The sequence below is a fragment of the Lichenostomus cassidix genome, chromosome 1 (assembly GCF_008360975.1).
Source record: "Lichenostomus cassidix isolate B80296 chromosome 1, HeHo_3.0, whole genome shotgun sequence".
Taxonomy (NCBI): Eukaryota; Metazoa; Chordata; class Aves; order Passeriformes; family Meliphagidae; genus Lichenostomus; species Lichenostomus cassidix.
This window is the reverse complement of record NC_139479.1, coordinates 99,059,305-99,128,062: the sequence shown is the minus strand read 5'-3', so window position 1 is coordinate 99,128,062 and position 68,758 is coordinate 99,059,305. Positions and strand designations below refer to the sequence as shown.

Genomic DNA, 68,758 nt, shown 5'->3' with positions numbered 1-68,758 from the left:
TGGGACCCCAAACATCAGGACATGGAGCTGGTGCAGCAAGTTCAGGGGAAACCATGGAGGTGCTCCAAGGGCTGGAGCCCTTCTACACAGGAGACAGCCTGAGAGAGCTTGGGGTGTTCAGCCTGGAGAAAGCTCCAAGAAGAGGAGGAGCCCCTTCTGAAGCGCGGAATTGACTCCACTACTCAGATAGTTATGAAGTAGGTATGTGTTTATTCCAGCTGGGGTGCATGGGGGGTAGCCCCTCCAAAGACATGCACACCCTCAGCGGCACTTCACTAAGTTTATATTAGGTTACAGATTACATATGCATAAAGTTAGACAAAGCCCCTATACATATTCATTACCTATCCCCGCTTTGTATTATAATGAGTTCAAAGTTCATTTAAATATGCTCGCGCAAGCGCAGTGTCTTCAAATTAATTGTGGGCGAGGGTCCCGATGATTAATTATGACAGATCCCATCCTCTTCATCACGATGAACTGTTCACCCTGTTCCCTTGCGCATGCTCTCTTCGTCTTTGGTCCTAGTCCAAGCCTGAGAACCAACTCGTACCGCTACTGGGGTCCAAGGGCAGGATGCTCGGTTACACTCAGTGGTTTTTCTCAATTATTTGGCTCTCCTCTCTCCATCCTCCCTGATACCAGGCAGGCACAAATTCATCAAGAAAATAATAAATGGATCGCAGCTGGCATATCTTACTAAATCATTATCCAGTCGCTGGCTCTCTAAATCAGTTCAAAAATATTATTATTACTATTATCCAGCTTCTAGTTCTTTTACATTAGTAATTTCTATTTTACCCTAAATCACTTCCAGTGCCTAACAGGGCTCCAAGATAGTGGGAGAGGGATTTTGGACAAAGGCCTGGAAGGACAGGACAAGGGGAATGGCTTCCCACTGACAGAGGGTGGAGGGAGTTAGATGGGATATTGGGAAGAAATTCTCTGTGAGGGAGGTGAGGCCCTGGCGCAGGTTGCCTAGAAAAGCTGTGGCTGCCCCATCCCTGGAAGTGTTTAAGGGCCTGGTTGGACACGGCTTGGAGCAACCTGGTCTAGTGGAAGGTGTCTCCGCCCATAGCAGGGGGATAGAGCTGGATGAGCTTTGAGGCCCTTGCCATCCCAAACCACTCCGCCACTCGCGATTCTCGCACGGTCACACGCTCGCCTTCCAGCTCATTGCGGCGCCTCCGCCTCTGTGACGTCATTGCCGCCCGCCGGCACGTGTCATCACGAGCGCGCCGGGCGGGTAGGCGTTGCCATGGAGGCGGCGGACGAGTGGCTGCTGCAGTCACTGCGCCTGTAAGGGACCCCCGGATCCCCGGTACGCGGCATTGACCCGGCCGCCGCCGACCTCATACCCGCCCTCTCCCCGCAGGTACCGCGACCTGCACACCTTCGAGCTCCAGGCGCCCACCCGCCTCATCGAATGGGCCCGCGGGAGCCGTGAGTGCGAGGCGGGGAGTGCTGAGAGGAGGAGAGGGGCCGGGCTGGGGTCTGGCGGGGTGGGTGGCTGTGCCTAGCTGGAGGAAAGAAGGGAGCCCAGAAAGGCGGGGCCGTTTAGACGGAGAAGGGGGAAGGAGGCTGTGGGGTTGGGCCAGGCTGGGGTCCCGGAGGGGAGGCCAAGGTGCAGGGCCAGGACCTCAGACGTGGCGCTAAGTGGCTGGAGCTGTACTGGGTTCAGCCTAGGCTCGAGCTGTGGGTCTCGGGGTCCATGGACTTTGCAGTAACTCGAGTTTATCTCAGGGAGGGTGGGCTGGGCAGGGGGGCAGCCCTCACTGTGTTCCTGGCTCTTCATGCCCACCCTCCCAAGGTGTCTGTGTAGCCGGGTATGGACAGTCTGATGGGAACGAGATTTTGCAGCTGATCCCACCACCAACGCTGCTGACAAAGGAGACCCAGGTGGGTGTTGCAGCCAGGGTGGCACCAGACCTCTCAGACCTCCTTGGCCTGGTATTTTCAGAGACCAAGCCAGGGCTTGGTGGCCTTCGTGAACTGTTATCTGTTGCTGTGACAAGGGCATGACCAGGGATCGGGGAGCTTTGGTTGAAAGGTAAAGCACATAAGTCACCTGGTTGTTGTCCAGTCATGTTATGCTGCAGCTGTTCTCCAGGCAGCTTGGGTTGTGGACACTTCATCTCCAGGTTTGTGAATGAAAGCATTTCACGGGGAAAGAGAGCAGATGATGACAGCAAGGCAGGTGAAGAGGGGACTTGCTGAGCAGCCCAGGCCTGCAGAGCACCAGGGTTGGCCCTTGGGTGGGTGACCCATGCACTAGAGTAGAAGGTGATGTTTGGTCACTGGGTAAGCAGAAAGCTCCTGAGCCAGATGTGCACAGATGGCAACAAACACAGGCAGAGCTCTTGGCAACAGCTTTCTCCAGATGTTTGTTCCCTCTAACTATTTTGAGATCCTTCAGTCCTATATTTCCTCTTGAAAAAGGCAACATTGGACAGAAAAGAGCTATATCAAGGAAGACTGTATCTCGTGTCTCTGTCATTTCTTGTGATAACTGAGCACAAGTTGTGCACCACTGTGTGAAGAAATGACTTTGCCTCTGATTCCTAGGGCCTGTGTCCAGAGAGAGATTTCAAGGTAGAATGTGGTGGATTTTCAAAGCGCCCAGTGTACAGCCTGAAATATGTGCCGGATACCAGGTATGACCACATGGTCCTTCCCAGGGTGTATTGGAGATGGAGAGGGGACTTATCCACTGAGAGCAAACTCCTTTTTCCATGCCTGCTTCCCAACCTAGCTGGTCAATCCTGCCAGTTCTGAGAGCAGTGTGAGTCTGGCTGGGGAGCTGCTGGCCAGTGACACACCAAGAACTGTTGCTGGCTCACCTAGGATCCCTCCCTACCCCACTTCTGAGCAGCAGGGGCCTGTAGAGTTTTCCTGCTCTATCTTTCCCTCATTCTGCATTTGGCAGTGTGGAAGTGCTCAGCAGCAGAGTAGGACACTGGTGGCTGGTGCCACTGCTCTGCAAGGCCCTGTATGTGCAGGTTCAAAAGGCATTTTTCTTGCTCTGAATTTAGACCAAACAACACCTTACCTCTAGCTGATTTATATCCCTTGTTCAGTCTCTCTTCCTACACAAGTCCTCTTTCGCTACATTGGGACTCTCTGCACCATTCTTAGTCTGATCCTTCTGGAAAATGTGATAATTAAATCACAGAGTCATGGAATCATTTAGGTTGGAAAAGCCCTCTGAGACCATTGATTCTAACCATTTCCCTAGCACTGCCAAGCTCACTACTAAACCCATGTCCCCAAGTGCCACACGTGGCTTTTAAATCCCTCCAGGGACTGGGACTCCAGTCCTGTCCTGGGCAGCCTCTGCCAAGGCTGGACAACACTTTCAGGGAAGGATATTTCCCGATATCCAACCTAAACATCCCCTGGTGCAACTTGAGGCTGTTTCCTCTTGTCCTGTCCCTTGTTCCCTGGGAGCAGAGCCTGACCCCCACGTGTCTGCATCCTCCTGTCAGGGAGTTGTAGAGTGCAAAAAGATGCCCCCTGAGCCTCCTTTTCTCCAGGCTGTGCCCCCCCAGCTCCCTGAGCCACTCCTCATCAGACCCTCATAAAATATATTCAAAAATGCTGTTGCTGGGACTGTGTTTGCATGGGCTGTGTGGAGCATCCCTGCACAAGGTGTTCTGGGATTATGGTCCTTCTAGCCATCTCTCTGCTTGAAGCTGAGGCAGGAGCTCCTGCTTACAGGAGTACCAGACCAGTCTGTCCCAGGTTGGAGAAAACAAGGCTGTTCTCTGCTCCTGAGGCATTTTGTGAGACTCTTCCTGTTTCCTCAGCTTGCTGGTAACAAGTGGCCCACCCGACAGCTCCCTCCAGGTCTGGCATGTGTCAGCAGAGGACTCTGGTAAGGGTTTCTGAGCTCAAGTAGTTTCTCAATGTAGTTGTTGCATCAAACATCTCTAGCTTCCCCTTCATCCTGTGTGTCAAATGGGGAGTGCCACTTCCATATCCTGAGTGACCACCCTTGTGTGGCACAGGCTGGAGAAAGGTACAAGACAAGGGTCTACACCAGTTTTCGTGGTTTGGACTTAATAGCACAAAGCTTATCAGGGAATTAGTAGGTTAGGCCTGTCACAGCAGCCTTGTACAGCATGTAGTTGGCACAGTGTCCCCTTAGTAACTCCAATGGGTAGAAATAAAGGAGCTCCATCCATTGCCTTTTGGGATAGACCGTGATCAACCTCACTTCTCTCAAAAAGGATCACCATTGTTGGATTTGCTGTTGGCAAATACTTGTAAACCACCAGAAAGGAAATCCAAGATGTCATTAGAAGAAAACTTCTTCATTGAACAGAAACATCTCAATTCTCAACTTTTCATGCATTTTGCTCAACTTTTGGTCAGTCCTTGCTGGATGGGCTGGAAAGGGGTTTTATCCTGGAGAGGGAGTTTGGCATAGTTAGATTTCTTACTGGCTTTTTAGGTAAGTTTTAGCTTTGTGAGGCATTGTGAAACAGCTTAATCTGATGTATTACTTGGCTCTTGATGTGTTTTACACCTGTTTCTGTCTCTTTCTAATAGATGTTATTAAATTTGTAAGCACCATAGCAACGGAAAATGGCACTGGGCAATCCTGGGCTAAAATTGCCACCATTTCAGCCAGAGCCCCATGGGTCCTTCACGGCTCAAGACTTGACAGAGTCCAAATTACAGAGGTTGAATCGAGGAAAAATGTCTACACAGCAGGTATTCAAGGCAAGCCTAATGTCTGATTTTTGGAAAGGTGAGGTTTGGGTAAAGCAAAGCTAACTGAGTAGCAAACGTTTCACTGAGCAGGTACTTTCAGACATGTACTAGTGGTTATAAAGATATTTGTCACAAGTACATTGTCTTGAGGAAAGAGGTGACAATGGTCAGGTCCATCTCCAGCTGCTTACCACTTGCATGACACCAATTTCTCACATTCCTGCCCCAAATCTGGGCACTACCAGAGCGCTGCAGATAGTTTCAGTGTGCAGAACTGGGTTCACAGAGGGCTACTGTGTGTGCTGTCCCAAACAAGGGAGGTGACAGCCTGGTTACAACAGGTGGTGGGTGCAGATCTGGTTTGCTTGGGGTTCTGGGGACTCTCTGCCCTCACTTACACAGTTAGACTCCGTCCCCACAGAGCTCATCCCTGTGGAGGGAAGAGCGCATGTGTGTATCCAGTGGCAGTATCACAGTGCTGAGCAAATGTAAGGTCTGTTTGTCACCGTCTCTGTGCCACAGGGACTCACAGAACCTTGGAGTGGTTTGGCTTGGAAGAGACGTTTAAAGCTCATCTCATTCCAAGCACCCTGCCATGAGCAGAGACATCTTCCACTAGACCAGGTTGCTCCAAGCCCCAAACAGCTTGCAGGCATGGGGCAGCCAAAGCTCTGGGCAACCTGTGCCTGGGCTTCACCACCTCACAGCCAAGAATTCCTTCCCAATAGCCCATCTAACTCCACCCTCTGTCAGTGGGAAGCCATTCCCCTTGTCCTGTCCTTTCAGGCTTTTGTCCAAAGTCCCTCTCCCACTGCCTTGGAGCCCTGTTAGGCACTGGAAGGGGCTCCTTTTCTTTGGAGCATTCTCTTCTCCAGGCTGAACACCCCAAGCTCTCCTAGTCTGTCAATAGGGCAGAGGGGCTGTAGCCCTCAGAGCCTCTCCATGGCCTCCTCTATACTCATTCCAGCAGCTCCACATCCTGATGCTGGGGCACCTGGCACTGGACATGTTACTCCTGAACATACACCCTGCTTTCTTTCACAGGCAATAGTGCAGTGCAGAAATCCTGAAAAGGCCCCTCATTGGACCTGAGACCTGCCTCTCTTTTCCAGCTTCCAGAAGCAATGAGGAGCTCAGCGGCCTGGCCTTCCTGGACTGCAACACACTGCTTCTGTGCTGTGCCACAGGCCAGCTGTGCTTGGCTGACATCCGGCAGCCACAGAGTCTCATGGAGGCTGTGTCAGTGCCCTCAGAGTCATGCAGCGAGCAGTGGTGCATGGGCACCAGGCCTGGAGTTCAAGGCTTAGAGCCTAGCTCCCAGCCCGTGGCTCGCCTCTCGAGCTGGGGTCTTCTCACCGTGACAGACCTCAGGAAAACCTCTGAGTCCTTGGCCTTGGCAAAGGCCAGAGTCCCCTCTCCTGGCTCTGGTGCAGAGTTCCTGTGTGTCTCCTGGGCTCCTGCTCTGGAAGGCTGCCTTGCCATTTCAGGTAGGTGCTTTGGGCAGAGATTTCCTTTTCTGGGTGCTTTTTTGATTTATATTTTTGTCAAGGCCCAGTTCACCCCACCTAAGGCGTCCCCCTTACCCCCCGGTGACCCCTAGGGTGGCTTTTCAGAGCTGCCCCTGGAGCCAGCAGAGATGCCAGCTAATCATCCTCTGCAGCTGCCTCTCTCCAGCCACTCCGGAAGGGGCCTGGGTGGGTTCTGGGAGGTGCCTGATGCCCTTCTGGGAGATCAAAGGCCCCAAGCTGACCACAAGCACTGCCTTGATAGTGCCACTGACAGCCTTGGCTGCAGGGTACAGCATTGATAACACCAGCTGGGCAACAAGGCTGCCTCTTGACCACAGCCTTGCATGTTCACACTCATGAATCCACAAACTTTTGGGATCTGGTCTGGTCCGGAGAGGCACACTCCTTAGAGGCAGAGTTGCTCTCTTCTCACAGGTTTCTAGTCTGGGCTGTTTTCCCTTGTTCCTGCTGGGAGGTGAGCCTAAGCCCAGCTGGACTAGAGCAAAGCAACTAATTTCTGCACTAATTCCCTTTTATCCAAGGTTTTGATGGCACTGTGCACGTGTATGACACGGAGAGCTGGGACAGCACCTGCAGGGAAGCAGAGCCCATCTTCGTTCACAAAGGCCATGCATTTGGCGGAGCAGGTGGCAGTGGGGACCCTCCCCTGGTCACTGTGCACACTTGGCATCTGCAGAAACCCAAAACTTTGTTGTCAGCAGCAAGTGACGGTTCTCTACATGTCTGGGACTGGGTTCAGCCTTGTGGGAAGTGCGGGTAGATGATGTTTTGGTGAGATGGGGCATTTCCTGCCTCTGCTCTAGTTAGTGTGGGCTGCAGGGTGTCTGTTTGCCTGCAGATACTGTTTGGAGACTGTTGTAGTGAGCAGAACCAATTGTAAAATTCCTATTTTAATAATAGTAAAACTTAGTTGTGTTACTTGTTCTCTTGTGTACCAGCCTTCAGATGAGAGATGTGCCTGCAGTTCTGACTGTGGCTGCTAACAGAGAACATCGTGCTGTTGTTTGATCATAGGCTTGTATCATGCCTGCAGAAAGGGAGATAGACAAAAAGGAGAGAGACTTGACAAGGGCCTGGAGTGACAGGACAAGGAATGGCTTCTCACTGACAGAGGGCATGGTTAGCTTAGATATTGGGAAGAAATTCTTCCCTGTGAGGGTGGTGAGGCCCTGGCACAGGTTGCTCAGAGAAGCTGCTGCTACCTCATCCCTGGATGTGTCCAAGACCAGGCTGGGTGGATCTTGCAGCAACCTGGTCTAGTGAAGGTGTCCCTGCCTATGGCAGGGATTTGGAACTGGATGAGCTTTGAAGTCCCTTCCAAACCAAACCATTCTCTGATTTCATGAAAAAAAGCCAGGAGTGTGAGGAAACAGGCTCTTCTGTGGGATACTTACCCACTGTATTCCAGGCTTAGAGCATCAAGGGGAAGCTGCAGCCCCTAAGGGGTGCTGACATTTATCACATGCACGTGTGTCACGAGCAGTGGCCTCTGCTCAGGAAGTTGCAGTGTGACCACAGCCTGCTTGCAGCCTGTGAAAGGAACAGGAACAACCTTTCCAGCCCCAGCCTACCCCAAGCTCTGCCCCTCCCTCTCTGCATCCTGAGAGCACCTGGTCTGAGACAAGGCATTGGTGTCCTTTGGCTCTTTTCCCACCAACTGCAAATTTAGATTTGATGGAACTGATGTGATTTCCTGGGCTGAGGAAGCAGGGAATGACTCCTGCAACGTCCACTGCTACCATGGTGTTGGGAAGTAAAAACCTGCCTGCGAAAGGGCTCCCTTCTGCTCTGGGTGTCAGCTGAGGTGAGAGGGGTTGAGAACAGGTGAAGTGGGGTGAATGCTGTACTTCAGGAGCACCTGGGGAAACCTTACACTGGGAATGCCCTGTACTGACCCACTCTGTGCCATGGCAACAGCTGTCTGCCTGGCAGCTGAGCCTGGAACTTGCTCTATTCTTCTCCCAGGACAAGCCATGTGGATACTTCCACGCCAGTCCCAAAACTGCCCCCAGCAGCATGTGAAGCAGGGGCAACATGTCCTGCCCAAGGCTGGGAATGTTGATGCTTTGTCACCTACTAAAGCCATGGGTCTGTGTCACCACCATCAGTGAAGGGAAAAGCCTGTTCGAGTCCTGGAGGAGCTGAGCTCTCCTGCTCTCCTGCAGGAGTGTCTGAGCCTCCTTTCCATTGTCAAGGGTCCACAGCAAAACCAATCTAGCTGAGCCATAGCCAAACTGAGGGAAGTGGGTTCTGATCAAGAGCCTGGGAGCATTTCTGCCCCAGTGACGGCAGCAGGGAGGGTTCTTGGCTCTCTAGTCTCCATCTGCTCTTGAATCAGTTCCTTATGGCTGTGGTAGAGCTGAGTATGCCCTTCCCCTGCATGAAGAGCTGCAGGTTCCTGCATGTAGGAGGTGGCTTTTCTGCCTCATGATTGGGACCTGAAGCAGACCCAAGAAGGGCAGTGTGTAGTACCCAGACATGAAAGATTCCCAGAGAGGGATCCTGGAGTTTAGTGGGTTTTTTTCAAGCACACCTGGGAGCAGGTGATTTGGCAAACAGAAGGCGCAGACTCAGATGGTGTGGCTCCTCCTTCCTGGGGGAAGCACCCCCGGGGGAAGGATCTGGCCTTGGAAGAGGTGGGCTCTGAGGTGGAGAGAAGACCACTGAAGCCTTCCAAAAACCCCTGCTACCTCTTCCTCCCTGCCTCCTTTGCTGGGACATGTGGAGGAGCTGGCCCCCTCCCACATCACAGTGATGCAGATAATGCAGCGAGGACAGGGAACTAGATTTGCTTGGCTTTCAAAATGGGGCTTAAGCAATAGCACAGTTTGTACATATCTAAACTTCTTTTTTTTTCCTAAAATAACTTAAGCCTTCTTGTCCAGCTTGAACCAGATTTGACAGGAGACTGGAGATGTCACTAATATTAAGTACTCACAGATGCTGTGGAAAGGGATTAGGCACACAAGAGGGATCGGGAGAATTGTGGTGGGCAAAAGGGACATTGCTCCCAGGAATGCACCACGTGGAGGAGCCTCTGGCAATGCCCATGTGGGATCAGAGTCTGGTTGTGTGACTGTGGGAACTTTGGCTTTGCTGGAGCCAGGTGGGGAAGGTTGGGACAGCCTCTAGCACAAATGCTAACACCCATGAAGTGGACCAACTTAAGGACAGTGTCTCCCTCCCCATACCATCAGCATGGCAAGGGGAGCTCAGGCTGCATGGGACATGAATGTGTCCAACCTCTGCTCTCCCTGGGACCACAGAATGGTCCTCCAGAAGGCCTATCTTCACTGGGGCCAGAGAGTTTTAACCCTATGTCAGGGTAACACAGCTGAGGACATAGAATCACAGAATCATTCATGTTGGAAAAGCTCTCCAAGATTAAGGAGTCCACTCTTTACCCCCACAGCCAAGCCCACCACTAAACCATGTATGCGCTCAATTGCCACATCTATATGTCTATTAAATCCTTTCAGGGATGGGGACTCCACCGCTGCCCTGGGCAGCATGTGCCAAGGCTGGACAATTCTTTCAGGGAAAGAATTTTCCTAATATCCAATCTAAACCTCCCCTGGCACAACTTGAGGCAGGGTTTCTCCTTCCTTGCGTGTGAGGGGACAAGCCACAGCCCTTCCATGCGGGACTGTCTCCCAGTTCAGGCCCACAAATGGTGGTGTTACTTGGCTCATCCCCCAGTCCTGGCCCCAGTTTCTCTCAATGGGGATAAGCTCCCTGAAGTATTATCAGATGTGTGGATGTGGCACTTGGAGACACGGTTTAGTGGCCTTGGCAGGGCTGGGGGAACCACTGGACTCTGATCTTAAAGGGTTTTTCCAACCTCCATTATTCTGTGATCCTTAAACCAATCAGCCCTGGGCAGTTCCTCAGCAGGACACAGACTGGACAGGGCTTGTTTAACAAGCAGCTTGTTAGTGTCCTGTGCTCATCAGGTACTGCATGGTCATGCATTTAATTTCTGAAATAATGCCCAGTCCCTGTTGCAGGGTACAGTATCCTTCATCTCTTCCTTGGCTCCCCTCTGCTTGTCTCTGCACAGCAGGAAGGCTGTCACCAGTGAAGGGATGAGGTGGCATGAGCAGGACAGGTGCTCCTTAGGCAGGAAGGAAGAAATTCTTCCCTGTGAGGGTGGTGAGGCACTGGCACAGCTTGCCCAAAGAAGCTGTGGCTGCCCCATCCCTGGAAGTGTTCAAGGCCAGTTTGGATGGGGCTTGGAGCAACCTGATCTAGTGGAAGGTGTCCCTTCCCTGGATAAGCTTTAAGCTCCCAGCCCAAACCATTCCATGGTTCAGTGACTTTTTGCTGGAGCCAGCTCCCCTGTCCTTAGACAACAGAAGTCTAAGGTCCAGGCACCGGGACTGTATTTTACTATTTTTTTCTCTTTTTTTCTGAGTTTAATAAACTAGAATAATTTATTTGACAGAACACAGAAACATCACAGACAGGGTGGAGAAACCAAAGCAGCCGGTGTCAATGACCAGTACAAAGGAACCACTTTACAAAAAGAAGTACCACGCTGCCCATCAGCTTTACCCAAAAATTATGGGGGGAGGGGGGTGGGCTTAGCTCAGCACCCCACAAACTGGGTTGAGGAATGAAGCTATCCCCACAAAATGCTTTCAGATGACAACGCTGACGACAACAGCACAATAAATAGTGGGAATAGCCTCTTGGGTGGTGGGAGACTAGAGACCATTGTAGGGGGGGAGGGCAGTCCAGGCACCACCAACCCACAAGGCAGAAGCATTTGTTGAAACACTGATTAGGGTGGCAAATGCCCTGCTTCTCCCCCACCCCCAAATAGGTGCTAGTTCCCACGCAGGCAGAGAGGAACATCAATCCGGAGGGCTTTGCAGCTTGGCAGGAGAAAAGTATCCCTGGCAACACTTGTCCCTTGTCCCAGTGGGGACAAGGCTGTTCTGCCACAACCCTGCCATGGCTGCGAAGGCCCATACCATTTGAGGCCTCTCCCAGAGTAAGTGGTGTGTGGCCAATAGCACGGACTCACAAGGTCCCCATGCCACCTTAACCTGGCCCTAGCAGCTCCCAGCTCCAAGCTGGTTTCCTCCAAGAAGGTTATACTGGTGTGAAAATGGATGCAGCTGGAAGGACCTGTGGGGTTGGCCACTTTGGGGGCACTTAGGGGAAGAGAAGGGCAGGTGCTGCCCACCTGCTTTGTTTGGAGCAGCCGGGGCAGGGGCCAAAGTCAAAGCCAGGCTTGTGCATCCCAGGGAAGGAATACATGCAGCAGGGCTGGACGGAGGGGGAACTGGCCATGGGTGAAAGGAGGGCACACCAAGGTACACAGGTGCCCTTTCCCATGAGAAGGCTGCCTAAAAAAGATACCCCACCCATTCTGCTGCAACCCCCCTCTCCATAGCAAACAGGTGTTGAGACTGGGCTTATATAAAATACAGAAAAGAGGCAGCTCATAGGAAAGGGCTCTGGTAAGTAGCAGAGGGCTGGACAGGGATAGGTTATAGTGAGCCCCGCTGACTCCAGCACCCCCCTGGCTGTGCCCTGCATGGGAAACAGCAGCTCTGGCAGCTGGATGAAGAGACAACACAGCACAGCTGGACAGTTATAGGTCCTGCGGCCATCGGGCAATCCGTAGGCTCCCAGTACAGGTAGAAAACAAAATTAATTAATTATAGAAAAGAGAAGCAGCCTAATGAAGGGGTGTCCCTGGGGCAGGGTGGCGAGCAGGGGGGAGCTCGCTTATCTGTCGTTGAGCTGCGGGGAATTTGTCCGTTCCTCCTCATCCTCCTTGTCATCCTTCATGCCTTTGAGTCGCTGGCGGGCGAAGTCTTCGAACACAATGTCATCATCACTAGTGGGAACATAAGGGAAAGCGGTTTAGGCAGTTTAGTTGAGGCGCAAGGTTAAATACCCCCTGCCCTGCAAAGCTGTCCCGGCTTGCCCAGTAAGCTCAACCTGCACCGCCACAATGTTCAGCAGCTCAGGGGGCCCCCAAATCCCCCATCCCTCAGCAAACAGCCTGAGTTTTCAAAGCCTTATTAATACTTGCCCAATCCACCAAAAAAAGAGCCCATGAGCCCTCCAGCAGGTGCAGCATTACCAGGGCCATTAGCATTTGCCCCACTCTGGGGGCACTGCAGATGTGCAGGGAGTAGCTGGGTGGGTAAAGTACCCTAAAACCTCCCAAACACATCACCAGTCCCAGGGAATACTGTGACGACAACCTCCCCCACCCCCAACACACGATCCCGGCGGGCTCTTACTGCAGTTTCTCCTGTTTTTTGGAAAGCCATGCAGGGAAGGGCGAAGGGAGAGAGAAGAGAAAGGGGGACAGCACTCGTCATGCATTACAGGTGACATGCATTACAGGTGACATGCGTGGGTTAATCACACGTGCCAATCCCATGGCATGGCAGGTGTTAGGGGAGCGGGTTAGGGGAGTGCCATGCAACCACCACGTTTCACATTCCCACACGGAATGTGGGAATTGGGGGAGGGGTGTATTTTATTCTCTTACTTTGTGTCGAGCTCTATCAGATTTGTATCTATGGGCGCTTCGTTCTCTGGAACTGAAGAAAGGGATGACACAGGGTTAGTCACAGGATGGTCACTCCCCAAGGTCATCTCTCCCCTCCTACCAGGGTGGGTCAGACCCCCATGTGGTGGTCACCACCACCCCACTGGGGTGGCTGAGATTCCCCTGGGGTCATCACCACTGTCCCAGTGTGTGGATGCAATGCCCTGGAGTTTGGCAGCACTGGGGTGATGGGGGCACCCCCATGGTTTTAATGCTGGGACATTAAACAGGGTCAACAGGAGCCAAAAATCTCCCTCCACACAGACTCACTGGCCTCCTCTGCCCCCACCCACCCCCAGGGATGCTGGCCTTGTCACCCAGGGCCGGACACTCACTGTCCCGGTGTACTGGTTCCTCCCTAGGTTTGGGATGCATCAGCGTGAAAGGCAGCTCCACCGCGACATCACTGCAAGAGACACCAGGGTAAAGCACAGGCCTGCCTGCACTCTGCATGCAGAGCAAGGCAAATTTGTGGAGAGGGAGCAGAGCAGCACCCCCCATTACAGATGCTGTAGAGACAACAAAGCTGGGGAAACCCATGTATTACTCTCCACGGAGCTGCTCAGCAGCTCTCACGCCTCTCAGCTGAGCTTGACCCCAGAGTTGGGGGATCAGCACAGGCTACCAGGGGAGTAGAGGGGCATAAAAAGGGAGAGCAGCATGGGAAAAATCCAGCTTTTAGCAGCTTAAGGAAGGATCCAAATCTCCTGGGTTTAGGCTGCAGCCAGCGGTGCCATGGGAGTGGCAGGACGTGCACCAAGTTTCCCAGTATTCAGTGGGGATGGTGACATCAGGATGTGACAGCCTGAGCACAGCCCCAAGCTGCCCAAGAGGTGGGTAGGACACAGCTCAGAGAAGTGTCCCTATGAGAGGATGAGTGGTCCCATGGTCCCCATAGGACTGTGTGAGAGGGGAGTGATGGGAGGATAAAGACCTGGAAAGCCCCAGAGACTCGCCTTCCCACATCCACAGATGCTCAGCCCTATGGAGCCACCTCTGTGCCCTGCTCACTCTCCCCAGCAGCACCCACAGGCCTCTCACTCTGATCCAAGGAGGAAGATACAGGATGTGAACCCTACCAGCATTCCCAGCCTCACCACTCCAGCCCCACCTCTGCCAAGCTTTTGGCTTTGGGTGAGACAGTGTCCCCAACACAGTGGCATCCCTAGGACAGCCGTGGGGTCAGGTTGATAGCACCCTGAAGGGCTGGGCGGTGCAATGGGGGATGTAGTGAGGATTGGGGAGTGCTGGGGGCAGTGGGGTGTTACCTGGAGGCGAGGTCTCCCAGCAGGCTGGTATGAGTCAAAGGATACAACACATTAGTCACTGTTCCCTCCCAAGGACACACAACCCCCACACACCTTTTATCCCACCCGTGCATGCTGAGTCCCAGGGTACCTTTAAGGGTGATGTGCCCCATCTGCAGCACAGACCAGTCCCAAGGAGAGCAAGGTTAGAGAGGAAGTGGGGTGCCCTAACACTCACCCTCCTCGTGACACCACCAGCTTCACCTTCACCTTGTAGGAGACAATGATGCCCAGGATCTCCTTGTTAGCTCCATCTCTTAACCTGGAGGAAGGGGCAGGTGGGCATCAGCGAGGGAGCGGCCATGAGGACCAGCCCCCTGTCCTCCTGAAGGTTCTCCCACAGGGTCTCCTCCACCCCAAGCATCACCCCTGGAGCAGGGGCTGGATGCCCACCAGGGCCAGGTCCTGCCCCCACACTGCAGAGGGGACAGGGGCCCTGGGGGTGGAGGGGCTCACAGCGTGCTGGATGCCAGGTTGGTGTCCTCGTGCTTGAGCTTCCCATCCAGCGCCAGCCCCCGCTTCTCCCGGTTGTTGGCAAGGAAGGGGGTCAGGGTGTAGACTTTGCAGAATGTCGAGCTTGGGGCCACCATGTCGCTGGAGATGACAGCCACCATCAGCCAGAGCCCCAGCTCCCACAGGCCACCCCAGACACTTCCATCTCAGCCTAGTGAACTTCTCCACACACTTCCACCCCTGCCCCAGCCTAATGAACATCTTCCCAGGGGACACAGAGGGTAACATCCCCAAGATGCCACCAGAAAAAATGTCCCCATCTTCCTGTTACTCCCACCAGTTCCTGCTTGCCGAGTGCAACATCCCACTGGGGCTGCACTGGGACAGGAGACCTCCAAGGCTCCTCCAAGATCCCCCTGAGGTCTCCTGGGTTCCTCACGATGTCCCCAAGGAGTCAGTACTCACTCAGCATCCTCCACAGCCACCGGGCACTTGTACTGGGCAGTGTTGAAGAGGCAGATGTCGGCATACTGGCGCACTGGCATGAGACACAGAGAGATGGAGGTCAGGGTAGGCCCCCACGGGGATGGGGACAGGGACACCAGTGGGGTACGGGATGCAGTCCTGCTCCACACCTGAGATCTTGATCTTCTTCACAGTCTTGTTGGTGTTGTTGGTGACATGCACATTGACACTGATGGGTTCCCCATGGTAATAAATCTGCAGGGGAGTGGAGCAGGGGGAATGGTGAGAACCCCAGGGTCACCCCACCAGTGTGCACTCCCCAGTCCTTGCCCACCTCCTTGTCCAGGGATGCCTCGAGGTGCAGCGGTTTGTCTGACATGAGGAACTGCCGGGTGGTCTCTGCCATGGGCTGGGGCCCAGGTCGCTCCGGTGCATACTGGACCTTACGGATCACCAGGCGCACTGAGTTCCTGGGGGAAAACAGCGAGAGGAGAACTTAGGCTGCCTGCAGGCCACCCTCTTTCTTGGCCCATTCTGGGTCAAATCCCTCTTCTGGTCTACTGGGTCAGAAGGATGCCATGGGAGGTCTTGTCCAGATGCTCACCACGGCTACAAGGGAAAAGCCCCATAGCCAAGCCAGGTTGCCCACAGCAAGTTTTTGGCTCCTTGCATAGTGGTGGATGTCTCCACCCCAGTCCCAAGATGTACTCTGACCCATCCCTATTCTGGAGAACACCTCCATCCCAGCCCCATCCTGGAGAACACCCCCATCCCAGCCCCATCCTGGAAAACACCTCATCCCATCCTGGAAAACATCTCACCCAAGGTGGGTAACAAACTGGGGTGCCCCTTTCCTGCTGCCAACACCAGGAAGATGCCACTCCCATCCGGGTTGGATGGATCCTCTCTGCTTACCTCTTATGGATCTTCTCCTCCAGGTTCTCAGCACAGAAAGCTTTGACCTCGTAGTCCACCCCACAGGCCTGGAAACCAGGAATCAGGGAGAAGGAGGAAGGGAAACCCCTTCGCACTTCCCAAAGAGGTAACCCCAGCTGTGGCCACTCACCACAGCCTGGTGGCACAGGAACATGGTTGGACCTTACCTTCCCTGTGTCCTCAGGGCCTGGCTGCAGCGTGACGGAACAAGGCAAATTGGGAGGGATCTGGAGGGGAAAGGGGGGTGAAGAGCTTTTTCAGGGACTACCAGCACTTCCCTTTCCTATCCACAATGGAAAGAATTTTACTATCACATTTCCCAAATGCCAGTGTTACAAAAATACATCATTTTGGAGGGTTTTAATTAATCAGGGGGATTTTGAGAAATCAGGGCCATTTTTGATTGAGCCCATGGGACTGAGCCCTGTAAAATATCACAGAGCTCCAGAGGCGGTGGCCACCTCTGCCAAAGCTGTGCTGGGAAAATCAGAGGAGCAGGTGCAGGAAGCAAGGGGTCTACCTCCACCCCATTCCTTGCCAGACCTGTCCAGTGCCAGCATGGACCTCCTGGTGCTGACACAGACTGGCAGTTTCCCTACTGGTGGCTGCTTTCTGCTCACAAGTTGGAAAATCCACCACCAAAAGCTATGTCTTGATCACAGATGGCAGTATCTCACTCCCAACCATGACCCCACAAAGCCAGATGGGACCCTGGTGTCCCCCTCACACAGGTCACCATCCCTTCCAGCACCCCAGAGTACTCACTGTCAGCCTACCTCAAAGGTGAAGGGGTAGGCATGCTCGCCCAGCTTCTTGATGAGCCGCTCCTGCAGCCGTGTCAGGGGTTTTTTGTCCTCAGGGACTGGGGGGAAGGCCTGGGAGTTGGCCACGAACAAGTCCTTGCGGAAGGTCAGCCCCAGAACATCCAGGTCCTCACGGCCATAGCGGAAGGCGCAGGTCAGTGTCACGAAGACTGGAGAGGGTTACAAGGGGAGGTTGGTAGCAGGGTGTGGGTCATGGAGGGGGCCATCATGGCGTGGGGGTACCAAGATAAGGTGGCATCCTGGCTCATGCCAGTCCCACCAGCACTGGGAAGTAGTGGTAGCTTGAGGATGTGCCAAGGTGAGAAGAAGGAGATGCAGCAGTCAGCTATGCCTTGGGATGCCCACCACAGCACCCCCATTCTCCACAGGACAGGGAACTCGCCATGGGGACAGGAGACTGGAAAATGTCACCAAAGGGCCCAGAGATGCCAATGCCTGGGTAGGACTACATGGGGATGCCAGCCACGCCCTGTGGCAGTGCCACTTCTGTGGCCCCAGGTATCCCAGGGGTAGCAATTACCTTTTCTCTCCTTCAGGTATTCGGGATCCACCAGCACTACTCCATCTGCAAGGGAACAGCTGAGTCAGAGATGTGTCACCAGGACAGGGATACACACTGGCAGGGTCAGGGAATGCGACGGCAGAGTTACGGGACACAATGATAGGGTCTGGGGACATGCCACTGGAATGGGGGGATAGCAGCAGTGCAGGGCCACACACTGTCAGGGTCAGGGAAGGTTAGAGGAAAATGTACAGAGAGGGTTTAGGGGCACACCAGCACAGTTAAGGGGGGGATGTGCCCCCCTTTACACAGAGAGGCATCACCTCCAAGCTGCCAGCCATGGCTGGGGGGGAACAAACTGCCAGCAGTATGGGACAGTCTGCACCTACTGCACCCAGGGCATATGCAAAGCCACAGCAGGACATGAATATTAACCCAAACCAGCTATTTTCTGCTCCCCAAAATCCTTCATCCCAGACAGCTCAGCCCACCCTAGCACGCGTCTCCCCACAACTGAGATCCCCTTCCTGCTACCACATACCCACAGGGTCCACCACGTCGATGTGATCCACAAAATCCCTCTTCCCAAGGTAGACGGTGAGCTGCAGGGGGAAACAGGAGGTCAGGGGTGTACAGAGCAGACCCTTGGGGTCCCTCATGTTGTCATTACCCACTGGGGTCCATATTCCTCATCATCCTCATGTCCCTGTGGTACCCAAAAGCCAAGCCCACCCCATTCTAGGCAAAGCCTGGACCTTTCCAGATGTCCACAGAACTGGAGACGCTTTGCATCTGGGGACTCTTGGGTAACACCCCAGGCATTTGTACCCCACTGTGGGGCAAGGATGAGCCCCTCAGTGTCCCCCTCTCACCTTTCTCCTGATGGGGAAACTGAGGCACAGGGCAGGCAGCTGTGTTTTCTGCATCAGCTCCTGCTGCCAGAGCCAAAACCCCCTTATGCAGGGTGACCTGCTCCTCAGCACTCCAAACCCATCTGCTTGATCCCTGACCTCGGGAAGGCCCCCCCAGCCCCACTGTGCCTCAGTTTCTCTTCCCACTGCCGTGGCAGGATGCTGAGGCAGACAGCAGTGTGCAGGGTGGATTTGGGGTTCAGGGACAAGCCTGTCCCCCATTCCCAGCCATTCTTGCGACCCCATGGCTCCCCCCACCATGTCCCCCTTACCTTCCCGTTAGGACTGGCTTTCTTAAACACCCTGCAAAACAGCAAAGCGGGGGTGAGTGCTGGAGCAGGGGACACCCTCCACTCCTGAAGCCCCCACTCTGCTCCTGGCTTCCTGCCCATGGAGCTGTCCAGCCCACCCCCAGGAAGTGTCCCTGGGGAAAGAAGCACACACTGGCACAGTCCCATTGGGTGCCAGGTGTATCCAACCCTCCACACCCACTGCCAGGACCCAGCTTTGGATAATGGAGGCATCAGGACCCAGCCCAGCCCTTCGCATGAGGATGGTGCCCAGAGACCATTGTGAAGGGCATCAGCACCCCACAATTATTCAGGTTTGAAAGCCATGGGGTGGTTAGTCTCCGGAGTCAGGGATGGAGGGGCAATGGATGCATCATCCTGAGAGCCCAGAGCAACTAACAGCAGGATTTTCATGGGTAATTAATGAGGCATTACATAAAAGCAGGATGAGGAGCATCTCCTGCCAGCCTGTCTCCCCCTTGTCACACCACACCCCACAGACCAGCTCCCAAGGCAGACCCCAGAGAGGGTCCAGCATGCTGGATCCCAACCCGAGGTGTGCTGAGAAGCTGCAGAAAAGGCAGCCAAGGCTGGAGGCTCAGTGGATACCACTGCCAGCCCCCTGGGACACAGTGATGGTCCTGCCCAGCCCTGGGGACACTAACAGAGCTGCTAATGAAACCAGTTCGAGCGAGATCAATTGCAAGCACTGCGGGAAGGCATTCTTCACCACTCCACCTGGCCCACACTGATGCTGGCCCCACAATGGGACAGGAGCCCCACAGAACCTGAAACCTGACCAGCCCCACACCGCAGGTGCAGGAGCCCCACGTTACGACCCACACAGCCCCACTCTGTGTGTGCAGGAGCGTGGGCTGGCTCCACACTGTGGGTGCAGGAGCGTGGGGTGCCCTCATCTTGTCGGTGCAGCAGCCCTGTCTGGCCCCACACCATGGGTGCAGGAGCTCACATCTCCCCAGATACACATCGTGGGGACCAGCTCTCTCCAGAAGCACCAGTGGGAGAAGGGAACAGGCATGTGGGGTCACAGTGACCTCTTTCTGCAAGGGGGGGTGACCCTCGCCCGACACCGGATCTAAGAGGGAGGAAAGGAGGAAGTGTGAAGCCTTCCCTCCCCCTCCAGCCCTTCCTGGTGTCGAAACACTGGAGACACGAGGCAGGAAGTGGCCTCTGCTGCTGCCCATCAGGGGCTTGGGGCCTCACGCCATGGGCTGGCAACGCCAGTGTGCCCCGAGCCCCTCTCATGCTGCCACACAGCTGGATCCCACCTCTCCAGCCCTCTCCCTGTCATGGATGCCATCCCTTAATGAGCTTGTTAGGCACCCAGACAGGGCTAACGATAGCTTTATTGAGTGGCCAATATAATTGAGTGGGGTCCGTTGGATCTCGGCTGGGAAGGTTTATGAGGTTTTGATTCCCATGGGCATCAGGACAGGATCTGACAGGAACACCATTGATTGCCTTTGAACCCAGGGCAGAGGAGCCAGGGTTTTCACTGGCTCTCACACTAACAAGGCTGGCTGGCGGATCTAATTAGCTAAAGCCACGTTAGAAGGGACCTCCAGGGATAACGGAACTGCCAGCAACCACATCATAAGCTCCAGCAAAACCCCGCGGTGGCGGCAGGAGGCTCCATGCCAGCTGTGCCGGGATGAGCCTAGAGCCCATGCCAGCCGCTCCCAAAGCAAGAGCATCCCACAGACCCAATGCTGCATCCTGCATCCCTGCTGCAATCCATCCATCCATCCATCCATCCATCCATCCATCCATCCATCCATCCATCCATCCATCCCCCACCAGGATCAGCAGCAGCATCCCCCAGCCAGGTCAGGGCTCCACCAACTTCCTTGGCAAGGAAATGCCTTGGCTGTGGGATCCGGGATGTGTCTGGATCCTGCTGTTATTACCAGAGTTTGCTCTCCAAACAACATCCAGGAAGCAGGAGTCTCCCCTCCTGGGCCACCTTCCAGGGCTTTTTCTCTTCCCAGTGGAGATCCCTGTCCTGCTCCCAGATCCCACGGCTTCATCCAGGGGGATGACTGGGATGATAAAGGGATTGGACAGCCCTGACATGGTGGGATGCTACGGAGGGGCTGCATGGGACTACAGTGCCAGAGGAAGGGTGCAAGGAGTGCTTAATGCCAATCAAGGTGGGCTCTGGTGTACCAGGACCACTGCAGCACTTCCCAGCCAGCAGGAAACCACCCTCAAGCCACGGGCTAGGAATCCAAATGAATTCCAGTAGCTGGGCATCCCTTGTGGGGTTCTGCCCTGGCTCGGTGTGGGGTGGAAAGAGCAGGGAAAGGTGATAGATGGTTCCAACAGCCAACAACTCAGCTGTTTCCTCCAGCTCTTCCCACTGCAGGGTTCGGTGACTCCCAAGAAAAGTGGGGTGCCACAGCAGGAATCAGCAGATATGGACTTTTGGGGTATCGGATGGTAAATCAGCTCCCACAGCTAAACCTTCTGATCAAAGAAAGTGATTTTGGGTTTGGAGATCCAAACAGGAGAGGGAGAGGGATTTGTCAGCCTAATTCTTCCTCCCCCCCACCCCCAGCTCCCTCCGTACACACTGCGTAGGCAGGGAGAAGATCAGCTCATGCCTCTCCTGCCGGCACGCCTGCTGATGGGAATGCCGCTCACCAAGCTCCCCCGGCATCCAAAAACCTCTGGAAACCACCTGCATACCAGGGATTGCAACCAGCAGCTGGGGGAACCCAGTGGGTGCTCCAGCCCCCAACAGGGCTGTCCACCTGCTCCAGGGGTGCAACATGAATTTTCAAGCATTCAGGATACTGAGCCAGGGGAAGCAGATGCTGTCAGCCACAGCTGGGATACCAACACCCAGGCAGGCTGGCAGCAGCAACAGCCCCTTCCCCAAATGCTGGGTAAATTCAACCCACGACTCCCATTCTGCCACCCTGAACACTGCAATGTTTCTGGAAGGCTCTGCCCAGGCACAGCCAGACCCCCTGATCCTTCAGTCCTTCCATGGCCATGGCAGGGGCAGCGGCTGCACGAAAGCCCTCTGGTCCTGACGCCCAGGGGACATGGGGGGAACAAGGAGAGGGTGATGGTGTTGAGGGGTGAGCAGGAACACCGTGAAATCCCTGGTCCTCCATGATTAATGGCTGAGGGGACAGAAAGGGATTGGGGTGAGGAATGGGAGCGTCAACCCCTTGACCACTCCACTGCCACAGCCAGAGCCAGCCAGCAAGAGTGTGTCACAGGAGACCCTTCCAGGCTTCCCTGCATGGGCTGGCAGGGGTCACCAGGCTTTCCCTCAAATGCTGACAGCCCCTTGCAGGATGTGCAGCCCAGCGGGTCCCGGCCATGCTCTGCACCTGGAGCCCTAGGGAGCGCTGGGGGGGTATCGATCCCCCGCGGCACAGGGGTCCCCAAAAGACAGCATTCCCAAGGGATGAGGGCGTCGCATGCTGTCGTGTCCCCGTGCTCTAGGGCTGGCACGTGCTCACTGACACCCCCAGTCGTGCCGCATGCCGGGAGTGACATCAGGCCCTGGGTCCCCTGGGGTCACCGGGGTGAACGCACCCTGCCCCATGCCAAATCCATACAGGCTCCAAATCTCATGGGGAGGGAGCAGTGACGCCCGCGAGAACTCCACAGACCCTCGGCGGCAGCCCCCAGACAACCCCCTACCACTCCCAGTCTCCGGGTCCCCAGTACCCCCCGGTGGGCACCGTATCCCAGCAGCGGGGCGACCCCGGGGCACCCCCGACAGCCCCAGCGCAGGGCATGGGCAGCGCCTGTCCCACTTTCCCCCGCCTTGCCCGGGGTTGCCCCCCTCGGGATGCTCCGCTCTCTCCCGGTCCTCACTCACCGAGTGCCTTTGTCTCCCATGGCCCCGCCGATCCTGCGGGCTCAGCCGGGAAGCGCCGGCCGGGCTTGGAAAATTACTGGCTGGATGGTGGAGGGAGCGGCGGCGGGGCGGGCGCGGGGCCCGGTGCGGCCCTGCTCGGGCCCGCTCGGAACCGCTCGAAACGCTCGGGCAGGCTCGGAAACACTCGGAACCGCTCGGCTCGGCCCGAGCGGACGCCGCGCCGGCCGGTTCGAGGCCGCTCGGAACCGCTCGGGCAGGTTCGGAACAGCTCGGAGCTGCTCGGAACCGATCGGAACAGCTCGGAATCTCTCGGAACTGCTCGGAGCCGCTAGGCCCGTCCCGGTTCCGGTGCGGGCGCTGCTGTCGCCGCCGCCGCCTCCGCCCGCCCCTGAGCGGCGCGGCCCCGGGGCGGGGGGCGGCGGCGCGCGCGGGGCGCACGGGCGGGGAGAGGACACGGGTAGAGGATACGGGGAAGGTATACGGGGCTGACAGGGGGTGGGAGGGAAGGCGGTGATGGGGTAGGGGAGTGTGGGGCAGTGCGCGCGCGGAAACACACGAGCACACACACACACACACACACACACACACACACACACACACACACGGCGGCGGGAGCACGCGCACGGCTCGGGGCGCCCCCCAGCGGTTGCACGTGGACATGCAGGGGCGGGGAGAACCCCGTGTGTGATCATACACAGACACGTGTGTGAACAGAGAGACACGTGTGTCATCATATACAGACACGGGTGTGATCATACACAGACACGTGTGTGAGCACACAGGCACCGGTGTGATCACAAAGAGATGGGTGTGAGCACAGACGTGTGGTCATACACAGACGTGGGTGTGATCATATACAGACGTGTGTGAACACACAGACACGGGTGTGATCATACACAGATGCGTGGTCATCCAGAGACGTGTGTGAACACACAGACACGTCTGCACACAGAGACACGGGTGTGATCATGTACAGACATGGGTGTGAACACAGAGACAGGTGTGAACATACACAGATGTGTGTGATCACACAGAGACATGGGTGTGATCGTACACAGATGTGTGTGGTCATGCAGAGACGTGTGTGATCCTAAAGAGACACAGGTGGGAACACACAGAGACATGGGTGTGATCATGCAGAGACATGTGATCACACAGAGACAAATGTGTGATCCTACACAGACACGTGAGCGGTCATGAAGAGACACATGTGTGATCATACACAGATGTGCAGTCATGCAGAGATGTGTGTGAACACAGAGACGTGTGTGATCATACACAGACACGTGTGTGATCATGCACAGACACATCTGTGAACACACGGAGATGTGTGTGTGATGATGCAGAGACACACGTGTGAACACACAGAGACACAGGTGTGATCATAGAGAGATACATGTGTGAACAGAGGCCTGAGTGTGAACGGAGACATATTTGTGAGCGGAGACATGTGTTAACACACAGAGACACGTGTGAACACAGACACGAGTGTGAACACAGAAACAGGTGTCTGTGAACACATGGAGACACTGCTTGCACACACAGCACACATGCATACAACCGCCATGCACCTACACACACGTGAACTCACACATGCACACTCACAGATGTGCACAAACACATGCACACACGTGCACATACATGCATGCAGACACGTGCGCACACAAACACACATGCACACACGCACGTGTAGACACACACCCCATGCATACACACATGTGCACACACGTGTACACACATCCCATGTGCGCACCCCCTCCCCCCACACACACACTTGCGCACACCCCGCCCCGAGCTGTCCCTCCCCTCCTCCAATGGAATCCAGCCTTCCCTGCACGGTCACGCCCCGCCCTCCCCCCCATTGGCTGCGTCCCTGTCCCGCCCGCCTCCTGCCGCAGAGCAGCCCCGGGGCAAGGGGCTCCGTGTGATTCTAGTGTCGCCTCCATCGTCTGCTGGAATATCCGCTCCCTGTCCGGCCCCCACGGCCGCTGTGGGGCGGATGGAAGGCACCAAGGGTGGACACATGGTGGCTCCTCTACCCCGTCCTTGGCTCCTGCACCCCATCTTAGGGATGAGGCAGGACAGAAGTACAGAAAGCAACGCGGGGACAGGCCGAGGCTGCCGTGAGGGTCTGCAGGGGTCCTGATGCACCCAGGAAGGGATGTCACCAAGGGCACCGAGCCATCGGTGGCAGAAGCAGGAGTGGGGCAGCTCCTGCCTGGGGACCATAGGCCTTACTCTGGGACTAGTTTGGAGGATTAAAGGATTTAATCCCAGGATTTGAACCGGGGCTTGGTGTAGGATGGGGGCATTTGATAGTTTGGGCAGTTTTGCACCCCGGTTTTGGCAGCTCATGCCGTGCCAGCACATGCCTCCCGGAACTTTTCCTCTGGGTATCAAATGCCACAGCCTAGGATAAAGCTGTCAGATTGGGCTGTGTTGAAAGTGCTGCATTGATCTCAGATAATAAATTGCTCCATAGCAGGACAGCAGGAATGAAAACCACAGCCCTGATGCAAGGATGATGGGCAGACAAGGGTGTCCCCTCTGGGGCCATGCAGGGATGGCTGTGGGAGCCAGAGGAGCAGCTGGATTCTGCACAGAGGCACACAGGGGTCCCGACACAGGCCTAACCTGCATCCCAGCCCAGCATCCCACTGCAGTCCCAGCCCAAGCTGGATCCTACCCCAAGCCCAGCTTCCCCTGCTGCCAGGCTGAGTGGGTCTCAACATGGCTCCTGTCCAGGCATGGGGTGGTCCCAACCTGGCAGATAGGGGTGGAAAGAGCATCCCAGGGGATTTGGAGCATCCTTGGGTTCTGGAACATTTCAGGAGGGAACAGAGCACAGGGAGGGGACCAGAGCAACTGGAGGAGCTGGAGCACTCATGGGATCAGTGAATCCTGGGGCATTGGAGCATTCCATGGGAGAGGAACATCCAGGGAGGGGCTGGAGCTTCCTGGGGGGTTGTAGCTACACGGCCCAAGCTGGATTCCCCCCCCCACACACACACTACCCCGAGGGTGATTTTGGAGTTCATAAGTCTTAGTTGGAGCTCCCTGGTCCCCAACAAGGCCACCCACCAACCTGTCACGGGGAGGTTGACATATGAAATTTATTTAGGAAAACCAAAACCCACCAAAAAAAAAGAGAAATAATAATGAAGAAGGAGGAGGAGAAGGAGGAACCGAAGGAGGAGGAGGAGGAGGAAGAGGAAGAGAAAGAGGAGGAGGAAGAGGAAGAGGGAGGAGGAGGACAAGGAATGGAAGAAGGAGGAGAGGAAGAAAGAGAAGTCATCTCCTCCTCAGGCTCCGCTGGAGTCCAGAACAACCAGTGCCGCAAGACATAAGGACAGTAAAGCTGGAGGAGGTTTGCACACCCACGCACACCTGTGCACCCTTGTGGGTGAGCTGGGCTGGGTGTCAACTGCACTCCCCAGTATCCAGAGGGATATATACAGGGGCAGGAGCTGGGAAAGCATTGACTACCTACACACACCAGCAGCAGGGGCTGAAGAAGTGGGATACAGCTGGGAAATGGGCATCCCTGTGTGCCCCCACCACGGTGTGGTACCTGGGGATGCAGAACCCAAGTGCAGGACACCCCTGCATCCATCAGATGGAGAGACCCCTGCATTGTCAGGCAACCCTGGATCACCACTGGGACACAGGGGCTGTCTTTGAACAGTTGTACCTACTGGCACGTGCCAGGGCGGTGCCACTGTCATGACAGGGATGGAGCTGCTATCCTCCTCTTGCAGCTTGGGGTTTTGCTGCCTTCTGGGACCATCCCCGCCTGCTGTGGCAGTGTGGAGAGGGGGAGAAGGGCTTAAGGGGGTCTTGGAGGCAAGGCTATGGGCCAGCAGCCATACTCGATCATCAGGTGGGTCCCACCAGGGTCTGGGCAAAGCATCTCACTAAAGGCATCTCCGAGTAGGTAAGGCAAAAGGAATTCAGGTCACTTCATCCACATGGAGCGGCTCAGCATTGGGGTCTCCCATTGCTCCTGCAGACACACGCTCCAAGTGTCTGGAGAACACAGGCAAGTCATCACTTACAGACAAGCCAAGAAGAGAAGTGGCCACCTGCTGTGGCACCACTAGGGATGGTGCTATGGAATACTGCAGAGGAGTGGGGATGGGGTGGCAAATGGCCCCATGTCCACTCTTGATCCCAAATGCAACCAACACCAATGCCAGCAGTACCAGAATTTTAACATGCTGCTCCATTGCCTTTCCCTGCTGTGGTGGTGGACTCATCCAGCTCCCGCAAGCTGGGTGATGTATCCTGGGAGCTCAGTGCACCCCAATCTATTGAGGCTGAGCACCCACCCTCATCCCCATCCCCCTCTTCAGCTCTGACCCAGTAGGGCAAGCTGCTTACTGCAGTTCCCCTGCTCATGGGTGTTTCAAGTGGCCTTGGTTGGGGTGACAGAGCCTTGAGTCACACACAGCTGGTCAAACCCTGCAGACTGGTGGAGCCCCTGGGACTGAGAGGGTCCATATATGTTGTGTTGTGGGACTGGAGGGACCACAGGAAGGCCAGCAGGATCTGTGCACAGTGGTCTCTAGGACAGGAGGAACCAGAGAAGAGCATCTGGGTCCGTGCATGGTGGTCTGCAGGACCAGAAAAAACACAGGAGGTTGATGGGGTGCATGCATGGCAGTCAGCATGAGAAGGGAGTAGTGGAAGACCACCAGGGTCCATGCATGGTGCCTAATAGGACTGGAGGGACCACAGGAAAATGGCAGGGTCCACACATGGTGGTCTGCAGGATCAGAGGGACCACAGGAGACCACCGAGGTTCATGTCCAGTGTCTGTAGGATCAGAGGGATCCCAAAATGTCGGCAGAATCTGTGCAGAGGTTGGTATGGCAGGAGTTGTGAAGCCACTGTGAGCTAGGGATGCTCAGAACACATTGGTTACCGGGGAAGCTGCTTGCAGTGAAGAAGCTCCCGGGTGGACACCTCAGAGGAACACCCATGTAGTGGGGACACAGCAAGGACACGTATGGGACCAGATGGACCCCATGTGGAGCACAGCCTTCCCTGTGCATGCAAACCAGAATCCAGACCCCACAGCCTTGGCACATGTGTAGCCCTTGTAGGGGACATGGTTGCATGGGCCTGGGCTGAATGAGAGATATGAGTCCTTTCATGAGTGAGTGGGTCCAGGGGTCCTAGGAGGTGGGGTTTTTAGCCAATGCTCAGCAGCTGCTGGGAAGAGGTTGGAGCTGGTTCTCTAGTGCAGAACCCAGCAGGGGATGCAGGCACATCCCCATGGCCATGGCCATCCCACTCTGGTGTCTCTTTCCTCCTCCAGCTGGAGCCAACCTTCTTCCATGGACCGGATCCGTGGTCCACGGGAATGCCCCCCATATGCTCTACAGCCACTCCACAGCTCTCCCACTGCCCCTCACCATCCTATCCCACACCACCCCCCTCTGTCTTGCTGACCCATGCACACCCATGTGTGTAGTGTATGTCATAGTGACTGGCCCCTCTAGGGGTACTTCCACTAAGGACATCATTCCCATTGTCACCCCATGGGGACAGGACCTGCAGTCTTAAGGCAGTTTAAAGCACATCCATCCCCCAGCCCCAGTGTGTCCCTTGGTGCTCCCAGCCACCAAGGCAGTGTCCCAGGGACCACCAGGTGGAGAGGACACCTGAACACCTGCCCCAGAGGGAAGAGACAGTCACCCAGTGGTGGGGAAGGACTGGTGGTGGGTGCTGACAGCACACAGCCCTTGCCATGGTAGTCCAGAGTCACTGATATCCCCCCAAACCTCCTCCCCATGGGATGGGGGACAAGGCTTGGGGATGCTCCCAGCCCAGCCGTGGCTGTGGCACCCCCCTCGCCTCCCTCACTTGGCCCCAGCCTCAGGGGGCTGCCCCGCCTCAGGTTCCAGGCAGCCATTGAGTTGGGGGTCAGGGGCCTGTGGGTCATATTCCTCATCCAGGAAGTCCAGGGAGTTGTTACTGGGCAGCCCTCGGATGGTGAATTTGTGGGAGACCTTGGTCCACTGCTCCCGGTTGCTGGCCACCCGCTCATAGAGCTCCGCCGCCTTGGGGAAGAGGTCCTGCAGCAATCTGAGGAGTGGGGGATGCACTCCATCAGCATAGGGCTGCAACCCCTTACTTCAGTGCAACCTCCTTAGTTAAGTGCAACCCCATCCCCACTGCTTGGAACCCCCTCAACATCTGCAAGACACCCCACACAGCACCCCCATCCCACCGTAAGGGAGGTGGGGGTGGCAGGGGATCTTCCCCACCCCAGCACCAGCACTGGGGCTCACTTGTAGATGGGCATGGCAATGTGCTCCATGAAGCTGATCTGCAGCTCGGGGATGTAGGCTTTCTCCCGGTCCATCATCTCTAGTGGGCTGTTCCCCATGGCTTTCTCCTGCATGGATGGTGAGGGGGATCAGTGCCAGTGGCACTTTCCCCCCATTCCTGAGCAAAACCTCTCTGCTCACTGCCCATGCCTCTCATCCCATTGGAGCCTGCCAGGAGCATTGGTCAAGCCCAACCCCGCCAGGTGGTACCTACCAGGTCACCTTGGGAGAAGAATTCCTTGTAGATCAGCTCCTGCAAGAGACAGGTATCAGTGCAGGGGGTGCAGCCTGGGATGATGCAGCCCATCCCCACTGCCCTTCAGACCCCTCCCCATGGCTCTGAATCAAGCAGGGACACAATCCTGGCACGGGGGGACTGCTGCATGGTCCAGGGTCCTGCCTGGAGGGACCCCCTCCACAAGGGACAGGTGGGTCCCTGGTGACCGGGGACATAAAGGTGGCCTGGGCGGGTTATGAAGTGGTATTCAGGGGGTTTAGCTCCATGCTGTGGCACTCACAGCAATCTTCCTGGTGGTCTTCCAGCCCTTGGTCTGGTCAGAGAGGTCACAGGAGGTCATGAGCAAGCAGAGCAGCAGGCTGCGGTGCTGTTTGTTCTTGGGGTCATATCCCACTGTGAGCAGAGTGTGGGGCAGCAGTTGGGGTGGGAGGCTCAGGACAGAGCTTCATAGCCCCCATCAACCCCCACATGAGGACTTTGGGGACAACCAGAATCTGCTGTGTGGTGTACCAGCCCTCATCACCTCCGACATAAGAACTTCCTGTGCCAGCTCCCGGCCTTGGTGGGATGAGTTCCTACCACCCCCCAAATCCCAATCTCCATCCCAGGAGCTTCACCTTCTGCCATTTTCTGGAGATCCTTGAAGATGCGGAGGTGGTGGGCCAGGTCAGTGGCCAAGATGATGTCCCTCATCAAGTCGAGCATGCGCTGGTAGTCCTGTGGGCAAGGCAGCTGCCATGAACAGCTCTGTGCCCCTGCCAGCTCCCACATCCCCAAGGATGCAGGGATGGGGAGCAGGGGGTCTGGAGAAGATGCAGGAGCTCAGCATGAGCAGGGGGTGGCCTGAGAGGGGTGTTAAGGTGGTGGGCTCACCTTTCGGGAGAAATGGTCGAAGATGTTGCAGCCTTGGCTATTGAGGATAGCGATGGCTTGGGCAAAGTGATGCCTCTGTGGGAGAAGCCAGGACCATGAAAGCAGGCAGGAAGCAGGCAGGGATGCTGCCACACAGCCAGAACTCAGGAGAGATGGGCAATGGGAATCTGGGGGGATCTTACCTCCATTACAGAGCCCTCTGAACTGTAGAGCGCGGCCAGGACCGATTTCTGCAAGGTAGAGCTGCTGGCGTGATGGAGCTATGGGGGTGAAGACCCCCACAGCTCTGTCCCTGTCCCCATACCCCCCACCCTTGCCCATCCCAGCACTGGGCTCGGCTCACCGAGGCCACCTGGAAGGAGTTATTGGTGCCTCTATGGTCCAGGTCATGGCACATGCAGGAGATGAAGAGGGCAAAGATCTCGATGTCTCTGGAGAGGGGAAGGAGGGAAACTGAGGCAGGCAGGAGAGCAGGGAGCACCCCAGCCAGGCCAGGGAACAGTGAACAGGGACAGGGATGGCAGCTGGCCTTACTCCAGATAGTTAACGAGTTCCAGGTTCTTGTAGAGCAGGTAGCAAAAGTGGGAGACAGAGAAGGCGTGCATCCAGTTGTGGTAGGGAGGGTCACGGTACCCCTTCTTCACCATCAGGCAGAACCTGGAGGTGGGGGGCAGGACCATGCTGGAGTGTCTCACCCCACAGGAACTCCCACCTGCCCAGGTGTCCTCATGACAGGCACAGGCATGGGGATAGGGATGGGAATGTGGATGGGGATGAGGATGAGGATGAGGATGGAATGGGGAAGGTTGGGGATGGACAAGGGGACAGGGATGGGGACAGGGAAGGTGGACAGTCATCTGGATGGGGATGGGGAAAGAGCCAGGGATGAGGATATGGACCAGGAGAGGGAGAAGGTTGGCAGTGATGAGGATGTGGATGGGGATAGGAACAGGGATGTGGATGTGGACAGGGATGGGGAAGGAGATAGAGGGGATGAGGAAGGGAAAGGGGAAGGAAATGGAGAAGGTGAATTGTGATGTGGATGTGTTTGTCGATGGGGATTGGGACAGGAACAGTGATGAGAATATAGACAGGTTTGGGGATGGGGACAGGGAAAGGAATGTGGAAGGGAATGGGAAAGGGGATGGGTTGGGGATGAGGACAGGGAAGGTGATGGGGAAGAGGATAGGATAGGGACAGGCGAAGCAGATGGTGATGCGGATGCGGATGGAGGTGAGGATGGGGACAGGGATAGTGGACAGGTATGGGGACTCACCTGGTGAGAGTCTGACGGTCCATCTTGTAGTTGTTGATGAAGTTCATGTCCTGCAGCATGCTCAGGATGGCCTGCAGAGGAGACAGGATGGGTGGCAGGGAGTGACAATGCCCAGCAAGATCCCCCATGAGCCAACCCTGCCCCTACCCAGCAGGAAGTAGCTCAGGGGTGCAGCCATGTCCCTTCACCCCAACACCCCAGCATCCCGGCCTTGGGGTACATGACCTGACTGAGGGTAGGCAAGGGGTGGTGGCAGTTCAGAATTGTCCCCATGGTCCTCACCATGGAGGTGTCGTCCTCGGGTAGTGAGCGTGGCGTGTAGGTGAAGCTGGCAAAGTTGGGGTCAATGGTGGACACGGGCTGGATGCCCTCGCTCAGCAGTTTGGTGTACTCATCATCTGACACCTGCAGGAGCCACAGCCAATGGCCACATTGTGACCAAGTCCCCAGGTGTCCCAAAGGCCACACGAACCACAATGAGAGCAGAGAGCCCTGGTGTTATCACCACAACCCGGGAAAAGGTGTGGGGGCTCCATGCTGGCAGCAGGGGTCCCAACCCTGTCCCCATCCCTGTCCCTGTCCTCATGCTACCTCACCTTCATGTGGTACATCATCATCTCGTTGGCCAGGTGGCTTCGGTACTGTGCCTCATTCACCTTCTTATACAGCAGGGACTGTGGGGCAGGATCAGGGTATGGGAGTGCTGGGGGTGGGCTGACACCCTCCAGAACCCCCAGACCTACCCTGGCACCATAGCACATCCTTGTGCCTATGAATTCCCTCCTCATCCCATGGCCACCACCACTTGTCCCCAAGAAATGGGGATCAAACATACACATCCTCCCATCCCCATCCCTCTGTGCTGTGGCAGAGCCAGGAGCCCACCTTGTGTGTGACCCCCTCCAAGTGCAAGACCCCCCGGCACATACATGGGCGATGCTGATGCCGCAGTAGATAGAGAAGGCAGTGGCCAGGTCCTCGTCGAACTTGCTGAACCAAGGGCCATTGATCTTGTTGACCAGTTCTGCCACCCCAATGACCTCTGGAGCAGAGGGAGGACAGCAAGGATATCAGGCTCATGGGTAAGGGACAGGGTCGTGCCTGTGTGCTGGGGACAGCACTGTGTCCATGGGCTTAGGACAGGTTGTGCCCACGTAGCAGGGACAGTGCTGTGTCTATGAGCTGGGGACAGGATGACACCCATATTCTGGGGACAGTGCTGTGCCCAGGGGCTGGGACAGGCTCATGCCCAGGGACAGTACTGTGCTCATGTGTTGGTGGACAGAACCATGCTCAGATGCAGGGTACATGATCATGCCTCTGTACTCAAGGACAGTGCTGTGCCCATGGACTGGGACAGAATCATGGCCATGAGCTGGGGGACAGTGCTGACTGTCTGTGGGCAGAAAAGATCATGCCCAGGGGCCTTGTTGAGCCCATGGGCTAGGACAAGATCATGTCTGTGTGCTGGGGTCAGTGCTGTGTTTGTCTGCGAGGGGACAGGATCACACCCAGGAACTGTGCCCTTGTGCCAGGAGACAGCACTGTGCCCAAGGGCTGGGACAGGACCATGCCCACAGGTTGAGGGACAGTGCTGTGCTCACATTCATGGGACAGAATGGTGCTCTGATGCTGGGGACAGGACTGTGACCATGGGATTGGGACATGGTCGTGCCAATGTGCTGGGGACAGTGCTCTGCCCACAGGCTGGGGACAGAATGGTGCCTATGGGCTGGGGACAGAACAGTGTTCAGATGCTGGGGACAGTGCTGTGCCCACAGACTGAGTCAAGATTGTGCCCCTGTGCTTGAACAGGATTCATGCCCACAGGCTAGAGATGATGCTGTGCCTGTATGCTTGGGATAGTGCCATGTCCATTTGATGGGTGACCAAACCACCACATGCTGAGGCACCTGCTGGGCCAGACCTGTGCCCCCTTCTTCCCAGTGTGCCCCCCCTCACCCGCTCACCCTGGCTCTCATTTTTGATGGGGAAGCAAAGGATGTTGCGGGTGCGGAAGCCAGTGCTGTCATCCACCCCACGGTAGAAGAGAGGGTGCGAGTAGGCATCCTTGATGTTCAGGATCTTGCCGGTGGTGGCCACATGCCCAGCAATGCCCTGGTCTGCCGGGATGCGGATCTCATAGCTCTGAGAGCAGGGGGAGGGGATCATCAGCAAGGCCTGGGGGTAGGGACACACCCCCAGGTCCGCCAGCTCCATCCTGGTGGCCCTGTGCTCACCTCATCATCCACCACTCCACCATCAAACACCTTTGCCACCAGCTCATGGCTGAGCCGGTCAAGCAGGAACACAGAGCATCTGCAAAACACACCGCTGCTATTCATACCCACAGGGGAGGTCAGTGTTCCCCTGGTGTCCCCTCATCCACATGCCCCTCCCACCACTCACATCTCAGCGTTGCTGAGGTTCCGGGCCTCCGTAATGATCTCCTGGAGCAGGACAGAGACATCATCTGCAGGGGAAGCAGTGAAGGGTCAGGGACCCCCAGCTGGGCAGCACTGCCCCGTCATCCCCAACTCGTGCAATGAAAGGTGGGGGTTTAGCTCAGGGCCCCGGCAGGAAGTCTGGAGGGCACAGAGAGATGGTGGCTGTGTGGAGCATGTGCATGTGTGAGCAGCACTTATGTGTGTGCAGCAGTGCATGCATGCAGCTGCACATGTGCACACATGTTTCTAACAGCTCTGTGGTCATGCCAGGTGCATGCATGCAGCCATGCAGTATCAGTGCATGCCAGGTTCTGTGCCACCTCATATCACTCTTCTATAACCATTCCCCTGCAAGGGGACAGGGGTCTCCCTGGCTGGGACAGAGACCCCAGTGCCGCCACCCTCCAGGGCTGTGGGGGGTGGAGGTCCACTCCCCATTCCACTCCGCCACCATGGGTGCTCTCCTATGCACCTACCCAAGTGGGTGAAGAGGTTCTTGGCCACCTGCAGCAGGGCCTGAGGGGACAGATAGGATGCCATCAGTGACCAGCGCAAGATGGGACTTACACACACGTGACACGGCCCTGCACATGCTCACCTGGCACTCGCACTTGAGCTTCTGCTCCTTCTGGAAGGCCAGGGTGCTTGTGAGCACCGTGGAGGTGTAGCAGAAGCAGTGCTGGATCTTGTGTTCATCCGTGTCTGTGTAGCTGGCGGGGGCACACCTCAGTTCTCTGTCTCCATTGGTCCCCACCCTTCCTCCACAGCAACAATGCTCCAGCACCCCAAAAGTGAAGGGGTGCAGCCCCATGGAGAGGCCCAGCCAAAATGCTGCTCACCTCTCCCCACTCAGTTTGTTGAAGGCGCAAGCCAGTGCCACCACCTGAGAGGTGGCCCGGCTGATGACAGGGACACAGAGCATAGAGGTGACCTCGCAGCCCAACATGCTGCTCAGCTGTTTGTGCTCTTCCTGCAGGGAGAGATGAGGTGGGGCCAGAACCAGCAGCCCTGGTCCCCCCCAGGAAGCCCCATGGGACACTGGGGTGACACCCATGTCACCAGGTGTGGGAGGGAACAGCTGGTACCCACCTCACTGATGTCCTTCAAGGTAATGGGCTTCTTATCCTCCACTACCTGCCCCAGGCGCCCAAAGGTGAGCTGGCAGGGAAGGGGACATGTGAGCCCGTGGCACCCATTTCCCACCCCCTGACCTCCCAACCCCTCACCACCACCCCCTGCTCACTGAAAAGCTGATCTCCTCATCCAGGACACGGTCTCCCACCACCTGGAACAGATGGGGAAAAGGGGGTGCCTATGAGGATCACGCCATGTCAGGCGGTGTCATGCAATCCTCTGTGCGGGTCAGGGTTGGGGGGACAGGCCCAGTGGCACCCACCTGGCAGAAGAGCTGGTGGTTGTCCTCAGAGACGAGCAGGAGGCAGCAGCACAGGGACTGGGTCTCCTGCTTCAGCTGGGGCATAAGGGGAGGGTCAGCACCCCAGCCTGCCCCAAGCACTCCCCAGGTAGGATCCAGCCCCTCCTCTGCCTCCCTGTGCCCAGGGCACCCACACGTGCTACAGAGAACCAGGTGCCCCTCCCCAGAACCTCCTCCCCATGACTGAGCAGGTTCACTCTGGAGACTACTGAGGGTCGTACTGAAGTACAGGATGCCAGAGAGCAGGAGAGAAACCTGTAGGTTCTCTCAGAGTTTTTGTGGTGAGGGTGGCACTGTTAACTCTGGAGACTATTGATGTTTACTAAAGGCTCCTCACTCTGGTCACTACTGATGACCACGCAGTTGATGCCTGAGGCTTTTCTTGGTTTTGGGGAATTTTCTTGTTTTGAAATAAAACAAGGCTCCCTGGTGTGTCCTGGGGCTGGGGGCAGACGGGGGCAGGGGGCTGATGGAGCAACTACTCACGTAGTTGATGACCTTGAGCTGCAGTGAGGCGGCATCCAAGTCATACAGCTCCCCTGCACAAGGGTCACAGTGCAGTGAGGGGCTGAGCATGGTTTCACCCTGCCCACACATCCCACCCTTCCCAGAGTCCCCCCACTAACCACAGAGCTGTAGGATCTTGCAGTCCAGGTCGCTATAGCTGCTGTCAGGCACCTTCTCGGGTTTGGCCAGAGAGGTCTGGGAGGAGCTGGTAGAGAGGCTGACCTGGGGCCAGGGCTGCAGCTTCTGCAGGGCTTGCAGGCGCCGGAATGCCACCAGGGCCTGCAAGGTGGATCAGAAGGGACAAGGAACAGCAGGGCTTGGGGAAAGGGTGGTAGGTCCCCAGGTGGCGGGTCCCAGAGTCCAGGAGTCGCTCACATGTCTCTCTAACGCATGCAGGTTCTGCTCGTCTGAGTCACTCAGCTGGCCACAGTGTACCTGGAGGAGAAGTGATGTCAGGACCCCGATGTCCAGGCCCTGTCCCTATCCCCAGAGCCCTGCCCATGTCCCCGCACTCACCACGATGACGCATACCACAGCCCCACTGTTCTTGTCCACCAGTGGGATGATGAGCACTGCAAGCAAGAGAAGGTTGGTCCTGGTTGGGCCTCAGGGGCAGTCCAGAACTGTGGAACTCAGCTCTCGGGATGCATGTCCCCATTATGTCCTGACATGTCATCACCCACCCAGCCAGTCATCTATCCAACCTCCCATCCATCCATTATCCATCTGCCCACCTCCATGCTTACTTGTCCCTGAGAACATCCCGCAGTCCCAGTGCCCACCTGTCCCTCATGCCTCTATCCTGCTTCCACCCACCTGTCTGTGCATCCATCACTCACCCACACACTTGTCTCAGCCACTACCTCTGACCATCCATGAACCACCCATCCATTCATCAATCCAAGAACGCATTTATCCACCCATTCATGCTTTCATCCATCCTTCCACCCATCCATCTCCTCACATCTCCATTCCTCTCCCTGTCCCTCCACCTACTTACCACCCAGCCCTATGTCCATACCCTCATATATGTCCCCCAAGGCCACCCTCCCCACAGCTCCCACCTTGTGTGCCGGGGGCCAGGGGTGCTGCCAGGGGTCCCAGGTGCCGGCCAGGGAGCTCGGCAGCGAGCAGCCCCCCACATTCCAGCCGCTTCTGCTTCTGCACAGCATCCCTGTGGGGACAGGGATACCTTGAACAATCCCCAGAGAGGGCACCTGGGAAGGAAAACCCCCAGGAAGAGGCAATCCCCTGGGCAGAGACACCCACAGGATGCTGCCAGGGCTGTGCAGCACATGTGCATACATGTGTCCCTGCGCAGGCAGAGCTCCTGTGCACATGTGTGTCCCTGCACACATGCACAGTGCCTGGGCACAAACATGTGTCTTCGGGCACACACACACAGCCCCTGTGACAACACGTGTGCCCTTGTACATACACATAGCCCCTGTGCATGTGTGCACATCCAGGATGAAGATGAGGATGGGAAGGGAAAGGGGACGGGCACAGGGATGGAGATGGAACAAGGATGGAGACAGAGACAGGGATGGGAGCCCTTGTGCCTTCCATGCACACGCCTGTTCATGCACACCAGCTGGGCCACACACATGTGCCTACGACCAGGGCTGGGGAGGTGGCTGAGCTCACCTGAGCCTCCCATTGGGTGGCAGCTCATGGGGGGGGTCATCACAGAGCAGCCGTGTGTCCCCATCCAGCAGGTAGATATAGACGTGCTCCTGGGGGAGGGGTAAAGCACATGTGTGTATGCAAACGTGCATGCACAGCCACACATGACCATAAACACATGTGCACCCACACTTGTACACACACACATTCACAAATACACCCCTGCACACACAACAGTTGTGCACAGGTGTGCACACTTGCCTGTGCACGTGCAGCATTCACACCCAGCCATGGCAGGGGGCCCCATGGAATGGCACTGGCACAATGTCCAGCCATCACCAGCAGCAGGGTCACCAGGATCAGGGCCACCAGCACCCCCAGGATCACCAGCACCCAGGGACACCAGCACCCTGGGGCCACCATGAGCACCAGGGCCACCACCAGCACCCTGGTGGTGACAGGTGGCCCATATAGGGGCAGAACTCTGCAGTGGGCTGAGGATAAGGAGATGGCATCCCAGGCTGAACCCCGGCATCAACCAGTGGAGAATCCACCCTCTACTCCCTCCTGGGGCTCCCCGCAACCCAAGGGGTCTCAGTAACCCCACAACCCTCACCCACCCAGAAGGATGCTCTCCTCCCCACTCCCCCCAGCCCCCCAGAGGATGCAGATGCCCCTCCACCTACCACAGCGGGTAGCAGGGTTACAAGGGCATGGCGGAGGGCATCACGCAGGGCAGTGGCATCAAGCGCAGCACCCAGACTCAGCAGAGCATCCTGCAGAGAGAGAAGAGTAGAGCAGGGAGTTACTGGGGGTCAATACAATGGGGAGGGGCACTGCACCACCTACCCTCCCTCACCCCTGCCACAGCACAGGTCCTCCTGCCCTCCAACCCCTCACATCTGCCTCCAGCCTGCCTGGTGCCTTTTATGGGGCCAAACCCTCCTGTTTTGGTCAATGTTTGTCATGTGGGGAGGTGGGAGGTCCCCAAAAAGAGGGGAGGGGCTTTGGCATTGAGCCACACTGCCCTCAGTGCTAGTCATGTCATAAAGCACCAGTGGGAAGAGAAATGGGGCAAGGAGATAAATAAAAGCTCATCTGCGGATTACAACCCCATGGAGGGACAGAGGTGTTGAGATGGACACGTGGAAAAGCTGGGGGGCACAGGGGGTTCTGTGATGCAACCCTCCCAGCTCTGCTCCTGCCTCCAGCCCTTGTCTGGGAAACTGGGATAAGGTTGATGTTATTATGGAAATAGCAGATGCTCTGAATTAGAGACTGGATGATGGCTTTGGAATTTGCTCTTCCTCTGGTCCCAGCTTTCCCAGGTGGCTCCAGGCACCATTCCTGATAACCAGACCTGAGGGCTGTCCCCAACCCTGCACCCTATGACCCCTTCCAGGAAAGCAGCCCCTCACAGGGCCATGCCACCCACCCACCCTGGGAGTACACTCGGCCACGGGACCAGATCCAAGTGGCACTGGGAGCGTGGCTGGTGGTGAGGGTGCTTCCAGCTGAAGACATGGGCACTGAATGTTATTCCAACAGGGCCGCATCTCCAGTCACTTACTCACACTGGAGACACATGCACTGTAGAATACAGCCAGGCCACAGCCAGGTGGCTGTCCTGCCATCCGTCTGTCCCACCAGATCCTCCACAGTGGCCCCCCTGGAGCAGGGGCAGATGGGGCAGAGCCTGAGTGAGTTCCTTGGGTCTGCTTGGGGCATCAAATGCCAGTGGCATTCTTGGTGTGGGGACGGACAGGTGGCAGCTGGCTTTAATAGGGCTAGGAATACAGGTCCATCCCTGAAACAATGAAGGGAATGCTGCAGGAGGTAAAAAAAGATATTCCCAAGACAAGGAGACAGCAGCGGAGGCTGGCAGGAGGGTTTGCAGCCTAGGAAGGAGGCTTGGGAGAGTGAGGGTGGGCTGGGAAGGACATCACACTCATTCCACTCATCCCATCAAACTGCTTGTCCCACTCATCCTGCTCATCCCACTCACCCTATTCACTGTATTAATCCAGTTCATCCAACTCATCCCATTTGATGGCTCATCCCACTCAACGGCTTGTCCCACGCATCCTGCACATCCCACTCATCCCACTCATCCCCCTTATCCCACTCACCCTGCTTTCATTCATCCAACTCAGCCCACTTACACCACTCAATGGCTCAATGGCTCACCCCATTCAATGGCTCGTCCCACTCCTTCCACTTGTCCCACTCATCCTGCATATCCCACTTGTCTTGTTCATCCCACTAATCCCATTTGTCTCACTCATCCCACACCCAGTCCAGATCCTGCAGCCCAGAGCAGAAGTTTACCCCAAGACCTCACCCCCTGTCATCCCATGTCACTCAGCACTGGGGATGCTGCAGACCACTGTAGGGGCTCTGTTGGGACACAGTCTAGGCCCAGAGCCAGCACAGCCAGAGCCACCACCATGGCCACATCCTGGTTATTGCCATAAACAGCCTTTCCCTTTCCTGAGGGGTCCCCAGTGTCCTGCTCCCAGCAACCCACACCATCCAGGCACTATCACAGTTTGGGTAGGGGCTCCTCAGATCCATCTGTACTGCACAGATGTCAGGGTGTTTGCGTGAGGCTGCATTGGTACATGCATCCCCAGCACCAGTGGAGTGATGCCACCATCAGCGGACCATCAGCCACCCCATGCCTGTAACCAGGACATCAGCCCCCCATTCCATGTCACCAGAAATGTCACCGGGACCCACCAAACCAGGCTCACATCTCTGTTCCTGCACCCAGTGGGGCAGGGGACCAAAACTCTCCCAGGGAGAGTTCCCAACATCTGCTCTGCATCCCAGCTTCCGTGGAGGGCAGAGCTGTGGTAACACTTCCCAAGGGGGCACAGTGGGTTAATTAACTTCACTAAAACAGGAGGAAGCACCAAGGAATTGCAATTCCCAGCAGCTGGAGCAAAGCTCAACACCCTCCTCCCAGGTGCTGCACACCCAGCAGCTCTAAAGAAAAATGCTGCCTGGGGATGGGCATGGAGAGAGGGCTTTGGGGACAGATCCAAGGACAGGGTGTGGGCAGGGGACACAGCATGGCATCACTGACATCCCCAGGAGCTGAGAATACTGCTCCTGCAGAGCACGGGAACAGCACCCTGCCCCCATGGTGAACACATGTGGCCCAGTGGGACCCCCGCCCAGGGACTTTTGTCACTTTTACTCTGGCCTGAGAGGACAGGGATGCTGGTCTCACCCTGCTGGACTCCTGAGCTGACAGGGTGACCCATGGGACCTTGATGCTGGCAGGAATTTTGCCAGCTCCCTTTGGCCAGCATCCCATGGTGGGGTGCAACACCAGAGCTGTATCTGCCTCAATATTCCTACTGGAGCTGGTGGAAGATTAATGACACCATTCATCTCCTTAGAGTAAGGATTTGTCTCTGCTCCAACATGAACCCCTCCCTGCTCTAGCAAAGCCAAATCCTGCCACAGACCAGCCTCCAGAACACCACCAGCTCTCTCCCTTATAGAAAATGGCCCTTTTTTACCCCTGCTATTTTTTCTCCCTTTTTCCCTTTGGATAGTTGCAGCAGCATCCTGTCCCCAGACATATGGTGATGAGGACCCCCAGCAAAGGCTTCCCAGACCCCAGCACAGGCTTCCACAGATCCTGCAGGGATATAAAAGCAGTTTTTTTCCAGCAGAGGGAATTCACCAGCAGTGAAAGCGTTGGTTTCTTTTTCAAGAGGATCAGCCACATCTGTCCTCTGCTCCCCCCAGCAGCTGTGGAAGCTTGGTTTGTCCCCTCCAGCACCCTCAGCCTCTCTGGGTATTTATGAAATAGAGAAATCCCATGCTAGCCAGCTTCCTCTCTGGAAAGGTTCATTTCACACCTGCCATGTGGAGGGTGGGGGACTGGAGGAGGAGGACACTGACCTCTCAGGGTCTCAGGTCTCTGAGCTTGCACCCCTTCTCCTGGTCTCACTCCTGGGGGATGAATGGAGAACCCCCCAAAGGTGAGGAGGAGTCCCCTGGCAGCAGGCAGAGGCTGGATCCAGTGCAGTGAGGCACCCACTGGGATGCTCAGCTCTGTTGAAGGTACCTGGAACTAGGGGTCTCTCTCTGGGGGGGACACACCTGGGCACTTGGCGAGTAGCGTTTGCATGAGGCAGAGCTCAAAGCCAGGATCGGCCACCCCCTGGATTCTTCTTTAGCCATGGGAAAACTGAGGCATGGAGAGCCAGGAAGCAATACCTTGTGCCTGGGAGCATCCTGGAAGCATCCTACTCCTGGAGGAGTGCTGAGCAGGGCTGCAGGACCCCCACCCTGCCTTTCAAGGGGATCCTGGGCTGGGGAAGCTCCAGATGGATCCTGCCATCACTGCCAGAGCACCCAAGGGTGCTCATTCCACAGGGGGATGCTGGCAGCAGCCGAGGCTTCTGTGGCAGACTCCTGCCACATCCCTCCCCAAGGAAGCTCAAGGAAATGAACCATCTCCCTGCTGAGCTTCCAGCCCAGCTTTGCTGTAAAAATTCCAAGTAAATGATCCACCAGAGCAGACCCCTTGAGCTTAAGGCATCCATCATACAGTGAGCCATCAGACCTCACTCAGCTCCCACCCTCCAATGGGACTTTATCCACCTGGGAACACAAGAGAAATGAGTCCAATTAATTTTGGCAGTGGATTAGTCTATTAGCCCCTGTCTGAGCAATAGCTTTTGCGATGGACATGGACATCACTCCATCTGGACAACTTCACCCCCAACTGTGGGCCCCAAATCAAATCAGAGCATATGAGATGCTGAGTGTGCAGCTCTTGGTGCCTGTGGGCAGCACATCCCAGTATCCATATCTGGTGGCATGCAGATGCTTCCCAATGCATTTGCCAGGCTCAGGTTGAAAAGGGATTGGGATGCTTGGGAGTGAAGATACATCAAGGAGGGGTCTGGAGCAGAGCAAAGGAACCCCTGCAGCCCATCTCACCAGCCCCGATGTCTCTCACAGGGAGTCTGCAGACTTCAAGGACAGAGGAGTTTCTCCCCAGAGAATCCCTACAAAACAGAGCCCTGGATGAGGAGGGTGACCATGTGGTCACCTCATTGCAAGCCTGAGAGCCAGGGATGGGGGCTTAGGGCTCCCTCCCACTGTGGACTCTTCAGATGGGATGCATTTTTAGCCACCAGCCTCTGGATCTTGTTACATCTGACAGGCAGAAAGCAAAATCCCATTTGGATTCCTAGGAGGCAGCCTACCTCCACCTGCACAGCTCCTCACCACTCCCTGCATCCCAGCCTGGGGACATGGGGTGCCTGTCTGTGCCCGTCCATGTCCAAGGGTTCCCTGCCTGCCCCAACCCTGCAGGCAGAGATACCCACCCCCTTTCCCATGCCCCAGCTCTGCCTTTTCCCAACCCTTTCCCCTTTCCAGGGAAAGTGATGGGGAAACTTTCTCTCCTCCTGCCTTCTCATCAAGGAGGAAGATAGGAAGATGCTGCTCCAGGACCCCCTTTTGTCCCCACCCGTCGCACCCAGAGCTGTCTCCAAGTGCATGGAGACAGATGTCCCTGCCTTTGTCACCTCTCCAATGCATGGCTGCAGGGTGACAGCACCACGGGGAGCAGCTGATACCCCCAGGCCCCCCAAGCTGAGCCACAGCTGCGAGCAAACACCCAGCCTGCGCCAGCGCCGCCCTGCCCAAGCATTTGCCGAGCAATCTGGCGGCGTTAAAAATATCCCAAAATATCCCTGAGCTGTGATTCATCCTCCTCTCCCACCTCCAGCAAGGCTGAGCCCCCCCCAGCCCCATTCCCCTCCTGGGGGGCTGCTCCCCCCCAGCTGCTCAGCCTCGTGCTCCAGCCGTGGCAGTTAAATATAGCCAAGCTCTGGCTGTGTGTTGGCAACGCAGGGCTGACAACAAGCGGGCAGGGCCAAGCAGGACCAGGCAGGGCCAGGCAGATTATCAGCTTCTGACACTGGGGTGTAAGTGGGGAAACTGAGGCACAAAGCAAGGAAACAACTCCTGAACACAGCAGGTTACAGCTTTGCTGTCACGAGCTGTACTGTGGGCAGAGTGCTAAAACCCTGTCACCCTGTCCCTGTCCCCCACACTGCTCCTTCCCCCAGGCCCACCGCCACAATTTCCCAAGAAATCGTCTCCACAGAGCGGGGGAAATAGAGGTAGCATCCCTGTTCCCCCTCCCCAGGTAACATCCCTGATAACCCTTCAGCTCCGACATGTGCTGAATGACGCTGCTGACACCCTGACACCCTGTCTGTGTCACCCCTCACACTGCTCCAGGCTCCCTCCCTCAGCCCCACAGCCACAATTCCCCAGGGTATCCTCTCCGTAGGGGTTAGAAAACAGAAACATCCCTAATCCCCCAAAGCAGCATCCCTGATAACCCTCCAGCAGCATCCCTGGAGCAAGGTCCAGGGCAACACAGGATGGAGGGTAGAATTAGCATGTCTGTCCAACTCCAGCTGGGAAGCTATCCATCCATTTCCTCCCAGCACCAGTCTCAGTCCCAAATTACATTGCTTTAATCTAATCAGGCAGCAACAACCTGTAACACGGTAGCTCCTTAATTACCTCATCTTTTCCAGGGGGATAATGAGGGCAAAAGGGAAGGAAACTCTTCTGGGATATCTCTTGTCTCCTCATGGTCACTTGACTGGGGTCCTGTTGCAATGTATGGATGGGAAGCAAGGGCTGGGGTGCAGCCATCCTGCACCCTGCACCAACAATCCAGGCTGAGGCTTCCAAAGGCTGCAGGATGCAAATCTGTGGAATCAGCCATCCCAAAAAAAGCACAGAAGGAGCCCTGCATACCTGTGCCTACCTCAGTTTCCCTGTGAGTGGAGGTTCCCTACCTCAGTTTCCCCACCTGCAAAGGGTCATGGCTGTGCAAGACCTACTCAAGGTAGCATGAGAGTTCGGTCCAGGCGAAATAAGCTCTGCTGAGCCCAGTGTCTCCACAGAGCTCAGTGCATCCCTCACCACATCCTCCTCCTCCTCCTCACCCATACTTCAGCCCAGAGCCTGGCATGCTCACACTGCACAGGGCATTTGCACAGACCCTTTGCACGTGGAGTTTATACAGGAACCAGGCAGATGCCACTCCCTGAGGACCCTGCACATTCCGAGTGGGACGTTTTAATGAACCAAGCAAATTTCCCAGCCTCTGGCATCTCCAAAGCCCTTGGGGTGCTCCCAGTCTATACCCCCACATCCCAGCCTGGCCTCCCAGGGCCGAGAGAACGGGGCCAGAGTCAAGGTTGCTTCCTGTTGATGTCCCTTTGTCGGGCAGGACAAATTGGGACAGCAGCCACACTCCTCAAGGATTTCCGTCCCCAGAACATTGTGGCCCTTCTTGGAACAGCCGGCTCGGCCATTAGCCTAATGATCTGTCGCTAATTTGTCACTGATTAGTTCACTGTTCTAAGAAAGAAGGTGAGGAGGGCCGGGGGTCTCACTTGTCTGTAACCCATGACAGAAGGGGGACATGGACCTCACTCAGCCCTGTGTCACTTGTCCCTAACGCATGTCAGGGAGGGGCACATGGATCCTCCTACAGCAGCTGCAGGGAAACTGCTCCATGGTTAGGAGCATCCCTGGTATGTGGGTGCCTTCACCCCAAAGGACAGAGACATCCTGGCACCCAGCTGGCACCAAGCCTTGGGTGCTGGCACTGGAAGTTATGGGAGGGAGCTGTTCATGATGTGCATTCCTAGGACGTGGCATTGCTGGAAAAATTTCCCTGGCACACAGTCCCCTTCCCATCCATGCTGGCCACCCAGCTGGGTTTCCAGGACTTTCCAAGATGTTTTCTGGTGGATTAGCCATGCAGGGGTCTCCATGCCTGGCTCTACTTGGGAGCATCATGGCAAAGCTCTGGGGATGCAGCCAGAGAAGGGCTTAGGAGACATCTAGGTCCCATGGGGGAATAGAAAGCAGTGGGATGGGAAGGGGGATGCCACGTTCCCACATCCACCCCTGCATCCCCTCTTGGTACAGCTGGCGCTAATGGGATCTGCACAGTGATTAGGGACCTCATTTATCAGCCTCTGATGGGATCTGGGAAAATTGAATTCTTGGCCATCTGCAGCTGGGGAGGAATTCGATTTGGGGCAGTGCTCCAGAGCAGGGTGTGGAGCCTGGGGGCTGGCAAAGCTGCCTCCCCAGGGGATTCCACTCTGTCTGTACAGGGACTGCTCTTATTTTTCATGTCTAAGAGGGTTAGATGGTGGGATGCAGCTCTTAATTGCCAGGAAGAGATCTAGGAATTGTGAGGGTCTCACTACTCAGATGGGGAAATCAAGGCATGGCCAGGAGAAGCCCAAAGCCCAAAGCCAGTGCTGGTGTTTAATGGGTCAGCACCCAGACGGGGGTCTGGCCTCCAGCCCCCCTTGTCTATGGGGAGTTCCAAAGCTGTGGCCAGGGCATCCAAAGGTGCCAGACACCCTGCATCTGCCAGAGCTGGGCTTGGAGCAGTGATCTCTCCTGCACCAAGAGGAGGGAGACTCAGGAGCCAGCTCTGTTCCCTGGCATTTTCCACCCCACAGCTCACTCAGGCAGGTCCCCACCATCCTCTCCCCCACATCCATGGGGTGGCCAGGGTGGGGATGCAATGGGATTCAGCTGGAAAGATCCCAGTCCACAAATCCATGGACTCAGCTCCCAGAGGGTCGCCCTCCAGACCCAGGTTTGCAGGGGATCCCAGACCATCACCTCCCTGCCAAATGTCACAGCTCAACTACAAAATGCCAAGGTCACCCACAGGGCCTATGCCGGTCAGGGGAAGATGCCACTATGTCACCCTGCAACAGGAGCATCCTGATCCCAGCTTCCCACTGCCTGGGGTGCAGCAGGACTAATCCCCTCCAACTCCCCCTGCCTGGGGTGCAGCAGGACACTCTCACCTCAGACTTCCCTTCCTGGGTGATGTCATGAGGCATGACAGCACTGGGACCTACACCCCAAACCCCACTGCCCCTCAAAAATCAGCACTAGGGCACTGCAGTGCCAGCACAGGCTGATTCCACATCCACAGTCTCTCCTTGAATTGGCCTGTGGGGACCACCAGGCTGGGAAACACTGGGGTGCACCTACCAGGCTGGGAAACACTGGGGTGCACCCACCCACCCCAGTTTGGGGGTCTTGCTCTACCCCCCAGCCCTGCTGGGTGCAGGAGGAAGCCAGTCCTGCCCCACGTCATGGAAAGAAGCTGCCACGGCCCTTTCCTCCCCTTTATTGCCCTGCTGATGTGTTTGTGTCCGCCGGAGGAAACACAAGGACAAACGCCTGCACACACATGTCTACTCACTGCTCTCAACAGGTCCTCAGCCCACTCAACATGGCTGGTCCCACGGCTGGAGGGAAACTGAGGCAGGAGCAGCCCCCTGATCCATGGCAGGTCGATATAGGTGTCTGAGAGTAGTCCCCCACAGCCACTGGGGGCACTGAGCCCCCTCGCAACCCCTGGGGACAGTGGGCACTCCCCCAACCCCTCCTGCTTCTCCAGGCTGTGAACATGTATCAATTAGAATTTGATTCATGATCCACTCTGCAGGTAATTGCATTGGAACTGCTGGCAGGGAGGGAGAGGAGGAACAGACATTCTCAGCCTCACCCCGCTGCAGGGTGTTGGGGGAGTAATAACGCTCCAAGCCCTATATACCCCCTATATGCCACTTCAGGCTCCAGATGCGGTCAGCTCCCAGGACACCAGTGGGGACAGGGGTCCTGTGGTATTTTGCAGGGGATGAGCTGTTCCTCATCCACCCTGGGCTGGGATGTGCTGGAGAAGGGGCAAGATCCATCACCACCACTCACCCCCCATCCATTCTGGGTCACATCCCGTTGCCACTGTGGCATCACACGCCAGGGCTGACTGGGGCTGCAGCTCTGCCCCACCATGTGATCCACTCCTCCTCCTCCTTGGTGCCTCTCCAGCAGCCCCCAGACCAGACTGGTGGTCTGAGTTACAACCAATCCACCCACCACCACCTCATCTGGGTGGGTTTTAAGCCTCCCAGGCTGGGAGTCGTGGAACCCTTTCCCCCACACCCGCAGATCCCTTTGGGGGGCTGTGCCCGGGGTTCAGAGCCTGCCCAGCTGTCAGCACGCTCCTAGGTCGGGGCCAGTCGGGTTCTGGAGGGCTGGGACCGAGACAAATCAAAGGGACCCCCACACCACTGCACTGGCCGGTGTGTAGTCTCACATCCCACCCCCAGGCTGAGTGACAGTTTTGATGTCCTCATGCCGCCACCTTCCCATCCGGAGGGGGAGGGGGGGCTCATTTCCCCCCCGCCCGAGGCACACTGGCCCCGCTCAGCTCCTTTCTCTCCGTCAGCAGCTTTCGGCAATTTCCCGGAGAGCGTTTCCTTTCCTTCATTTCCCAGCTTGAATCTCCGGGTCCACACTCCTGACTGGAACTCGCAGCACCCTGGAGCCCCCAACAAGCCTCCCAAGTAGCTGTACCCCCGGGGTGACCAAGGCCGCGGTTCTCACACGCAAAACCATCGGCACACAGGTCAGGGATCCATCCAGGCAAGCAGACAGTCGCAAGAGGGAAAGAACCACCTCCCTCCCCAAGTCACTCTTTCCCCAAATTTGGGTGTGCTCAAAGATGCAGGAGCACGAAGGACCAAGTGTTTTCCCACCCACATACTGGAATGCAGCTTCCATCTCCCCAAAATGTGCAGCTGGTACAAGGAGGATGGCGGGCTCAGAGCTGGTCCTGCTGAGGGTGCTGAAGGGGGTCCCTCCTTCCCAGCACAACCACCCCGAGGTCTGGCCGAGCTTTTGGGGCTCCCGCTGCCAGCGGGGCAAGGGGACACAGGGCAGGGGGGACTTCAAGCCCCCAAAAAAACGGAACCCCCAGGCACTCCCAAGCACATCGCACCCCCACACACCCCAGGACACACGTGAGCCCCAGCCCGAAGCCACCGATCTCCCGGGACCCCCTGGGTACCCCTTTCCCCGAGGGGGCTCACAGTGTCCTGGAGAGTTCCCATGGCGTGGACCGGCTCCTGGCGCAGCTGCGGGAGGGCGTGGGGGTCTCCCCAGGACCGGGCTGCACGCCCGCCCCCCCCCCCCCCCCCGGTCCAGCCCATTTCCTCCCGGGATCCCGCCGGGATCAGCACCACCCCAGCCCGCCGCGTCTTTCCTACGCGGAGCCCAGCGTGTCCCCAGGCCTCGAGTGGGGGGGCCACAAAACGGCACTGTCGCCCCCCGCTCCGGCAGCCCCACTCGTGCCTCAGTTTCCCTGTCGGGCTCTCCCCGCGGAGTTTAGAGACCCCCACCGGAAAGGGGGATATAAGTGGGTGCAAACGTACTCGGGAAAGCCCCCTCCGCCCCTGGTAAGGGAAGGAATGGGGAGTCCTGCAACCCCCGGTCTCTTCGCACCCTACCCCTTTACAGCGCTGAGCACGGCGAGTCGGGAGCCCCAGCTCCCAACCCCGCCCCACAGCATAAACACAGGGACCCCCACCACCCCCGGGACAGAGTGGGAAGGGAGGCCGTGGGAATGAGGGGCCCGGGTGGGAGAGAAGGTGGGTCACATGTCCTGGTTTGGGAGGGGAGGAAGGTTGGGGGCCCCGGGTGGGAGGAGAGGTGCTCGGGGTGGGGGTCCCCAGTAGCAGGGCAGGTGAATTGGGTGTCCCGGGTGTCAGGGGACGTGGGTCTGGGGTCCCGGGTAGGAGCGGAGGCGAGTCGGGGTTCCCGGGTGGGAGGAGTGGTGGGTTCAGGGTCCCAGGTGGAACGGAAGATCGTTGGAATGGGGGTCCCGAATGGGAGGGGACGCGGTTGGGGGATGGAAATCCGCGTTGAGAAGAGAAGGGTCCCGAGTGGGAGGGGTATGCGGGGGACCCCTCGGGGTGGAGGTCCCGACGTCCCTACCTGTAGCGCCTCGGGGCCGGGCGCGGCGTCCCCCGCCCGCAGGAACCCGCGGCTGAAAAAGCGAAGGAGCGCGATGAGGAGCCGTGGCACCATCCCGGCACCATCCCGGCACCATCCCGGTCCCGCGCACCCCCGCACCGCCCGCGGGCTGCGGGCACGCCCCCGCAGCGACACGCCCCGTCACGATACGCTCGATCACGACACGCCCCGCACCTGCTATGCGGGGCAGTGGCTCCACGGGGCTCTATGAGGCGAAGATGGGCACGGGGTTGTGGAGTGGCGAGGGGGTCGGGCATCATTCCCCAATGTGGGGTGGGGGTCCCCAGTGAGGGGACAGGGGTCGAGAGAGCGGTCCCAGTGTGGGAAGTGTTTCGGGATATCACTCCCCAGTATGGGGAGGGGGTCGGGGTGGGAATCCCAGTGTGGAGTGGTGAAGGGGGATCCCGGGGTGGGGCGGGGGTGCCCATGTGGGGAGGGGATCAGGGCATCGCTCCCCAGTTTTGGGTGGCCCCACTCTGGGGCGGGGGGCTGGTAGTGCTCTCCTATGGGGCAGGTACCGGCTGTGCCCTCACGGGTCTGGCATCTGGGGGGGCAACAATCCCTCTCCTTGTTAAAAACTCCCCGCGTGGGGATCGGGCCAGGAGTTGCCCCCCTGCCCCTTCTCCCTTCTGGGGCAGGTTTCACCCCCCAGTCCACTCCCTCGCCCCGTGCAGTCTCCAGATAAAGCGACCCCTGCCTCCTTGAAGTGTGCGCCTCACGTTTGGGTTTGGATGGTCTTCCCCTCCTCATCTTCCCTGTTGGGGGGGGACTGAAATCTCACCCCATCCCTTACCCTGGGGTAACTCGGATGCAGGGCTCAGTACAGAAAGTCTTCCTTGCCCCCCATCCCGTGGGATACTGAAGGGGTCCTACCCAGCATCCCTCTCTTGGATAGGGAGGGATCCCCATCTTGGGGACCCCTCATACTGTCTGTTCGTCCCCATCCTCCTATATAAACACCTATTGCCTTCAGTGAGGAGTGACACCTCCCCCCCCTCCCCCCCTCACCCCGCAACCCCCTCTCCACATCACGTCTCTTATCTTCTTCCAGAGACAAGTAGCAGGATTTCAGGATGCTGCCACTACCACAATGGCCCCAGGGAATCCACCTGAAGGATCGACATGCTCAGCCATCACACGATGGCCACATGCCACGCGGTGAGAGGGACACCGGCAGTGCGACAATGTCCATCCCTCTTCCTCCTCCCCCTCCTCCTCCTCCTCTGGGCAGAGGAGGAAGTTCTGGTCTGGGGGAGGATGGCCTGCTCTACCTCCACATCTCGGGACTCCCCTGTCCCCAGGCACTCCCGTGTCCTCGCACCCCTGTATCCTTGCCTCTCCATGTCCCTGTGTCCCTGCAGCCCTGTGTCCCGCTCCCCTGTACCCAGGCACTACCGTGTCCCCGCACCTCTCCATCCCTGTCCCAAGGATGCTCTTCAGGGACAGGGCGCTCTGGGGTTTGGCAGGTGGCTCGTAAGGACTCGACCTCCTCACATCGTCTCGCAACTCTCATTAGGACAGGGCGTGACAAGGAAATGCCATCTCGAGGCGAGGGCCAAGCAAGGGAGGGTTTAGGGACACCTTGCATGCTGCACCTCCCATCTCGCTTCCTGCATTCCGACCCCAGGGATGCCATGCCAGGGGTCCTGGAGGAGGGTCAGGGTGGCCAGTGGAGCCGCGCGGCCATCTAGTGGCCAGAGCCACGAGGGGGGCCCCCCCCGGGCGGCTGATGCCTGGCATCCCGCCACAGCAACCTCGGCCTCAGAGTGGTCCTGACCCTGGGGGTGACACAGGGCATCTCTCCCCGAGGATGGCACAGGATCATGAGTACTTCAACCCGACACAGCCTCCCCTGGGCAGCATCTCACAGTGCCCATCATCCTGACTAGGACACCACCAGAGCTGCCACATCCCCAAGAACAAGGCATGGAATCTCCAGCTATGGGGACACCCTGCTGCAGGGATCAAGTGTCACCCTAGTCTGGACAGGTTCCACTGGCACAGATGTGGGTCAGGAGGTCCATTAATAAAAAAAATGCCCAGTGGGAATGGCAGATTCCCTGTGGATATGGCAGTGGGAACATCCCAAGGAGCTGGGTGTTGGCAGGATCCATGCTGAACCCGGCACATCCCTGTCACCAGAGCCACCCACGGAGCAGGTCACCACCATCACGGCTGCCCAGGGAACACAGAGCCATTGCTGGGCACAAGGACACAGCATGGAGCTGTCCCCACGTCCCTGTCCCTAACTGCTCACCCTGGGATGCCTGGGGACAGAGTGAGACACAGGTGCAGGGACACGGGGTGAAGGGACATGGTGGTGGAGGAGACATGGGAGCAGGGACACAGGGACATGGCAGTGCAGGAACACAGGGGCACCTGGGGACAAGGGAGTGGGACACAGCTGCAGGGACACAAGGGTGCAAGGACTTGTGCTGCAGCACCACTGTTGCATCCATACATCATTGCTTATGTCCCAGCCAGCTTATTAATGACCATGGGGTAATTATGAGCTGCTACCTGGCTCTTCTGTGTGCCTCAGGAATAGCATCTCTTGGATGGGAACATCACAGCAGTCAGATGGATACACAGAACCTCAGAACATGGCCCTGGAGCTGCTGGGGAATAACTGTAGGTGCTGAGGAGAGGCAGCAGTGTGGGCTTCACAGCCAGGCTTCCCACATTTCCATCCACCCTGTAGTTCTTCCTTTTTCCCAACCTGGGGTGGATCGATTTGGTGCTGTTCATCCTGTCTCTTCCTGGAAACTTGGGGAGCAGCCACCCTGCATCCCATCTGGAGGGTGTCTGATGGCTTCAGTGGGAGCAAAGTTCATGCAGGCAAGTAAATATTAACCCTTATTCCATGGTAATGGAATATTCCACACCACAAACACTGAGATAAACCCCACTCCCGCTTTTCCCTGGAAGGTGCTGCCAGCAAATGCCAGCAATGGTGTCAAACTCCCAAAGTTGAAGGATTTTTGGAGGTTAAGGCACCAAGATGAGCCTTCATGCCCTGTGTAACCCCAAAATCCCATTTCTTCCCATCCCTAGCAACTGCAGCCTGCCGAGCAGCATCTGTGGGGAAACTGGATATACTGGGAGCATTGGGATAGGGGGAGAGTGGGGTTGGAGGGCAGCATGGCTGGCTGTTCCCAGTTGCACCAGCACCATTGTGAGTCATGTAGGATCAGCAGTGCTCCATTAAATTGTGGCACCAGGATGGATCCAGGGCCAGATCCTGGCTCTGGAGAGGCACAAGACTGGGCCACCTTCTGGAGCATCCCTGTCCTCCTGGGAAGGAGGGGACACACGGTGGCCAATGCAGGTGGCACATGGGGCTGGGGACCTGCCCATGGAACATAGGTGACTGGGACTCAGCTGAGCTTGGGGAACATGGCCACTAATGGAGCTGCTGGATCCATGAACGAATTGGGGTGTTATTACTCTGGAGCTCCTAATCCAAGGCACACCGACAGCTTTAAACCCCATCAGAAATCAATCCATCTGCTCTTCCGCTCTGCACTAATCCCCGCAATGGCAACTGATCAATATCCCATTTACTGCTCCACGGTTTCCCCATGGATAAATCCCAGCCAGTGTCTGGGATGCAGCTGCAGTGCCCAAGCGGGGCAGGGAATGCTGTGGGACAGGGAATGCTGCAGCATCTCTCACCCGAGCGATGCCACAGACAATGCTGGGGCTGCTAGGAGGCTCCATGGCACCAGGTGGATTTACAGCATTGAACCTGCTGGGAGCAGCAGAAGAGTTGGGAATGTGTGGAAGCAAGGAAGAGCTGTGCCTGCAGCTGTTGATAGGTATGCATGTGAGTGAGTGCATGTGCACCACTGTCACCCCCAGAAACATCCATCACCCTGGCAGGGTGGAATCCAGGATCCAGGTGGATCCCTTGATCCACCACAGGAGCTATAGCCCAGAACAATCTCAGGCTCGACAGGGATGGGGATGGCCCCCAGAGGTGCCAACTGCAGGGACCTTGTTGCATCAGGCCTGGTACTTAAGCGAGGAAAGGATGAGGAAGTCCTGCGCTCTTCAACATCTTTATAAATGGACACAGGACTGGAAGTTCAGATTAAACAAGTTCACAGGCAAAAAAAAAACCTGGGAGGAACTGTTGACAAATTGGAGAGTTGGACAATCACCAAGTGTGTGAAATTCAACAAGGATTCTGCATCTGGGATGGGGCAACCCTGATGTACGTACAGACTGGGGAATGAGATGCTAGACAGCAGTATTGTAGGAAAGGGACCTGGGGGTGCTGATCGAAGGTAAGTTGAACATGAGTCCCATGAGTCACACCTGTGTCCTGGGGGGCATCAGATCCAGCATTGCCAGCTGGATGAGGGAGGGGATTGCTCTGCTCTGCACTGGGGCAGCTTCACCTCGAGTGCTGGGGACAGTTTTGGACATCATGAAATAAAAAAGACATTAAGCCATTTGAGAGCATCTGAAGGTGGGCAGTGAGGATGATGAAGGGCCTTGAGGGGAAGCCTTATGAGGAGTGGCTGAGGTCACTTGGTCTGTTCAGCCTGGAGGAGATTGAGGGAGACCTCATTGCAGTTCCAACTTCCTCGTGAGGGGAAGAGGAGGGGCAGACACTCATCTCTGCTCTCTGGTGACCAGTGACAGTCCCGAGGGAATGGCCTGAAGTTGTGTCAGGGAGGATTAGGCTAGATATCAGAAAAAGGGCTTTCCCCAAGAGGGTGGTCAGGCACTGGAGCAGGCTCCCCAGGGAAGTGGTCACAGCACCAGCCTGACAGTGTCCAAGCAGCATTTGAACAGCACTTTGGGGCACATGGTGTGACTCTTGGGGGTGGTGCTGCGCAGGGCCAGGAGTTGGATTTGATGCTCCTTGTGGGTTCCTTCCAACTGAACAGATTCTGTGGTGGGATGATGAAGGGATAAGGAAGGGCCCAGCTGATCAAGTGATGCTGCTGATGAAAAAGTGATGGAGCCCTTAGAGGGTCTCTATGGAGACTGTTCAGAGCACTGCGGGGGCTGTGGGACCACCAGCAGCCTGCACACTCCACAGGGCTAATTAGAGGGACGATTGTGAAGGCAGAACCCTGCTGGTCCCACTAGAGTGGTCGGGTCCCTGCAGGGATGAGATGGATCTTGGCTCTGTTTCCATACCTCTCTCCCCATTCTTTAGCTGCTTTCCCAGCTGGCTCAGATAGTCCTCATGGACAAACTCTGGACATGGTGGCCACCAGCATCTTCAGCCTACCTAGTGGGCTTGCATCCTCTGGGTCACACACAGCCCGTCCCATGAGTGTCCTGTGTGGGCAGGGACAGAGCACACCCCAACTGCACCCTCAGAGAGGTGGGGGAGAGGGGACATCCGTGGGGACAGCCTGCATCCAGGGGGTTAGCATGTGCCATGGCGAAAGCATGCATCCAGGGAAGGATAGTGGGTATCCAGGGGAACAGCATGTGTCCATGGGGACAAACTGAATAAAAATGCAGAGCATGTACCCAAGGGGTCAGCATGTGTCCATGAGGAGACCTTGCATCCATGGGGACAGAGTGTGTCCATGGGGAGACCTTGCATCCATGGGGACAGAGTGTGTCCATGGGGAGACCTTGCATCCATGGGGACAGAGTGTGTCCATGGGGAGACCTTGCATCCATGGGGACAGAGTGTGTCCATGGGGAGACCTTGCATCCATGGGGACAGAGTGTGTCCATGGGGAGATCTTGCATCCATGGGGACAGAGTGTGTCCATGGGGAGAGCATGTGTCCACGGAGAGAGCGTGTGTCAGTGGGGACAGCGTGTATCCAAAGAGACAGTGTGTATCTAAAGGGACAGCATGTATCCATCAGGACAGCATGTATCCATGGGGACAGCATGCATCCACAGGGACAAGTGTGTCCATGGAAACAGTCTGAACCCAAAGGGACAGCATGTGTCCAGAGAGACGACCTGCATCCAGGGTGACAGCATGTACCCATAGGGACACTCTGTATTCATAGGACCAGCATGTGTCCAGAGGTACCTGTGAAATCCATGGGAACAGCATACATCTGGGTGATGACCTGTGTCTGGAAGGACACTACACACCTGGGGACAGCATGTGTCTTGAGGGAAAGCAGGTGCCTGAAAGAACAGCATGTGCACAGAGGGACAGCATGTTTGACAAGAGACAGCACGTGTCCATAAGGACAGGAGTTGCCTGGAGGGATAGGATGTGTCTGGAGGGACACATGGATTTTGGGGAAAGCACGTGCCAGAGTGAGAGCATGCAGCAAGAGGAGGCACAACAGGTGCCTTGGGGACAGCATGTATTGGGGGGTACAGCAGCCCCTGGACATGCAGTGCTATTCCAAGTGCTACTCCAAGTGGCCCAGCAGCAATAAGGAAGATCCCAGCCCAGCCCAAGCATATGGAGGACAGGTATTTATTGCTGATTAAATAAAAGAGGAGGAGATGACATCCACTGGCACTGGCTATGTTACACTGAGCTGACCCCACTCCAGCTGCAGGACATGAGGACTTGGCCAGCAGCTCCTACTTGCCCCTGCCACGCTCCTTGGCCCTTTGTTTAGAGGTGGGGTTGCAGTCAGGTGACAATGGAGTGAGGAGACACCATGAGCACTAAGGGATCTGTTCAGGGACAGAGAAAGCAGGCCTGGAACCAGCTTGAAGACCCCAAAGAAATGTGGTACACAAGGAATAGGGTCTCTCTGCCTGCACTGGTACATGATTCCATAGGATCCTCAAAAGCAGGCATGAATGATAATGTCACTTAATTAAGGGATGTTCCAAGCCCTGACTCCAGGGATGCTCTAAGCCCTGTTCCAACAAACGCTCCAAGCCCAAATCCCAGGAGTGCTCTGAGCCCTGATCCCAGGGTGTCCTAGGTTGCAATATTGATGTAGTTAAGTATTCTATTACCACCAGCTGTGGGCCATTAGCTGCTATCACCCACTCCGGATGACAGGCAATGGGCCATCCGTTAGCTATTATCACTTGCTAACGACCCACCCCGCATGACAGGCAATGAGCCATCAGGGACCCACCGTGTGACTCATGGACTTATCTCATCCCATTGTGGGATGCTCTGCCCAGGAGGGAGGAACCAGGTGTTCCCACGTGGATATAACCTGGCCTTGGAACTGCCTGAGCTAGCCCTGTCTACTGGGTTCCCAGAGGACGAGAGCTACCACTGGATCTTCAGCTGGAGACTAGACCTTCACAGGATCACCATTCCAACTGGACTACTTCAGCTGGACTGCTACTACCACCCTAACAGGGTGTTAGGTTGTATCTGACTTTGTCAGTGCTTTTCCTTGTATTATTTCACTTATTTTTAATTTCAATCTTGACTTGTGATCTCCCACTGGTTTGTTTTCAAACCAAGACACAGGGGTGCTCCATGCCTCAATCCCAAGAATGTTCTAAGCCCTCTTCCTAGGGGTGGTCCAAGCTCTGGGCCCCTGAGGATGTTCTGAGTGCTGATTCTGGGACACTCTGAGCCCTGACCCCAGGATGCTCTGAGCCTCTCTTCCAGACTCCTCTTCCAGCTTCCCACTGGTGTCCCCAGAATTTTTCTCCCCACTGAAGACAGCTCTCTATGGGCATCCCTTGGCATCTGGATGTTTGCTGCCACTGTCTTGCCTGACACCTGCCTGTTCCAATTCTCCCTTGCCATCTCTTCCATTAACAAAGCAATCACTTCCCAATTTAACCTGGATTAAAGCAGGATTGCTCACTCACTCCCTCGCTAGTTCTCTTCCAATTAATTTGTTCCTCGCTTTTATTTCCAAATTAATTCTTCAGGCTCTTTGGCAAGTAAACAACAGTGGTGCCCAGGGTCTCAGGAACAGATCAGGATCAATTATCCCAGTGGGAATGAGCAGACAGGAAGCAAAGCAGGGGCTTAGCCCAGGATGGGGACATGGATCTGGGGTGAGCAGTATTCTCTGGACCACCCATAAGCATCCCATACAAAGGAGGGCCATGGGATGAGGGACCCACAGCATGCATAATTTCCATCTTCCCTTGGGAATGTCACAGGGACAAAATCCTCACAGAAACCAATAAAGTGCCTCTGGGGAGTCACCCTACGGGCAGGTTGATGTGGAGGGTCCAAGTCCTGCAAGGGTTAATGCATGCTACAGCACAGGGTGTTTGAGCTAAAAATACTGTGCCTTTCTTGGGACTTGCTCCAATGACTCATTCCTTTCCGTAATTTATTGCTCGTTACATAATCACTTTCATTTTCAGCCAGAGAAAAATGGATTTTTCCCCCCTTTTCTTCTGTTTTTTTAAATGAAAAGGACATTTAGCACATGAGTACCAGCCATTTTTCCAGTTCTTCCTGGCACCTTCCTGGCAAAGGGTTGGGATGCTGCCGCCGGCTCTAGCCTTCATCCAACAACCACTAAGAGCATGGTGGGCACTGAGGTCTGCTAAAGAGGGAATGGGGGGTGAGGAGCCTCTGAGTGCTGGGAGGGCAGAGCACCCAGGGGCTATTCAGTGGAAGGTTCTGGGATGGGATGGGATGGGATGGGATGGGATGGGATGGGATGGGATGGGATGGGATGGGATGGGATGCAGGAACTGGATCCACCCATTGTGGCCATTGCCCAGCCAGAGTGAACACCCACTTGCACAGCTGCAAGGGCACATCTGGGCTCCAGCTGTGTCCCAGGAAACCCAGTGCTGCATCCCAGTAAGCCCTGACCTATGTTTTAGTAATCCCAGTGATGCATCCCAGCAAATCCAGTGCTTCATACCAGCGAGCACAATATGGTGCTCCAGCAGTCTGAGTGCCATGGCCCAGCAATCCCAGTGTCATATCCCAACAAACCCAGTGCTGTGTCCCAGCAATCACAGTACTGCATCCCAGCAATCCAAGTGTCTGCCAGCACAGCTGTCCCAACCAAACCAGGGCGGGGCACTCCAGTGGGCAATAGGGGGCTCTGGCTCAGGCCCTGGCTGGGAGTGGGATGATCTTCTGGCAGGGATGTGAGAAGCCCACTCTCAGCCAGCCCCCCTTCCACCTCCACGGGTGGGACATGAAGCCTTGTGTTTGGAGCTGCAGCCTTGGAATTAACTGTGCCAAATGTTTTATTTGTGTAGAAACGCAATTATGTTAATTAAAGCATATCTGTAATTACAGCACTTAGTGGCCTATAAGTGCACAAGTGACTGGTGACTTTGGAGAAGCTGGAAGGCTGGAGGGTGGCTTGGCCCCAGCGCCAGAGAGCTCTGTGGCAGGGCAAGCAGCACTGTTCCCATAGGGTGACAGTGGTGACCCCAGTGCCTGTCCACTCTGCTGGGAATGGCGCAGCAAGACAGGATGCTCGGTACCCACAGTCACATCCTAACCAAGCCACAGTCCTGCTGCTCTGGGAGTGAAGGCAAAAGGAAGCATATGCCTCTAGCCCCTCAGGGATGAGGGAACAGGATGAAAACGGGTCCCTGAGGTCGACACCAGTGCCTGGGCAAAGGGGGCTGTCCCAGTCCTGCAGGCAGTAGGGGCTCAAGAGTGTTTCTGTGAGGGGAAAATAAATGGGAAGCAGAGAAAGATGACAGCTGGAGCAGCAGCCAACCAGCCTATGAAATGGCTGAGATCACATCCCACAGTCTCCAGGCAAAGGGAAGGGGGGAGGTGGCATCTGTCCCCACCTCAAAAGAGCCCTCGTTGTGGGCAGTGTGTTACGGAGGAATAAAGACCCCAGGGGAACATGGTCTGGGGCAGAGGAGGGGCACAGGAGAGCCTTGAGCAAGGGAAGCAGCAATGGCAGGGCATGGTGCTCTGGCATGGATAGGGCACTCCAGGATCCCCACACACCCAGACACCTTTCCTCCATCACTAGAGCAGCCAGCCTCCCAGGTCAACACCTGCCAATGCAGTTTCCATCTTCTCCAGCCTCCAGCAGTGACAGAAAATTGCTGCTTCCTGCAATTGCTCAGTCCAGAGCCAAAATATTTCACTGGAGCGAAAGGATTTCACCCTGCACATCCAAGGACAGATCCCAGCGTGGGCACACATGGTGCCTTCCATCTACAGGCAGGACAGGCAGGGATGGTTGCTGAGCTGCCGTGTTTGATTTGGAGCCCTCATGAGCCCTGGGTAATTCCAGATCTGCATAATAATAGGCAGCTGTTGCAGGATGTTGGGCAGTGACAGAGCAGCTGGCAGGAGCATGGCAGGAAGGGGATCGGTGGCACCAAAGCTTTGCTGGGTGGGATTTATTTGCTGAGTAAATGTATGGAGGTTGTTGATCCGGCTGCAGAAGGTTGAGCCTTGTTTGCTTGGCAAACACACTGCTCCGGGTGCTTCCAGCCCAGGAGCATCAGGTCCTATGTAGGCAGCTGTCTCCACTGCCAGGCTGGGAGAGCAGCTCCCAGGGCTGCCAGGAGCTACAGGAATGCAGCTGGCCCTGGTGATGGGACTGGAAATCTTGGCAGCCCTGCAAGGCTACAAATCCCCGTTGCATGGCATTTCTGTAAATCCCATTCCTGTTTCACAGCATCCCTGAAAATCCCCATCCCCACTCCACAGTATCGCTGCAAATCCCCGGGGCTGCCAGGAGCCACAGGAATGCAGCTGGCCTCAGTGATAGGACTGGAAAGCCTGCAAATCTCTGTTCCCATTGCATGACAGCCGTGCAAATCTCCATCCCTGTTGCATGGTGTCCCTGCAAATGCCACCACCACGGGGACCTCCAAGAAAAGCCACCAGCACCCCAAGGGAGCCAAATCTGGCAGGAGCATAGCAAGGTGAGAGAGAAAACACACAGTTACCCTTAATCCCTGGGGAATTGTCCTTGGATAAATGCAGCATTACAGATGCTGCCAACTCATCTTTCAATTAGTCTATTTAGTTGATAACTAGAGGGGGAAAAAAGCTGCTGTTGATGGTAGTTCACCATGTGTTCATCTACCCTTTGCTGTATTTTTCCTTTCCTGCATTTTTTTCCCTTAAAAATACTGGAAATAGAGCAGAACCCAGGATCCTGCCTCTGCTTCCCATGCCCTATGCTTTCCTGGGACCACACCCCCCAGGAGCAGGGATCCTTTCCCAAGCAACACCACAGATTTCTCATTGGATCCTCCATCTTTGAACATGGCATGAGTGGGAGCCACTCACTGGGCCAGAACCTCTTCCCAAATCATCCAAATATTCCCATGAGCCAGAGTTAGTGCAGGGAGTGGGGACCATCTGCAGAGGGACAGGAGACGACACAGCTCAAAGCCACTCCTGCCTTGGAGACTCATCAGGGTGAGAGTGGCTCTGTCTGACACTTTCAACCCTCTTTCCCAGAGCTGAGGGGAGACTTTTAAATTCTGAAGCCTCAGCTTTCCCTGAGAGGAGGAGAGGAGACAACAGGGGATTGGGATTGGCAGTGGGGACTGCCAGTGGTGAAGCTGCTGTTGGCACTGAGGGAGAGATGGAAGCAGCAGAGAGATGCAGCTCAGCTCTGGGACAGGCACAGAGATGCTACATGGAATCATGGAAACAGAACTGTTGAGGTTGGAAGAGCCCTCTGAGGCCATCAAGTCCAACCGTTCTGCCAGCACTGCCAAGCCCACCACTAACCCATGTCCTCAAGTGCCTCATCCACACAGCTTTTAATCCCCTCCAGGCATGGCGATTCCACCATTACCCTGGACAGCCTGTGCTGCACCCTTTCACAGAAGGAATCTTCCCCAATATCCAAACTAAGCCTCTCCTGGGACGGTCCCTGGCACAGTTAAGATCCCACTGGTACTGGGACCAGTGCCGGAGCATGTCAGGCTTTCAATCCTCGATTGTGCTTTCCATTAATTAATGGCTTTTCTGTGGTTGAACTGCTGGCTCCAGCTTCCCTACCACACTGTGCCTGGACAGAACACTGGCAGGAGGGCTGGCAGCCAAGTGCCACCTGACAAAGAGTCCCCAGCCTTGTTCTCTTCCCTGTGTCACAGTCCCCATGATAGAGCTGGTTCAGGAGCCGGGATCCAACTGAGTTGCTCAGGTAAGGACAGAAACAGGGCTCCCAGAGTGTCACCATGATCCCTCCTGGGTGCACAGTGGCTCTCTGCTCTGCCTGCAGATTTGGGGTTACAGGAGTGAGGGGACTTGGGGGCATAACTGGGGTCCCCCTGCCCATGCTTCAGCTCTCCGCACTCTCGGCTGGCACATGGAGCTCGCTCCAGGCTTTGTGCGTGGCAGTGCACACAGTGCCTGACTCTGCACTTCTTGCCAGCCCACAGACCTGCTGTCCCTGTCCCTGTCCCTGCCTGCATGCAGGGGAGAGGGGGTTCTCCAGCAGTGCCAAGCCCCCACCTTCAGAGAGCCCTCCATCTTCACCAAAACAGCACACCCACACACCCCAGGAGCCAGTTCCCACGCTGTTCCTGGCAGGATGAGACCTCCTTTCCATCCCTGCAACTCCCACAGGAGCAGCACAGTGGGACAGGTTGCTTTGTCTCCTTGAAGGGGGCACCATCACAGCTGGACATGGGAGGCCCCATGTCTCTTACATGCCACTGATCCCTGGGTTCCCAAACCATGTGGAGCTACTGGCACTGGGTGGCCCCTCCACTCAGTCTGCAGCATGACACAACACAGCACAAATCTTACCCCAAGCAGTCCCAGGTGTGTTCTGTTGATCTGGTAGGTGCAGGATCAGAGACAGGTGCCTGACAGGGACCCACAGCCATTCCCAGGAGCATAATTTCCCTGGAGACAGTCAGACCCAACAGCAGCACCCCTCAATCTCTTCCTAAGCCTCACGAGGTTCATTACGCCCAGCTCCCACCATAAGCAACTTGTTTTCCTGCAGCATCCTCTGGAGCGAGTGCTCACCCAGCTCTTCTACATCCACCTGCATCTCTGGTCTAACCAAAGGAAACCATCATCCAAAAGGCACCTTAGTGCCCATAGGCTGATACTGGGGAATGCTTGGCCATCAGCAATTTGGCTGGTGTTTCCACATGGACACTTCTTATGCCTCAAGACCTGTTTTGTCCACACCCAGCACCCTTTTTCCTCACTTAAGCTTTAGCAAAATACTCCAGTTTTGCAGATTTCATCCAGCAGTGTTGCTGACTCAGTATCTATCCCATTCCCCAGTGAGGCCAGGACAGGTGGGACACAAAACCAAACCACATGACAGGTCTGAGACAAGCTCTGGCTCAAACAAAGGGGGAAAAACATGGATGGGAAGGCCACGAGACTGTACTGATGGGGCAAATGGAGCATATTCTGCTGAGGGAGCATGGGGGATGCCACATGCCTTTGTCCTGGCAGACTCAACACTAAGTCTAGTCTAGCCCTAACCCCAGCAGTAGTCACAGACCTAACCATAAACCTATGCCTAGTCATAGCTCTAACCCTAAACTTAGACCCAGCCTAGCTCTAAATCTAAACCTGACTCTAATCCTAACACTAAACAAAGTCTTAAATCTAGCTCTAACACAAATGGTAACACTAAGCTGAAGGTTCTAACCCTAGCCCTAAATCTAATCCTACCCTAACAATAACCCTAAACCTAAACCGAAACTTAAAACCTAAACCTAAGCAAAAACCTAACATTAGTCCTAGCTCTAATACTAAGATGAGCCCTAAACTTAGCCACAGACCTAAAACCAGCCCAAGATTTAACCCTAACTCTAACCCTAATCTTGGATCTAACCTGAGCCTTTAACCTCTTAACTTAGCCCTAGACCTAACTTTATTGCTCAGCTTAGCCTTAGCCTTAACCTTAAAACTATCCCTAACCAAAACATTGGCCCTAAACTTGATCATAGCCCTAAACTCAGACCTAAATTTAGCCGTAACTTTAGCACTAGCTCTGACCCTAACCCTAACCCTAATCCTAACCCTAGCTCTACCTCTAACCTCAGCTCTGACCCTGAGCCTAATCCTAACCTCAGGCCCAGCCCCAGCCCTTCAGCAGCCAAAGGTCAAGGAGGTCAATCTCTACCCCTGAGGTGCTGCAGAAGGACCAGGGGGTCCCCACACCCTGCAGGTCCCCAGGATGTTCATGCTCAGGATCCTGGACCCTCCTCCCAGCACCTATAGATCCCATTGCAGAAGTTCTTGGCTTGAGCAATTGACAATCAAATTCTTGAAAATTGGCACCACCCTGCTTGAGTCCGATTAGGGACTCTCTGGCACTGGCACTGTTTCCCATCACTAGCACCACCTTCCTCAACCCCAATTTCTTACTTAAAGCCTTCATGGTTTCCACCTGCTTTTTCCATGCAGGAAGGAAGCTGCCATCCACCTGTCTGTGATCGCACTAGTAAAAAACATGGGGAAAGACCCCATTTTGGGGAGAGCAAGGGAAAACACAGCAACACCCATGGCTTGTGACGTTCCAGCCAGGCTCCAGCCAAGTATTGGCTTGAGGACAGGGCTGTAAACTATCCTTACTGCATGAGTAGGTACACAGGGCAGCTCCAGCATGAGGATAAACCCCAAATCACCAAGAAGCTGCACACACATCCCAGAGCATCACCATCAAGCAGCAACACCTCACCAGGCTGATCGATGCCACCACTTGGCAGGGCTCCATGCCTCAAAGCCAGGCTGGGAACCATCAGACCAGCAGGGGCTGCAAATCCCTGTATTCTCAAATTCTGGCAGCCCTGTCTGCTTTTGCCCTTGCAGGCAGTAGCATTTGGGCTCTTCTGCAATGGGGTGAGATTTGGTGTGCCTATCAACACGGAGGGGTTTGCATGGAGGCTTCCATTGGAGCACCAGCATCCTCACCTGGTAGCAAGCAGATGGTGAACTTCAGGGGACCTGGACAGGTCCTCCTCCAGACCCCACTCCACAGCCAAGCGAAACACAGCCACATTCAGATGGCAACAGCTCAAGAGAAGAGAAAGGGGAAGAAAACCCTCCACCAGCCTTTGCCTTTCAGATGCTCCTTACAAATATCTTCTCGGGATATTCTGAGTCACCCAGCTGAAATGTGCAAGTTACTAAAAGCCTGGGAAGGGGCTGGGAAGCAATCAGCACTTTGTGCCAGGGCTGCACTGGCAGCTGCTGGCTGCTTTTTCCTCCTTGGGTGGAGAGCAGAGGGCTTTGGGGATGCCTAAACACATAGCACAGCTGTTCTCAATGGTCACAATGCTCAAGCTAAGCCCTAACCCAGCTCCAGCCCCAGCCAAAAAAGTCAGGGTTCAGTATTTTCAGTGGGAAATCCACTCCACCCCACTTCCAAACCCTCCTTGTTCTATTTGATTTATCACAGAAAATACAAAGATCCAGAAGGCTTGAATGCACCCAAGATTCTCCCAAGTCTTTCCTCTCCTCTGACTCCACACACCAGTGATGCAGGCAGGGTGCAGGACATAGGTCCAGGAGCAGGATTTGTTACTGGGAGCAGGATTTGGGGACAGGAGCAGGACCTAGGGCTGCTGCTTCTGAATAATGAGCCTCAAGGACATTCCTGAGTCAACAGTCAGCAAGTCCCATAGGCTGCCATACTGGTCCATTCCCCAAGGATGCTGTGTGGATGACAAGGTCTGGGGACAGCTTCCTACAAGGTGCTCCCAAACACCTTCCTACACCTTTGTAGACCTTCCTACAAGGCCAGATTTGATGGGCAGCAATCTAGTCTAGTGGAAGGTATCCCTGCCCACATCAGGGACATTGGAATTGGATGGGCTTTTAGGTTCTTTCCAATCCAAACCAATCGATCCCACAACCCAGGCTCCAACCTCCCAAACATCAAATCTTGCTATCACTGCCCATTGCTGCAAGGCAGGTGAGATCCCTCACCCACCCCTGACACCTCAGCCAGGGGGATGCAAGCTCTAGGCTGCCTGTTGCCCACACTCAGCAGCCTCTCCACTGCCTGACCCCACTGCTGCTGCTACTGCTGCTGCTGCTGCTGCTGCTGCTACGCAGATAGAGCCATGGTAGCAGACAGAGCATCTCCCAACACTCTCTATCGCACTCACTTCCCCCTCCAGACAGGCCCATCTATTAAGGAGGACAGAAGAAAGCCAGACAGACAAAAAGTCTCAGGCAGCTCCAGGCCCTGCCAGCATTTTTGTCCGCAGCCCAGTGCAGCTCCTGCTGAGCCACATGGGAGGTGGGAAGGAGACCAAAGCAAAAGCAAGGACCAGGGTCAGAGGGGAGCAGGAGAAAAGAGGAATTCCCAGAAATTGCTGCTGCATCCACTGTTGCCCCTGGGGAATCCTGCATTCAGCCCCAGAGGGATGCTCAGCCTCCCACAACCCCCACAGCAGCACAGCATGCAGGGAATGTGGAGGGCTCTGCTGGAGATGATGGCCAGGGTACACTTGATGAGGGTCCTCACTAATAGATTCAGAATTTTGCCCAATTCCCAACACTTCCAAACAACTGGCTATTCTGAAGCTGAAGATTCTCAAGGAGATGCCACAGGGTGATGGAGGGGAAACTCCTGGCTCACCCTGGAGACCTCCCATGGACAAGTGCAGGGTGCTGGGAAGCTCCTGGCATATGCAGAATGTAGGAAGCTTGCAACCAGCGGTTTTCCTTCCATTTTCCCTGCCAGGCACCACCAGGCTCCAGAGCTGGGTGCCCAGGTAGGTGACTGATCCTGAAGAGGCCCAGTTTATAAGGGGAGGAAGAGCCTGAGGCTTTGAAAAACCTGGAGAACATCACCGAAGAACCCCAGCAATGGGGGACCAAGTTAACCTCATTCCACTGAATCCCTTCCCCTGGCAAGCAAGTGCCTGGGGAGGAGCACAGCCAGCCCAGCCAAACTGACAGGACACTGGAGTGGGTATTTCCCGTGGCACATTACACATGCAGCCCAGGGACCAGTAATAATCATGAAGGGTCTGGGGGGCTCTCCAGAGTGTTTGACAGCATGCCTTCTCTTTGCACGTGCTCCAAGGCTTTCAAAGGGTGGCTGAGCCCAGCTCATGCCCCTGCATCCCAGCCAGTGTTGTGCCCTGAAGGAAGCCCTGACTGCTCCCAGCCTCCGCTGAGCTGGATCCTTCCTGCAGGGATGCTCAGAGCAGCATCTCCTCTGTGTTTTCTATCTGCAGAGCTCAGTGGCTTCTTCCCCAGCCCCAGCTGCTGTCAGATGCTGTGACAGCAGCAGCTCCAGGCACCCTGACATCCCACTCACCGCTAACCAGGTCAGCATCCACCCACCCGGGAACACATTTCCCGGCAGGAGAAAAGGAGGAAATGGGTTAAAACATGACCTGGAAAATGCTGCACCTGCATACTCTTGCAAAAAACACACCATGCATGTGGGAGAGCTGGGCCACCACTGGATCCCAGCCTCACGCAGCATTGCCAGCCAGCATCAAACACCACAGGTCTGGAGTGGAGGCAGGGAGCACGCAGCACCCCTCCCCACAGCACTAACCTCACCACTGCAACCCCTCCAGGGAGCACTGCAGGGCTAAGGGCATCATCCTCTAACAGCTCTTGGGAAGTTTTTCCACCTCTATATATCCCTTGGGGTATATGGGAACAGGGACAAATATCTATGAAGGACATATCCCAGGTAAAAGGGGAAAGCAGCTGGGCCCACCATTCCTACCTTGCCTGCCTGGGGCAGCTTAAGGGGCACAGCCAACCCAGCTACACCAAGCTTTTACACCATCTACTTTTTTTTTAAAAGCCTTTAAACAGCAGCAGAGGCAGGAACGAACATGGGGATTGCATGGCATTTTAAGACCTTTGTGTGTTTTGCTTAAAGAAAAGGACATGTGCACATGTTCAGGCAGCACCAGGGAAAGATCTCTGCAGGGAACAAAGCACATACAGCACCAGGGAGTGAGCCAGGAGAACTGAGGGAAGGATGCTGCCTGCAGAGACAGACCCAGCACCCACAGCAGCGTAGGAGGATCAGCACATACTGGGGCCTTGAGAAGACAGATCCAAGCCACACATTGCACGTAAGCAAGAGAGATAGATGCTGGGGGATGTTTTCTATGGAGAGGGACAAAGTTCTCATCCGAATGTCACCTCATGAATATGTGAAAACCCAGTGATGCTGGAGGGAAAAGTGTAGTACTGGGGCAGGAGTGGGTGGAAGCTTCCCTGCACCCCAATATTCCTGTCATCACCTAAAGCACCTGCTCCAGGAGACCCAAGGCTGCTCCTGGGCACACCCTAGTGCAGTGACATGCCCCCTGGCTCTGGTGGTCCTGGTGTGGGCTGCTGAGCCAGGCAGCTCAGCCAGAGCCTGAGCATGTGGAGCTGGCACTGCCAGACAAAGGAATCCAAGCAGTGAGAAGCTTTCCTCCTCATTGCCCTAGCCCTGTATCTCTTTCTTGTGGTTCAGCTCACCCTCTGGCAATATGGGACCTGATCCCACTGGAGTAGGGGGAGAAGGGATTGGGAGCACCCCAGATCTTTTGGTACCCAGGAGCCAGAGCACCCACGTACTGTGAATTGCCCATGCACAGCCTGCTCCCCAGCAGCTGTGGAGCCTCGTGAGCACTGCTCATGCATGTGCACAGAGATGGGGGTCTCTGCCAGCCCCAGCCAAGCCTGTGGGCAATGGGAATTGAGACACCGCAAGCTTCCCGTTAGTCAGCTCATTCCCTCTTCCCATATGGGCTCTTCAGAGCATCACCTTTCCCTGCTTCCAGGGAGCACTGTCATCCCTCAGCAAGGTCACCCATGCTCTCACGCAAAGCCCCTTGTGTCTTCTGCTGCATGAGACCACCGTGACCCATGGAGCCCCATTCCCACCTCGATACATGCAGACAGACACTGTGACACCGGGACCCCAAATCTGTTTGGTGAGTGGGTAGGTGTGCAGGGGATGACTTCTCTTGCCTTGTGTGAAACTGCCGAAACCACAATTCAGAGGCCTGACCTGAATTTCACAAAGTCACCCGAGGCCCCCCTGCAGCCCACCACTGGGCCAGAAGCCTTCCACCTTTGCAGGAAATCATCATGGGATGAGGGTGATGGGGAAACAGGGAGATTCTGTTCACACCAGCCCTCTGGCACAAAAACATCAGTGATGACCTGCCCTAGGCTAACATAGGTGGCAAGTGGAGGGGAGGGGTCGCACCCTCTTGTCACTTCCCTGTCACCCCCTCCCTCACAGCTGTCAAGCAGGAGGAACTTCTTCCTGTGTCCCTGACGTCTCCTTCGCTCCTTTGCCCAGCATCACTCCCAGAGCATCCCTCCCTCCCGGCGTGGTCCCCCATCCCCGGTGCCGGCGGGAGGGAACTCACATGTCAGATGTGGCCGCCTGGTACGGCTGGCTCCGGCAGAGGATGGAGTGTCCGCAGCCCTGGCCCATGGCTCCGCATGCTTCGGCAGCCCTCCCAGCCCCGCCGCCGCCGCGCCCGACTCTCGGTGCTGGCTGGGAGCGGAGACTCCCGCCGCGCTCAGCTCGCTGCTGTCACCAAGCCCGATGCAGCGCGCCGAGGCGTGCAGGAGGGGAGGACGGAGCGGGGGGGGGCGATGCTGATTGACGGCGCTGCTGCGGCTCCGCGGGGCTGGTCGGGGGCCGAGCCGCTCAGCGGAGGGGCCGAAGGGGCCGCACCTGCCGCCCGCCACCGCCCACCCCGGGCCGCGCCCGGCCTCGCCCGTGCGCCGCGCCGGGAAGTAGCCGCCTTTGTCTAGAGAGTGTCCACGGGCCCTGCCCTCCCCATGCTCCTCGCGGGGGCAGACGTCCCACCCGGCGCCTCTGGCCGTGCTGGGACCGCAAGCCCCGTCTACTCGCTACTGCCGCGGTGGCATCAACAGCACACGGCACTACTGGCCAGACCTATTCCCACCTGTCC

The 68,758-nt window shown here is 56.2% G+C and overlaps 3 protein-coding genes across 11 annotated transcripts; 1 reads left to right on the top strand and 2 right to left on the bottom strand.

Moving 5' to 3' along the window:
• Nucleotides 1-1,197: 1,197 nt before the first annotated feature.
• WDR73 (WD repeat domain 73) lies at nt 1,198-7,163 on the top strand. Of its 5 annotated transcripts, none has more exons than XM_085074152.1 (8): nt 1,199-1,299; nt 1,376-1,443; nt 1,811-1,899; nt 2,566-2,654; nt 3,807-3,874; nt 4,552-4,725; nt 5,829-6,203; nt 6,767-7,163. In XM_085074152.1, exons 1-8 carry the CDS (start codon nt 1,259-1,261, stop codon nt 7,003-7,005), a joined length of 1,143 nt encoding a protein of 380 aa, XP_084930278.1. In that variant the 5' UTR covers nt 1,199-1,258; the 3' UTR covers nt 7,006-7,163. The 5 variants fall into 5 exon arrangements, with proteins under 5 accessions (XP_084930283.1, XP_084930278.1, XP_084930259.1 ...); XM_085074133.1 differs by having other exon boundaries at nt 1,748-1,899; XM_085074154.1 differs by having other exon boundaries at nt 1,200-1,299; nt 4,552-4,716.
• A 3,462-nt stretch (nt 7,164-10,625) lies between these two features.
• ARRB1 (arrestin beta 1) lies at nt 10,626-22,947 on the bottom strand. 3 transcript variants are annotated; one of them, XM_085074099.1, is made up of 16 exons: nt 22,373-22,805; nt 18,493-18,523; nt 17,851-17,911; nt 17,328-17,372; nt 16,760-16,956; nt 16,151-16,210; nt 15,963-16,030; nt 15,382-15,517; nt 15,218-15,302; nt 15,048-15,120; nt 14,586-14,723; nt 14,308-14,391; nt 14,091-14,114; nt 13,158-13,228; nt 12,763-12,814; nt 10,626-12,096 (listed from the first exon to the last, which is right to left on the bottom strand). In XM_085074099.1, exons 1-16 carry the CDS (start codon nt 22,390-22,392, stop codon nt 11,985-11,987), a joined length of 1,257 nt encoding a protein of 418 aa, XP_084930225.1. In that variant the 5' UTR covers nt 22,393-22,805; the 3' UTR covers nt 10,626-11,984. The 3 variants fall into 3 exon arrangements, with proteins under 3 accessions (XP_084930225.1, XP_084930235.1, XP_084930245.1); XM_085074109.1 differs by lacking the exon at nt 14,091-14,114 and having other exon boundaries at nt 22,373-22,933; XM_085074119.1 differs by lacking the exons at nt 10,626-12,096; nt 12,763-12,814; nt 13,158-13,228 and adding an exon at nt 13,235-13,864 and having other exon boundaries at nt 22,373-22,947.
• A 2,513-nt stretch (nt 22,948-25,460) lies between these two features.
• Nucleotides 25,461-68,431, bottom strand: PDE2A (phosphodiesterase 2A). Of its 3 annotated transcripts, none has more exons than XM_085074094.1 (31): nt 68,204-68,431; nt 48,990-49,041; nt 37,796-37,885; nt 37,131-37,219; nt 36,548-36,657; nt 36,000-36,055; nt 35,859-35,918; nt 35,603-35,762; nt 35,463-35,515; nt 34,938-35,012; nt 34,785-34,826; nt 34,631-34,699; nt 34,381-34,511; nt 34,140-34,251; nt 34,018-34,057; nt 33,504-33,567; nt 33,335-33,413; nt 33,065-33,242; nt 32,024-32,136; nt 31,691-31,768; nt 31,377-31,499; nt 31,095-31,165; nt 30,353-30,475; nt 30,162-30,249; nt 30,001-30,048; nt 29,819-29,893; nt 29,563-29,662; nt 29,226-29,338; nt 28,922-28,960; nt 28,669-28,775; nt 25,461-28,462 (listed from the first exon to the last, which is right to left on the bottom strand). In XM_085074094.1, the coding sequence occupies exons 1-31, from the start codon at nt 68,269-68,271 to the stop codon at nt 28,237-28,239; spliced, it is 2,832 nt and encodes a 943-aa protein (XP_084930220.1). In that variant the 5' UTR covers nt 68,272-68,431; the 3' UTR covers nt 25,461-28,236. The 3 variants fall into 3 exon arrangements, with proteins under 3 accessions (XP_084930220.1, XP_084930213.1, XP_084930204.1); XM_085074087.1 differs by lacking the exon at nt 68,204-68,431 and adding an exon at nt 57,351-57,439; XM_085074078.1 differs by lacking the exons at nt 48,990-49,041; nt 68,204-68,431 and adding an exon at nt 48,086-48,220.
• Nucleotides 68,432-68,758: the final 327 nt, after the last annotated feature.

Bases quoted from the DNA above. Each gene is read 5' to 3' on its own strand.
- WDR73 (XM_085074133.1), top strand. From the start codon at position 1,259: ATGGAGGCGGCGGACGAGTGGCTGCTGCAGTCACTGCGCCT. The intron at 1,900-2,565 runs GTGGGTGTTGCA...TCTGATTCCTAG, and splicing joins TGCTGACAAAGGAGACCCAG to GGCCTGTGTCCAGAGAGAGA. The intron at 3,875-4,551 runs GTAAGGGTTTCT...TCTTTCTAATAG, and splicing joins TGTGTCAGCAGAGGACTCTG to ATGTTATTAAATTTGTAAGC.
- ARRB1 (XM_085074099.1), bottom strand. From the start codon at position 22,392: ATGGGAGACAAAGGCACTCG. The intron at 17,912-18,492 runs GTAAGGGGGACA...TTCCCCCTGCAG, and splicing joins AAGCCAGTCCTAACGGGAAG to CTCACCGTCTACCTTGGGAA. The intron at 17,373-17,850 runs GTATGTGGTAGC...GTTCCCTTGCAG, and splicing joins CGACGTGGTGGACCCTGTGG to ATGGAGTAGTGCTGGTGGAT.
- PDE2A (XM_085074087.1), bottom strand. From the start codon at position 57,424: ATGAAGGCTAGAGCCGGCGGCAGCATCCCAACCCTTTGCCAGGAAGGT. The intron at 36,658-37,130 runs GTGAGCTCAGCC...CTGTCCCCACAG, and splicing joins CCACCCAATGGGAGGCTCAG to GGATGCTGTGCAGAAGCAGA. The intron at 30,049-30,161 runs GTGAGCCGAGCC...TCTACCTTGCAG, and splicing joins ACTCCTTCCAGGTGGCCTCG to AAATCGGTCCTGGCCGCGCT.